Source organism: Helianthus annuus, chromosome 3 (assembly GCF_002127325.2).
Source record: "Helianthus annuus cultivar XRQ/B chromosome 3, HanXRQr2.0-SUNRISE, whole genome shotgun sequence".
NCBI classification, from domain to species: domain Eukaryota; kingdom Viridiplantae; phylum Streptophyta; class Magnoliopsida; order Asterales; family Asteraceae; genus Helianthus; species Helianthus annuus.
Window position 1 is genome coordinate 171551292 of NC_035435.2, and position 71346 is coordinate 171622637.

Consider the following 71346-nt stretch of genomic DNA (forward strand, 5'->3'; position numbering starts at 1 on the left):
ATATGTTAAACGCACCCAGTAGTAAAAGTAGAGAGATAACATGACAGATAGTGCATTCAGTATGTTAAACGCACCCAGTAGTAAAAGTAGAGAGATAACATGACAGATAGAACAACAATCACTACTAGAAAACTGGACATTTGCGACCGCTTTTACATCCGTTTTTTGTCAGTCGCAAATTCTGGTCGCAGTTGCTCAGTTTTCTAGTTATTAACGACACCAATTCTCAAATGGATGCTTAACGGCCGAACCAACAACGTTACTACTATTGTTCTTGTTCCCAAACGTAATATACGTCAGGCAATCTACTTTCAACCGGTATCGACGTGAAACAAATCCCTCTTTTAACCTCATTCGTCCTGTAACCATAACATTAATCAACACCACACCCGCGGTCACATCTTGGGCCAAAGACGATGCAAGATAGGGACTCAACGGAACTTCAGTTCCGTTGAGGTAAGGAGACCAAAGCGCGACATCTGATGAACCTAGGTACCTCGGTGGAAGCGCTATTGGTGGTGTGATCTGTTGCTTCTTGTAGGCGGTGTAAACGTCAATTTTGTCAAAGTGTATACCGTGATCACCCTGCTTGTTCTCGCAGGAGATGGTGATTTGGAGGGTGGAGGTGAGGGTGGCGGTGGTTGTGGAGACGTTGAAGGCGTAAAGTTTGACGTCGTGGATGATGAAACTAGGTGAGGTGGAGAGGCTGACATAAATGCCAAGGATTGTCAAGGCGAATACGTAGATTGGGGCGAGAATAAGACACAGCAACAGTTGCACATGATGAGCTAGGAAACAGTCTCAAATTGTTGGAGAGGGAGATGTTCAAAAATCATGCATGCATATATATTTTATTAATAATTATGGTGTGGATGCAATATATCTTTTGATTTAACTATCATTTATCGACAAATACATAAAATTGAAAACAACAGATACTTTCAGAATGATATTAACTAACTGTATATTAATTTGATATTAACTATGAATTAACAAATTGCATTCTGCATATTTTAACAACTGATTACATGATTGTATTTGTATTTCACTTCCAACCTTTTTTAGATGATGACAAACAAATTGATAAGGATGCTTGATCTTAAAAGTAAAAATCCCCTGCTGCTCTAAATTCACAGAAAGTGCATCATTTGATCCCTCTGATCTCTCAATTACTGAGCCGGATACCATCAAGTCAATTATCATCGAGCCTAAGATGCTGATGGGATAGCCGCCGCCCCGGCCTATGAACAGAAGAAGAAATAAAATCAATATAATTCGATAACCCAAAACCTTAGTTGTCACAGTAAAAACCTGGTCATGTGAGTTCAGCAATCAAGGTCTTTTCGGAACCAAATTGTTATTGGGAATTTGGGATAGGCATTTTAGCCTTGTTAATAACATTTGTAAACTTGTAAATACTTTTATTAACAAGAACATTAACATTACGATAACAATAACTCCGTACGTAATGACATTATGATCATATATGTTCACCTGTTACTGCTAGTAAATGATTCTCTAACAGCATACATGAATATAGCCATTTCTTTTCTTCAATTTTGTAAAACAATGATAAATATATAGGATAAAAATAAAATAAACGGACGAAACGTACGAATTGGGGGAAAAAGCAAAAAGTGGCGGTGGCAATCTGGTAATTATCAGCAACTTCAAAATTACTGGGGAAAAAGCAAAAAGTGGCGGCGACAATCTGGTAATTATCAGCAAAAATTACTCTAGTAGAGTAATTTTGAGCATTTGTAGAGTAATTTTTGGTAATGTAGGGTAATTATCAAATTACTCTGGTAGAGTAATTTTGACTTCTGTAGAGTAATTTTGGAAAATGTCATTTTTACGGGAACTTAACCCTAAATATATAATCCTACATGTGTGTTATCATTAGACAATACATATTCTATATAATGTTGTCCAAGTATAATATCTAATTATACTTATCAATCAAATTAAAAAGAGTTAATGCCAACTAATCAGTCTTAACTAAGCATGCCTTTGCAGAAACAACTTCCCACATTCTCATATTTACATGCAAAAAGTGCATACAACAAAGAATACAACTCCTTTGATGAACCAAAAAAAGGAACTCATTTTCTGGGTGAAAAATTAGAAACTGAACACTTCACAATTAATATGGAAAAATTTCCCAAAATTGCTTTTCATTGGGCCTGGGCCACACAGTCTTGTTGGACTGCTATACTTTTTTCAGCCCAATAGATCAAGGTACCAGTACCACACCTTTTGGCAAATGCTAACCGAGCTATGACCGCTAAAATAACTTGGGGTTATTTCTTGGAATATATGAGGTAGGGATCTTGAGCGATAGTTAACACATCGGGCCGGTCTTCCTGGTTATACGTTAAGCATCGCCGGATAAAGTCCTGCAAGGAAAAATAATATAATTAAAGAAAGTAGATATAAAAACGAGAAAAGGGAGAACATGGAATGAAGAACTTACCTTCGCTTCGTTTGACACTGAAGGTCTAGAAGGAAATTCAACTTTTCGGGCTTTGATTATGGTGTCTTCACGTAATATTCGTTCTTGTGTTTGATCATGCCCGAAAGGGCGTCTTCCAAAAAGCATTTGATACAATAGAATACCAGCTGACCATACGTCAACCTATTTCCGAAAGGAAAATAATCAAATAAACTGGATCACCCTAAATTCCGAAAGGCCGTTGTTACTACATTTCCCTTTTAAAGCGAGATATAAACCAGAGAAAAAAAACTAAAATGGATCATTCCTCAAAAAAACGAATTCAATTTGTTTGTTGGTAAATTAACTAGCCAGGAGAAAATAAAGTCGGATATATATCACTAACCTTTGATGAAATGAGAGGGATCTTACTTAGCTCAAAGCATTCTGGTGGGAGGTACCTGAGCATGTAAAAAAGGGTGATTACAAATGGAACTTAAAACTATTTCCTACGATGATTGGCGTGAACCTTATATTCATTTCATAGTAAATAAACAAAATCAGACTGTATAAACGAATAACAAAAACAATATTACTTTGAATCATCTCAGTGCATAACGTTCTCTTGGTTTATTCAATTTATTATTTACTATAAAATAGGTCGATGCGATATTCTTAGGGGCTGTTTGGCAACATCTGAATGGTTAAGTGCTGAACCAGTAAGAGGTCTGAACCATTAAGTGCTGAACCAGTAAGAGGTCTGAACCATTAAGAGCCTGTATAATGCTTAACCGTTTAGAGGCAAATGTCTGACCAATTCTGATTAGAGGTCTTAACCATTTAGAGTTTGTATAAATCTTAACCATTCAGAGGCAAATGTCTGAGCCATTCAGACATCTGCTCGTGAAACAAACAATCTGAACCATTAAGTGTTGAACCAGTAAGAGGTCTGAACCATTAAGAGCCTCATTAAGAGGCAAACAAACAGCCCCTTAGTGTTCTGAAAGATTGGATATGATATTATGAGATTTAGAAAGATATGCACGCATTAATTGACATTTTGAAAGATACATATGAAATTACGCTTTACTCCTCCATAATGATTATAATGATGATGAAGATAAGCATGATTTTATAGAAAAAGAGTTCATACTGACGTATTTCCGATTTCATTGCAAAAGGTAACTTTTAAATGGATAAAATTATGAACTCTCACCAATATGTTCCGGCTCCCTGAGATGTAAGTTCCATGCCTTGGGATCCAACGTCATCTTCCACAATCTTGCTAAGACCAAAATCAGTTACTTTTGCAACACCAAATTCATCAAAAAGAACATTCCCGGGCTTCAAATCATAATGAATGATCCTCTGGTTTCTTTTGTTTAAGTAAACAAGTCCTTGAAATATCTGAAAAATAATTATCCTAGCTTCTTTTTCTGGTAGTATGGGTGTTGCTTTAAGAACAGCATCAAGATCTTTACCTGTATTAAAATGAACAATGAAACAATAAAAATGAATAAACAGTTTTATGCTAGTAAATCATCTGGGTAAAAAAAAGGAAAAATTACAAGTTTTCTCCTTTATCTTTATACCACTTTTCAGGCGGTGTCCTTTTTAACGAATGTTGACAGGCGGTGTCCTTTACTAGGTATTTTGTTGCAAGTTTAGTCCTTTACACTCAACCCAGTTAAAAAACCCTGTTAATTGTTGGGTGTAAAGGACTAAATTTGCAACAAAATACCTAGGTAAAGGACTAAACTTGCAACAAAATACCTAGTAAAGGACACCGTCTGTCAACAATTAACATCGTTTTTTAACTGGGTTAGGTGTAAAGGACTAAACTTGCAACAAAATACCTAGTAAAGGACACCGCCTGTCAACATTCGTTAAAAAGGACACCGCCTGAAAAGTGGTATAAAGATAAAGGACAAACTTGTAATTTGTCCTAAAAAAATGTTAGAGACTATGTATATACCGCTGCAATACTCCAAAATTGTGGAAAAGGTATTTTGATCTATCTCAAAGATGTCCCATAGCCGAACAATGTTATGGTGTATTAAGGTTTTATGAATATTGTATTCCCGTATAGCATGACGTATGTAACTTTGCTTTTTATCTTCACTCCAGTTGGCGTTTAAACCATGAAGCTTGCATGCAACGTATCTATATTCCACCAAATCAAATGCCTGATAAAACAGATATTTATTCAAATCATTGCAGATAGATGTATTCACACGGTTGCATAATTATTTAAATAACCAAAACAATTTATTTTAAAAGGAGAGAGAACTGACCTTGTAAACCTCACTGAATCCTCCTTTTCCAAGAAGATTTAAGAGGGCATATCGATGATTTAGAATCTGATAATTATTGAAACGAGAACCGTCTTCATCCCTAATACGCTTCATTTCGCGTATAAGCCGTCCCTTCTCTAGTTCATAGCGTTCTCGTTCACGCACATAGGTTTCTTCTTCCTAAAATATACAAACTTAATTAATATTTCTAAAATATGAAATAATATTGCAAAGAGTAAACTGCCATTTTGGTCCCTGTGGTTTAGTCACTTTTGCCACTTTAGTCCAAAACTCAAACTTTTTGCATTTGGGTCCCTGTGGTTTCAATTTTATTGCCATTTTGGTCCAAAAATGAAAACATGTCATATTTGTCTTATAAAATCCTGCAATTTTGTCATTTTCCTCATGGGCAAATCAGGTCATATTTGTCTTATAAAATATAGTATTTATTTATAAAAAAATGATCATTTTGCACCTGCGGAAAATGACAAAATAACAGGATTTTATAAGACAAATATGACCTGATTTCATTTTTGGACCAAAATGACAATAAAACTGAAACCACAGGGACCCAGATGCAAAAAGTTTAAGTTTTGGACTAAAGTGGCAAAAGTGACCAAACCACAGGGACCAAAATGGCAGTTTACTCTATTGCAAATAAGGAAACTTACACGTTTAATGCTGGCTAGACGGGATTTGTAAATCTCATCCTGGATGATGACATCTTCTTCTGGACCCCCTGATTCTCCTTCACTTCCGTCGCTCTTATCTTCAAAGAAAAAAGGATTAATTTCATATATACCCTTACAAACTTGAAAATTTTCATATATACCCAACCAAAACTAAAAAATATCATATATGCCCTTACAAAATAGTTAAAATATCAAATATACCCATTTTATTAAAAACAATCTAATAAATAATCATATTACCATCATTCTTTTAATTTCTAAGTTTTCATATATGCTCATCTTTAAACTTCATATAACATATTTTAAGCTTAAATTTATTTTTACCTATTTTTATTTTTTCCCATAATCAATAGTATTCTCCATATATAATATTTAAGCTAAATAAATTAAGCTAGAAAAGAGTAAATATAATATTTGAAGTTGAAGGCCATATATGAGATTTCGAAGTTCTAGAAAAATAAGGGTATAATTGTCTTTTATTAAATTGTTTTTAATGAATTGGGTATATATGATATGTCAACTACTTTGTAAGGGTATATATGATAATTATAATTTTGCATGGGTATATATGATATTTTGCAAGTTTGTAGGGGTATATATAAAATTGCCCCAAGAAAAAAATAATGGAATTTAAAATTGATTGTAGCAGAAATATTTATTTCCCTACTTGATTTAAAACTAACTGAATCTAAAAGTAAGGAGTAAAATGCCATTTTTGTCCTTGAGGTTTGGCCAGTTTTGTGACTTTCGTCCAAAGGTTTGTTTTTCCGCATCTGGATCCAAAAGGTTTGAAATCTTGCCATTTTCATCCGGCTCCTTAACTCCATCTATTTTTTCTCCATTAATGCAGTGGTATTTTCGTTAACTTAAAGAGCAATTCGGTCTTTTTCACTTTATGTACAAGCATTTAGCATAATGTACAAGTATTCAAAAAGATGAAAATACCCTTAAATTAGCAAAAAAGATGAAAATACCCTTAAATTAGCAAAAAAGATGAAAATACCCAGGCGTTCACGGAGAAAATGGATGGCGTTAACAAGCCGGATGACAAATGGCAAGATTTCAAACCTTTTGGGTCCAGATTTGGAAGAACAAACCATTGGACGAAAGTCGCAAAACTGGCCAAACCTCATGGATGAAAACGGCATTTTACTCAAAAGTAAAGAATTGATAGACATTTACCAGGCTGCTTTTTCTTTAGTGACTTCCTCTGCCTCTCGATAACCTCCCTTAATTCTAATAAACGTCTCTACAAAGCAGAAAAGGGAATGTAAGTAATGTTCATGTTACAGTCCATTTAAACTGAACATCCAATAGAACACACCAGGTGAGCGTTAAGATCCTTAATTGCTTGCCCGTCTTCCCAGGTCTCAGATATGACTGTTCCAGCTCTGCAATTGACCGAAATGCAAAGAAGTCCAAATATCAGATGCATTATCATCTAAAAAGGTAAAACATGGAGCATATTTGGCTACTTTAAGTAAGCGATTACGTTTCTACTTCGCTATGCAGTTAATATCGGTTATCGGTCCCCATGTAAAATATCAGTGTCAAATATCGGCCAGAAAAACGGTACCGATATTATCAGCGATATTGACCGATAGTTGACCAATATAATTGATATATCACTGATTTTCCCAATATCAGTACCTATCTTCTTAGTTCTACCATTCGTCTTTCTTCTTTTGGCTGCCATTAGTGTTTTAAGTCTTAATTGTTAATTGTTCATGTTTTAAGTCTTAATCTGTTCATACTTGCTACAATTGTTAGTGTTAAATTGCTATATATATAAATTCTGCATGATATTAAAATTACCGATATCTCATTGAGATAACCTATATCTCAAATATCGGTCCTTGACCGATATCAGATATTTTACCGCATTAACTGCATAGCTACTTCGTATGTCGATCAACAAATAAGTCAACAGCTAATTGACTAAACTAAAATAATTTAACTGAATATTTTTTTACCTAATAACACCCACATTTCCAAGTCTCAAAGAATCGTGTCTAACTTTCATTCTTGCTTCTTGTCTCTCAGCTTTAGACACAGATATCAACAGATCAGATATGACTTTCATTCTCTGAAATACAGAAAAGGTACAATTAAGAATCTTCTAAGCAAAGTGAATAAGACCCTACTACTAAATTTGAATTTATCCATATGCTAATAACTCGAATCTTCAATACAACTGAGGCAAGAAACAATTTTTTTACAGTTCCTTTGTAGAAGTGCTAGTTGACAAAAGTGAAAATACAGCAGTACAAAAAAAAAACTCACTTTAGGTTTCACTTGTTGTTCATTATTTTTAAGTTCCTTAAGTTCCTGTACAAACCATAAAGCAAAGATAATTAAATATTGACTATAGATTGCAGCAAGTATAATACAGTTCTTGAAATATTAAATAAGAAGGTGACAGCAATTACACCTTTTCCAACTGTTGGGATAGATGTTGGTATTCTGAAGCCTCTTGGCGTGCTTTCCTTAAGTCCTCCTCTAGTGTTGTTATTTTGACACGCAAAGATGTGATTTCCTCCTTTAATAAAAGAAATCCTTAGGTAAGAACAAGAAAAATCAATGACAGTGAGATACAAACATGCTAAGATATATCGCATTAAAGTCGATATGTATAACTAGAGGCAGCAATCTTGGTTTAAAAAATCGTGCCTTAAGCGCGCTTAAGCGCAAAGCGCATCTAGGCGCAAACCCCATCGCCTTGTGTGACATAAGGCGCATGATGTACAAGAAGCGCAGCTGAGGCACGCTTTTTAGGGTGAAAATCGACCTAAGGCGCAGCTGAGGCGCACGCTTTTTGCACATGGGGTGTTTCTATGCTTCTGAGTGTTGTACAACAGGCTTTTTATGTTGTACATTTATGTTTTTTTCATTTTAAAACATATATAAAGCTTAATTATAGCTAAATCATAGGTATTCAATGCTAGACACTTATGGGATATATAAAATAAATTATATAATCACTTTGCGCTTTGCGTACAAAAAGCTCACCGCTTTTGCGCTTCGCTTTTTAAAAATCGGTTTTAGACCTCGTCGCTTTTGTGCACTTCCCGCTTTTTTAAACCAAGGCAGCAATTACTGTTCACTGACATCCTTAGATGTCTAACATATGGTTTATGTGTGGGTGTTCGTCGCTTGTTAGTCCTTCCAACATATTATACATCATCTGTCATATTTTCCCATTTAATAGCAGTCCCTTATGCAAATTTAGTTGTATTTAATTGTATTTATTGTGTTCTTCCTTCAGAAATACTATTAAGAAAACTGCATTTCGAATGTATAAGATAACATGCAAGCAATACATAGGCAGACAATACCTCTAATGAAGCAAGCTCATTTTGTCCGAATTGTTCGTTTGGCCTGCTACTCTCCTGAAATGTATTGAGAGAGGAGAAGTCATTGCACACAACTAAAATAACGGATCCAAATTCTCTAGTGCTAATAACTTTACTATATTTGTACATGTTGATCAGCTATACGTAATAAGTATGCATTTTCAGTAATATGTGCAGCATTCAAAGTCGAAGAGCCTAACTATTAAGCACCGCCCATCTAGCCATCTAGGAACCGAATTATGGCAACTCTTTCTGTTTTCTAATTATACTTGCTACATTTTCCATTTTGAGTGTCGCATTTCCATATTAGCATTTAGTTAGCAGCAATGTTTCCATTTAGGGGCATTCAATTTTTAAAGTTATGTTTCTCATCCAAAAATTGCAGCAATAGTTCTAACTTGTGTGACTTTGTCTACAATTTTTATAGACTGTCATTTGACGAGAATACTGGTCATCTAAAGACCAACCAAACGCTTATGTTATACTGTGAGCCCGGTCGCACATCGCAATATTTTATAGGATGGAAGGAGTACTTCCAACTAGCAGTAACTATAAAAGTACTGCACAAATCTAAAAACCAAGGATTTATTTTGTTGATTGTATTTTGAAATATGTATTAATTTAAAAGTTGTTTTTTGACTTGTTCTTCATTTTATTAATCTAAAAGGTCAAAGGCTTAAATGTGAGACAAAACTCTCCACCAATAACAAGTTAACATTAAAGCAAGCCACGAATTGTGAAGTTAGTTGGGGACTTGGGGTAGCTAGGCTAGCCGGCTAGGCCCATCATTAACTAACGATACGTTGAACCATCAATGCTTCAGGAACATGATAGGAAGGTTAAGACTTAAGTAATTTCCATGTTAACCACTAAAGCCTTATTGAAGCGAAATATGATTTGAAAGATTATAATCAAAGATAGACAGTCATCACTTGTAGTAGCATACTTCGGAATTGGTACTTCTAGTGTGACCCATCAACTTTCTACAAACTAGTTAAAACATACTGTATTCGTAATTTCGTATGATAATGTCCAGACAACGAATTTGCATATGAGTTGGGTGCATAGCGATGAACCCATCGCTCAAATTTCTAAAGTAGTTTTTTTATTACTTTTATGAGAAGAATTTCACTTGCTCGTTGAAAATTGCACATGTAACATACACAAAGCAACATGTACGAAAATCGCACTAAAATTTTCATTATTCACATCGAGTTACTTCGTCCATTGTTAATACGCTGAAGTTAGATGTCTATGAGTTGTGACACCGCATACATGCACAGCAAAATGGTAGTTACTTATGAACAAATATAGTAAAAAGTAAAAGGTATTATGTCCGGAACCACAGTTAAATTCTAATAACAGCACAAGAATGACAATCACTTGTTATATGGCCGAGTAATCATGATCACAGTTAAACTATAATAACAGCACAAGAGTGACAATCGCTCGTCAGATGGCAAAATTATAATCACAAAATACAGCAACAAAAACTAATAGATTACGAGGCCGAGTCTAAACTCAGTTTTCTTACAGGAACACTGATAAAGGTTGCACAGAAACGATACCTTCGGATTTGAGTTCTCAGGAAAACCATTTGAGGTAGAATTTTGTATTCTTGTCTGATTATTAACTAGGGGCCCACGTCCTCTGGCTGGAGTAGAATTACCCTTACCACGGGTTTGTCTTCTCCTGTTTACATCTGAACCACTCTTAACCTCCACAGGTTCCACAACATTTTGTCTCGCATCCGACATAACCTGGAGTATTTCAAAGAAGAATAGTTACAGAAAATACTTGCTAGAAAAGAATTTTGTATAGAAAGTTTGAAATATAATGAAAATAAACTAGCATTAATCTGTAATCCTGTATATGATATGGTCATAAAATTCAAGAAACAAATCAACCTCAACTTGGTTGGCTGCAGTTGAATCAGCATCATCCGCGAGTTTTCTACGCTTCTGAAAGTTAGGCTGTATGAGAAACTCTCTCCCATTCTGGATAAGAAATGAAAATTAAAGGTTAACTGAAAAGCATAAACTTTAAGGATGTCATTTGGCACAAAAAAACAGCAGTTCCTAACTCCCTAGGAGTTCGCCTCTTAAAGTTTGTTTTCATGTTTCCCATTTTGTGATTTCTTTTGGCACAAAAGATTTGACAATTAAACAACGCAAGTCAAGATCTCTTGCAATAAAAAATGAAACAAAAAACTATGTAACAGAAACATTTTTTTAACGGAAAGGTCAAGATATGCAAATTTCATTGCAAGCAGAAGTAATAAAAAATAGAATAAAGCATCTATCTTATAAAATCAAACTCTCCTAACGGCTTATTTAGTCCAAGTGCCCTCTCCTCGCCTGAAGTCTGAAGATGAGTCACCCCACATTCTTCACATGTCCTGACTTGTAATCTTACCCATCATGGTGCGGTCAGCCAGTCACACACACACCCCTCAACTTGTATACTTCATATACTCATAGTCCAGCCCATTGTATCTCTTTTCTGACTCAAATTCGAACTTTTTGGTCATAACATGCCTTTTCGTCACTCTATATAATTTTTAACACAACTGACACAAGACTGCACTCCTGCAGTTGAGATAGCCAACTAAAACATTTTGGAGTCACTGGTTGTACAACATCCGGCCTTCCTTCAGCAACCTTTCTACAAATATAGCTTTCCCAAACATGTATCAGCTCCTGGAGTCAGGTTCCTATTGGCTGACTTTTAACCATCTGTATAAGAAACTTATTATCTCTATAACAGTATAACTTCCATAATTTAGCTTTCACCGAAAGCATATAACATGCATTTGAGAAGTACAAAACACAACATTGTCAAGAACACTGCCTCTCTGCTCATTCTTAATGTGCCAAACACCCTTAAACTTTCGATAAATTTGCTATTCAGATTGTTGAACATATAAGTAACATTAACTAAGACGACCAAGAAACTAGAAGTGCTCGAACAAATATTTGAGCGACGATAACATAAACTAAACTAGGTTTTCTATAACTTTAGCATCCACAAACCCTATGATGTCCAAAACTCCATAACCTAAGGTTAAAACTTCTAAGTTCTAACTAATGAGATTAGCAATCCACATTATGCACAAATCACACTATAACTACAGAAAACATGAAGTTATGCAACAAATATTCTAACAAAAATTAAGAAAAAACTCATCTGAAAAGACTCACAATATCATCCTCTTCGGAATCGCTAGATTCTAACGATTCAGCACAAATTCCACCAGCAACGTTCGCTCCAAACTTTGAAGAAACATCAGCAGCAGAAATCTGAAGTGTAGTAGAGGTTTTACCTACCATTCGAGCTTCGAGTTTCGCGATTTTCGATGGCAGAGACTGATCAGACTGGTTAGAAGAGTTTGACGTGAAGTGCTGAAGAAAGTCTTCTGGCATCGTTGATTGATTGTGATTAATAAAAACCTAATTCAACCAACAGTTCCAAAAATCATAAGATGGACTCAGATTGAAGAATACAGATGGATGAAAATGGTGTTGTGGTGATATTGCATGTCGTAGTGGAGGCGATTTTGATAAGCTCAACGGTTACAGTGATCGATTAGGGTTTTTGAATAATAGATTCTTCGATTTGGGCGTTGATACAGGGTGGTGAGGTGGAGAAACAAGCGGAAATGAATTTCAACCCGCGATATGGCGGTCGGCAGTCGAGTGTATTGGTCAAATTAGGGAATAATCTTTTTATTTTTTTTTTTTGTAAAAATTTATAAAAAGAAAATAGTTTTTTTTTATAAAATATAGTTTTATCTATATCGAGTCGGGGGTCTCACTAGAAGTAGCATCTCTATTTCTACGGGGTAGAGGTAAGACTGTCTACATCTTACCCTCCTCAGATCATACTTTAGCTTTGCTATTGGTGAGATTTACTGATTATGATGATGATGAGTTTTATCTATATATGGTTTTTATGTATATATGTATATATAATTTACTATATATGTAAAATTTTATAAAAGATAGTTTTCTTTATAAAATATAATCTATATATGGTATATTTGTAGATATAATTTACTATATGTAATTTACCTGTAAATTTCTACGCGTGTTGCGGCGGCGTCGAAACGTGAATTAACACACATTTATACCTCCTAATGAAAATGTATCATGTTTGACTTGACTCATTTCCAAACAAAAGTTACATCAAAACGTAGACAAACTAAAAAGCGTACATAAAAATAAGCACGAAAATGTATTATATATTACCTGACTTGTTTGCGAAAGAAATTTACGTCAAACGTTACCCAACTTGAATTTATACCAACACATACATAAAATAAGTACTAAGAATATTCAGTTTTTAAAGTTAAAGAATGGTATGGTGTGTTGCGCCGACATCGAAACGTAAAATTACACAAATATATATCGTCTGATGAAAACATATTATATTTGACCTGACTCGTTTTATAACAAAATTTATGTCAAACCATAGACCAACTGAAAACGTATATAAATACAAACACCAAAAACATATTATATCTTAGCCTGCTCAGTTCTAAAAAAATCACGTTCAAATATAAATTAACTTGAATTTATACCGACATATACATAAAAATAAGCACGTAACAATTGATTAAAAAGTTTTTAGAAAGTTGAAGAGTTGTAAGTGATAATGTTAAATGTTGGAAGGTGAAGATACAAATATATATATATATATATATATATATATATATATAGAGAGAGAGAGAGAGAGGCCGGTTAACGTACAATACCTCTTATCCTACATTATGTACACGATGCCCTCAGCCATACGATCTTCAATCGATCAAACGCGAGCGAAACTAATTTAAAGGATTAAATTAATCATTTTAATATATCTAAATCATACCAGGAACGTTAAACGTCATTGCGAGGTCATAAATCTCTGTAATTGACCGATGATAGTTCAAAATTAAACCCTAAATCAAATTCAAAAACCTGAAAATCTTCTTCCCCAACCTCCCTTCGTTCCTTTTAGTGCGATATCGATAATAAGAACTACTAATTTGGGAGTTGTAAGGGTCAAACGGAAGAAGACTGACAATGATCGACCAACAATCGAATAAGATGAACAATAACACACACACAGATTTTTCACATGCGATATTCAATTTTCCACATGCGATTCTACACACCCCATTCCATTTTTCACATTACCCCATGCTAGCCATTTTTTTCACATGCGATATTCAATTTTTCATATGCGATTCTACACACCCCATGCCATTTTTCACATTACCCCATGCCATTTTTTCATATGCGATATTCAATTTTCCACATGCGATTCTACACACCCCATGCCATTTTCACATTACCCCATGCCATTTTTCACATGCGATATTCAATTTTCCACATGCGATTCTACACACCCCATGCCATTTTTCACATTACCCCATGCCATTTTTTCACATGCGATGTTCAAATCTTTCACATGCGATTTTGTCCATCTACACACCCCGTGCCATTTTTCACACTACCCCATGCTAACCATTTTTTCACATGCGATATGTATTGAATTCGCACCAGATCTGCACCTGATTGAATGGCTGAGATGATCGCGTACGTATCGTACGATAAGCGCATTTGTATTTTACTCTTTACCTATATATATATATATATATATATATATATATATATATAAACACACTCAGAAAAAAGGAAGAGGGCAATCACCTAATGGAACTGTAGGCGTAACTTACTAACTTGTTTGTACATGATCTCAACCCTATATGTATAACTAGTGATGGACGTGTTATATACATGTTAAATCATGTTAATAAACCTTCCAACTCCATGAACTATACAATGAACTTATATTTCTTGTACAAAATAATAAAAAAATGTATACAAGAATATAGTGAAAACTCCATTAAAAAATATCAAACAAAACAAGAGAATCTGACTTGCTTTGACTTAGACAGTTCAGTATACCTTGATATTTCTAAACATAATGATGCGACAACGCCAAAGTCTATTAATCTTAATAGGAATGAGCTCGGCACCGTACCAATACCGAAAATACCGATCCCGAGAATCGCCAAAATAGGTACCGGTACCGAAAGTGATTGATACGGTATTCGAAGGTAAAAAATGGGTAAAAATACCGTGCCAAACCTAATACGACCCCAAAAAACTTCAAAATGGGTATCGAATTAGTACCAAAATTCAATCGCTACGATACAGTTCCATATTAGTATTTTTCGGTTCGTATCAACTCCCCATCCCTTAATCTTAAGGGCCAATTGTGATTGTTTTGATTGTAAAAGGGTCAAAAGTGAGAAATGTTCAGTTCTTTCTGGATGCTTTGATTCAATTTGTACGCGAAGCCGGCCAATATCGCCGGAAGAAAAAGGGGTTTGTAGCAAATCGGAACGATGGGAGAAGCCAATACATTTTCAATCGATGACGATTTGCTTCTTAAAAGCTTCTACGCTGAAGTCAGCGAGGTTGAGCGCGATAATGAAGTCGTCAGGTAGGTGTTTTTGATCGATTATTTGATTATTACGTTAAGTTTATCGAATTCTGTACATTAGATTGTTTTTATAGGTTTATTGTGTAGGAATTTTCATGAATTTTTGTTTATATAGAGGAAGTAGTTGCTCTAGTGTGTTTGAGTCATTAGAAACCTCAATTAGAACCCTAGATTGAACAGTATTAGACCTTTTTTAATGTAGCTACAACCTGTTCACATCACATAGTTGCATTCGAGATTTAGCTATCACATGTTATTGTTAAAAGTAGAAAGCATGATTTAGGTATTTTGTTTAAATGAGACCTTATTTTGAGATTAGAATTATAACACTTATGGATTTATCATAGATTCGTAGGGAAAGGAAGAAAGCAAATAGATTATATTTTGAGCTAACTGCCATTTTCGTCCATGTGGTTTGTCCAATTATGTCAGTCCAGGCCAAATTTCAAATTTGTACCATTACTGTCCTTGACATTCCTGACACATGTCAGTTCCGTCCAAAAACTAACGTCTGTTATGCCAGTTTCGTCCCTGTGGTTTGTTCAATTATGCCAGCAGGTTTTAACAAACGTTAGTTTTTTTGACGGAACTGGCAGACTAGCATAACTAGACAAACCACAGGGATGAAAATGGCGGTTAACTCTTTTTTTTTTACTACAATAGTTACATAGCAGGTAGGTTTGTTTGTAGCAGATTGCTAAACCTTTGAGCTTCAGCAAGTCGGTTATTGTGTCGCGATCATGATTCTAATCTTGGTTTAAAAAAGCGGGAAGCGCACAAAAGCGATGAGGTCTAAAACCGATTTTTAAAAAGCGAAGCGGAAGCGCAAAAGCGGTGAGCTTTTCGTACGCAAAGCGCAAAGTGATTATATAATTTATTTTATATCTCCCATAAGTGTTTAGCATCCAATACCTATGATTTAGCTATAATTAAGCTTTATATATGTTTTAAAATGAAAAAAAAAACATAGATGTACAGCATAAAAAGCCTGTTGTACAACACTCAGAAGCATAGAAACACCCCATGTACAAAAAGCGTGTGCCTCAGCTGCGCCTTAGGTCGATTTTCACCCTAAAAAGCGCGCCTCAGCTGCGCTTCTTGTACATCGTGCGCCTTATGTCACACAAGGCGATGGGGTTTGCGCTTAAGCGCGCTTAAGGCGCGCTTTTTTAAACCAAGATTCTAATTTAATTGAACGTCGTCCCTGTTGCAAGTTTCATAGCTTTAAAAGCAAATTTCTTTTAAGGATATCTATTACAGTTAGTTTTGGTGGTCTTACATTTTTGTTTTTTATAACTTGTGGAGAGGAACTTGATGATGATCTTATGAATTAATAGTGACTAACCTACCTATAAGCTTTCATGATCTCTCTAACAAAGTCTTCTACGCTTGAATTTTTCAGTCAGAACCTTAAACCGAAATACTTCTAAAAATTGTAAGGTATTTAGAAGTGTTCTAAAAGCATTAAGCAATAAGCAGGGCTAGACATTATTGCCACCTGGTAGCACTTGATCCCATGATGATCATGGACACATGTAGTTAATTGTAAAGATAATTGTTTAAAATTTGGGTAAAATTAGAGTTAAAATTACGGCATAGTACTTTTCAGAGGCAGTTACTTTTCCAAATGGTTTTCGTTTAGATGAGCAGATAAGGGCATTGATTGAAAGTAACCTTCTTATTTTAGAATGGTCATATTTGGAAGCATTGAAGATAGTTTCAGCATTGTTTGCTCGACTAGGATCTTGGTTTTAAAAAGCGCGCCCTAGGCGCGCCTAGGCGCAACAAGGCGCAGGGCCTGGGGCTTTTTTGCTTCTCGCCTTGTGTAATTACAGGAAGCAACCAAAAGGCACATTTTTTGATGTTTTTTGTGGGCTTTTTGGCCTGAGGCGCGCGCCTCATGTAACTTAGGCGTTTTACTGCATAAAAATGTTGTACCTTGGGTTTTTTGACTTGTACATGTAATTAAAATGGTATAAAAGCCTTACTTATAGCTATATTTTGGTTAAAGGAAGCTAAAAACCTATGGGATATGTATGGGATATATAAAAAAAATTATATAAACATCTTGCGCCTCGGGTACGAAAAGCCCACCGCTTTTGCGCTTTGCGCCTCAATTTTAGACCTCGTCGCTTTTGTGCGCCTCTCGCTTTTAAAAACCAAGACTAGGATTATCTATCAGTTAATGTTATATTGTTATCTTTTAGAATGTCATGTAGTTTTCTCTTATTGTTTTCTAGTCGGACCAGGTTTTGAATTCTACAATGTTCTGTATAAATGAAATCCTCCATTATGATGATTATGATTCGGATGATGTTTTCATTCTCAAATTTACTGTGACATCCTATCCTACATCATGTATTTGACTTGCAAAGTCAATCGTGTCTCTTCACGCATTATGTATTTTCTATATAAATTGAGGTTTTATATCATTATCTAATACATGTGTTTGAAATAACAATTTCACAGGATTCTTTCATGCTTTAAGCTAAACGCATTCGAGTATCTTAATCTACCATTCGATTCGTCTCCAGAAGATGTGAAAAAGCAATATCGTAAGGTAATACCTTCGTTTTTACAGTGTACGTCAACTACTATTCTTATATTGGTGTTTGATATTTGATAATTAGGCCATGTATGAGTCGTATGACACCTCTAATATTTATAATGGTGATATACAGCTATCATTGTTGGTTCATCCTGACAAATGCAAGCATCCCCAAGCAAAGGAAGCATTTTCTGGTACGTACAATCACAGTGTATTTTTGACTTCCGAGTCCTACTAGTGTGAATACTCTTGTTTAGTTTTTAAATTAAATTTCACACTAAACAAAGAATTCGACTCTTTTTTATGCAGCCCTAGCAAAAGCTCAACAACTATTACTTGATCCACAAGAAAGAGAATATCTTGTAAACCAAATTAACGCAGCAAGAGGTTTGTACAAAAGCTACTTTCTGTTTCCACTGCAGTAGGTCATTTACCAAAACTTATTGTCTTCATGTTGCATCATATCTGCCTTTTCATGGCGTACCATAAAATAATGATTGTTCCATCATAATATCATATATTTGTATAGGTAGAGGATCCTGTACATTAATCCAGAAGTGTGAGAAGTGTATTATAACACTATATATAACACCATATAAACACCGTATAACAATATGTAACACCATATAACATCATATAACACTATGTAACACTATATAACAAATATAACACTATAGTTTGTCTGATAGCATGTCTATGATATATGTATAGTGTTATATATTGTTATATAGTGTCATATAGTGTTACATAGTATTATATGGTGTTACATGGTGTTACATAGTGTTATACGGTGTTTATATGGTGTTATATATACTTATATAGTGTTATAATACACTTCTCACACTTCTGAATTAATGTACACTATCCCTACCCTGTTTGTATATATGTGTGTATATGTATATACATATGTGTGTATAAGCGTGTGTGCGCAGGCATGTGTGTAGCAGTGGGCCAAATGTATGAGTGTGTGTTTCTATTTAACAAAGTCAAGCACCTATGCCTAATTGCTACAGTTGGGTGTCAGGATAACTGCAGTTTTGGGGTCAGGATTCATGGCTGTACATGGAAATGTTAGGATGCAATGATAACTTTCTGTGATATACTGAAATAGGGATATTTGTAGTTTTTTAATTCATGGTATGTATTCATTCGGTATGATAATAACAAATTCACTGGACTCATTTGCAGAAGAACTTCGAGCAAAGAGGAAAAAACAACTGAAGAAAGACACTGCATCTAAGCTAAAGTCACTAGTCGATGAGGTAATATAGCATAATTCATTTGCTCATATTATTAACATTAATTTCACTTTGAAAACGTAGCAGCATTTTGTCAATTAAATGTGTGAAGGCGTTTCTCATTCATATTAGGATCTCTACTTATTGATTTTTTTCGTCTGAAAACAGAACCAGCTTATTTCTAATTAAAGATAAATCTTTTTGCACAACTCAAATACAATCTCTGTAACATGGAGTCATGGACACACGGTTTGATTTGACAGCAAAACCAATTCGTTTTGGGCAAAAACATCTTTTGAGATTACTTAGATGGCAGCATTAGTTTCTGCTTGTATTTTGTCAACATTGAACACCATATTTCAATCTAGGGGTGAGCAAGTTTAGGTCCGGACCGAAAATAACCGAGAACCGAACCGAAAATATACCCAACCCGACCCGAACCCAAGTACCTAGGTATTTAGATCGGTTCCAATTTTTCATATAAAATCGGGTTGGGTCGGTTCTCGGTTCTTTTCATGGTGAAACCCGACTTGGACCTATGGACCGGAACCGACCCTATATTTAGGGTAGTGAATCGGTTCCATATTTTATGTTTGATCGGTTCTCGGGTCGGGTCAGGTTTTTCCTTTTGCTCACCCCTATTTCAATCACTATGAGGATTGTAATATTACTTTTGCTTTTTGATCTTTTCTTTTGCAGGGGAAATATGAGCAAGAATATGAAAAATCAGATGAATTTCAGGCTCAGCTAAAGTTGAAAGTTCGGGAAATACTAACCGACCAAGAATGGCGAAGGAGGAAAATGCAGATGAGGGTAGGCTTGAATAGAATCCACTTAGTTGTATTTTTTCGATTTACAATTTGTAAATTGCAAAAAAGGAAAACAGCATGGAATATTTTAATCAAACTCGAATTATAATTTTTTTTTTTAATTTTGTGTAGATTTCTGAGGAGGAAGGTAGATTGAAGAAAGATGAGGAAGAATCGAAAGAGATGTGGAAACGAAAGCGTGAACATGAGGAGCAGTGGGAAGGAACAAGGGAAAATAGGGTTTGTATCTTACTTTTCATTTTTGTACTTATTAAAATCATAGTTATTAAAGCGAGCGCCCAGGTGCAAATAAAGCCCCGGGCCCAAAAAATCGCCCTGAGTGCGCCTCGTGCCTTTAATAACTATGATTAAAATTTCAATTTACATGCGCATCTGTTAATTTCGAGGTCAGCTGATGCATAGCAAATAGAAACAAGCTGGTCATTTTTTCTCGGTTTTAGCAACCAACTTTAAGTTAGGCGCAAAAATAGAAAACGACTTAAAATATTACTGATTATAGCAATCAGTCTTATTTAACTGATTTTGCTTGAAAACTACGATGTTGAGGCTGGTCAATGCCATGTCAGATGTCACATATGCAAAAACTGCTTATGTTAAATATTAGAGTTAATTACTGTTTTCGTCCTTGAGGTTTGTCAAAAATCATTATTTCAGTCCATTAGTTTAAAAATTGCGATTTCAGTCCCTGTGGTTTCACTTTCGTAACCGTTTCAGTCCACCTCGTAACCATTTCAGTCCCTGTAATTATAGAATAAATGGATTGAAATGGTTACGAAAGTGAAATCACGGGACTGAAATGGTTACGAAAGTGAAACCACAGGGACTGAAATCGCAATTTTTAAACTAATGGACTGAAATAGTGATTTTTAACAAACCACAAGGACGAAAACAGTAATTAACTCTAAATATTATCTTCAAGTTTGAAAAAAATGTTCCCTTTTTCTTCAAATCTACGTTTCAGAATAAGCATTGAACATCATATCAGATGTCACTTGGTCGTAATAGAATGTAAGTTGGGTCGTATTTTACGCCCAGTATGAAGTTGGTTGCAAAAATCACGAAAATTTGCGACGTTCGTTTCTATTTTTGTGCAGTTTGGAAATTTTGATATGGTAATATTTAATGACAAGCCCGTTCCAAAGGTTTATCAATGAATCCGACATGGATGTTTTAGTGATTTGTTATTCGTTAATTTTATTGCACAACCCCCCAAATCACACATTTCAGCACATAACCTGTGAATGCTATCACAGTTACGTTTTGGTGTCATTTATTGCTAATCCCTCTATTATTTTTGTTTAATCAGGTTTCTAGCTGGCGGGACTTTATGAAAGGGGGAAAGAAGGTAAACTAACTTATTCTATTATAGATAAGAGTAGAGGTGCAACCCTAAACCGGGTTAGAAACCGAACCCGGCAACTCTATCCTACCCAAACCCGGTTTGAACCCGATCTATAGCCAACCCGGCTTGGACCCGTTTCAACATGTAAGGGTAGGACTCGGTTTGGGTATTTCATAATCAAACCGGTTTCAACCCGATAGATGACAACCCGATTGCTCAACCTGGTTTGAACCCGATATCAGGAACCCGTCCATATACATGGAACTAGCTATTACCCAATGGCTTTTTAACGGCTTTGTGGCCATTTTAACGGCTTTAATACATTTGTATTAAAGGTGTTGGTTAAATCAAAACACACAAAAAAATAAATAAATAAATAAACGCTCCCAAAGCGCTATGGAATCAAAAGGAGGGCATTCATCCGTCAATATGGGATTATTCCTTTATCGAACCTACCAAAGACGGCGAAAAATGTAAAAAAAAATTGTATTTCGTGTCGTAATGTTTTATTCATAATATTATATTTTAGTTTACTTATAAACAACAAATAAAGTATAAATTTTAAGTTATTTATCTATATTATTTGTTTTTGAGAATTTTATAGTAACAGGGCTGAACCACCCGGTTTGATATCCTAACCAGATCCTAACCCAACCCGAATCGGTTTCATAGGGTGCGGTTCTCCTGTCACCTAACCCGGTTAGAACCCAACCCGGTTTGAATATTTTGCATCCTAACCCAAACCTAGTTTGAAACTGGTTGGGGTTGAAACCCTAACTCGATTTGTGCACCTCTAGATAAGAGTACAATTTAGAGGTGGTGAGTTGGGTGGGTCGAGCGAGTTGGATACAAGTTATGTTGTTTCAATAATAATCTAATTTTGACTAAATCAGTCGCAAAAAAAAAAAAAAAAAAAAAAAAAAAAAAAATTGCTTTTTCAATTCAAGTGATTTACAAGGTTTTATGCATTAAAAGTGCACGTTGGGCAACTTTCGACCCATTTGACGGTTTAAAAAAACGAATCTTGGTTAGTTTTATCTATTTGACCCCTTAGCGATGTAACATATCCCGAACCAATTCATACACAAGTAAACGAGTAGAAATGGACATCTGTAATTACAAATGACTAACAGATGCTGATTGGGTTAATAACGGGGACATGTGTAGGTAAAGAAAGGTGAACTTCGACCGCCAAAACTGAAGACAGAAGACCCTAATAAGTCATATGTTCAAAGGCCAGTGAAGCGAGGTTAGGTGGCCCTACAATTGCCGAATTTTACTTGAATTGTGCAACTTCATAGTTGATTTAGTGGTTGAATACTGTAACTTTCTATTGTTATCTTTAGCGCAGTATAAAAGCATTGTATATTTGCATTTTACCTTTTTTGTAGTAAAAACTTTACACAGCTTAGATCTTTTTTACCTTACGAGTAACTTTCAACTCTACACACTTTTGAATATAAAGGGCCCACATCTTTCATTTTACAGCCAACATGATTGTGACGTAATCATTGTCGAAACCAGACTTTTATGACCAGTGTCGGAACCAGACTTCTATGACCAGCGGTCGTAGACTTTTAAGACGGACCAGTGTCGGAACCAGACTTCTATGACCAGCGGTTGTAGACTTTTAAGACCAGGGGCCGCAACGTAATTCTTATTTACACAAAAAACTATTTATTTATTTTTTTCTAGTGGATGTACTTCAGACATTATAACAATCAAATTAGTCAGAAGAGATTTTATACTTGGTATTTTTTTTGCCACAATTAAAAAAACAAAACAAATTTCAATCTATTCAATCCGCAAGCAAAATAAGACGCCAGATGAAAATTTCATAAAAAATAACTATTGGAAGTGTCGAGATAAACTTAAACAACAGCAAAATAATGTCACGAAAAAACACAAAACTCCAGTTTTCTTCTCAAAAACTTTTGCATAATGAAGCAAGAAGTTGAGCACTCTATATGCCTGTGAATGCTTTCTTTCCACCACTTGCGGACCCTGCTGGAATCACCTTCAAGACATTGAACCTCACTGTCTTCGACAACGGTCTAAAAAGACAAACATTAAAACAAATTTTTAATAAAAGGAAACATGACTTAGCATGTACAAAAGTACTGCAGAAATTATCTGATTGTATGCGTTTGTAAAGAGGTATAGTTCTATAATATATAGTATTAAACCTCTGATATTACGAGCTTAGACCTAAACTATTGCAATTATAAGTGGATACCAAGCCATCAAATTCTTTATCCAGCGTTATACAGTTTTACTTATAGTCTGTTAATATTTTGAGAATTTTTGGTCAATTATTCACCCATGTGAGCTGCAAACTTCCTCTTTGTGTAGCAGTATTTCCATACCTTAAAAAACCTTTATTTGATATAATACAATCGACTGTTTGTCGGAACATTTATAAAACAGACATAAAAAACAGTTGAACAAAGATGAACAAACCTGCATTGCCCAACAGTAACATGGTCGCCTTCTTTCACACGAAAGCATGGTGAGATGTGAGCAGGGATGTTTGAGTGCCTTTTTTCATACCTGTAAACAAAAAAGTAACATTCAACCAAATTTAGTAAAATGTGTAATTAAGGTTTGTTAAGGCTAAAATGTCATAAGTTTGAGTCTTACCGTTGGTACTTCTTCACATAATGAAGATAGTCCCTTCGTACGATAATAGTCCTCACCATCTTAGCACTGTGGCAAGTACCCGCCAAAATACGGCCTCTGATAGATACATCACCAGTGAAAGGGCATTTCTTGTCAATATATGTTCCTAAACAAAAAAAAAGAAATATACATAAAAATCAAAACATAAAATATCTTGAAGTCAAATATTATTGACATAAAAATGCACTATAAGAAACACAACGGGCTTCAATAAATTCAAGAGTAAATTACTTTTTGAGTCCATGTGTTTTAGTGTTTTTAACAAAATCAGAAAGTTTAACGCTTTTGAGTCCTTAACCGCTCATTTTATAACGTTTTGAGTCCAGTTTTTAACACTTGTACCTTTGATTTTGGACACAAGTGGTTAAAACCACTAAAATAAAGGGACTCAAACAGGGGCGGAGGTAGTGTATAAGCAGGGGTAGCCTGTGCTACCCCTCAACTCTGTCTTCTTTGTGTAAAAATATCCTTCAACTTCATCTAGTAGTCAAAAAAAAAAATTTTTGGTTTTATACAAATGATACCACTAACTTTTTGGGATACCCCTGAATTTTTGAGCTAGATCCGTCATTGGACTCAAAGCGTTAAACTTTTTTTATTTTGGACTCAAATGGTTAAAACCACTAAAACAAAGGGACTCAACAAGTAATTTACTCTAAATTAAAAAATATGTGAACAATGTAAAACTAAAAACTAGAAATCACAAACGACATTATTTTAGCGCTTTAAAACCTCAAAGTGACAGATGCATTTCCAATAGCAGCAAGAACTAACTCAATAACAAAAAATAACTCTAAATATATAGTCACTTAACCAGCAAATAAACAGCATATACAATATATGCTTTCTCCTCAGCCATTCTAGTTTTTACAAATAATCAGTCAACATTTCACAATAAAAATCCATTTGATTCAAATTCATCTACTTATGTTTCATATTCATCTAACACAAATTTTAAATTCATTCAAACAATTCACCTCAACAACATAACCAAAAATAAACTAAAAAAAACACACAATTGATATTATCAAAAGCAAAAAAACAACAACAATACCTTCAATAGCCTCTCTAGGAGTCTTAAATCCGAGACCAATATTCTTCCAAAACCTGTTTCCACCCTTTCCAGGCCTCTTTCCTTTCCCGCTCTTCTTCGAGCTGATAAAACATAACACAGATCCACAATTCACACAAAATTAAACACATTCAACCAACAATCAAACAAAATCTAGCAATATGACATAAACCTAAAGGTCTAGGGTTCGTAACTAACCATAGGAACACCTTCGGTTGCTTCAAAAACGCCTTCTCGGTCTGTGAATAGGTGCAGGAAGCAGATTAGAATACGAGAACTGATGATATTAAAGAATAAGATTGAATTTGTGTGAGAGCTTACTTGTTCTGCCATTGTTGATCTGAAATTAGAAGCTTTGCAGCGGCGGTTACAGTTACAGAGAAGATGAAGCAAAACCCTAGATGTTATGATTTTAGGTTCTTTATTTAAACGTGTGGTTAGTTAGTTGGTTCACTGGGCCATTCTTTTGGGCTGGGCCTAACACATGAGCATTTCTTTTGGGCTGGACTTAATACTTTGCCGAAATTTTGAGTAAATTGTCATTTTCGTTCCTGAGTTTTTTTTTTATAAATTGTCATTTTAGTCCAAATAGTTTTTTTCTTCTCTGTGTCCCTGACTTTTCCTTTTTCTTGTCATTTTGATCACATTGCCTAACTTAATTTAAAAACCAGGTTATAATCAGGGGTATTTTTGGCATTAAATTATTATGAGGTTTATAAATTATGTTGTAAACTATCCATGGTTATCACTACACAACAGTTATGTCAAAAATACCTCTGGTTATAACCAGATTTTTAGACTGAGTTAGGCAATGTAATCAAAATGGCAAGAAAATGGAAAAATCAGAGACCCAGAGGAGAAAAAAAAACTATTTGGACTAAAATGGCAATTTGAACCAAACCTCAGGGACTAAAATGGCAATTTACTCCCGAAAATATTTATAAGATATCTTGTTCTTTTAAATATCTTGAGTATAAAAATGAATGTGTTAATTTTAAATATAAAATTTCATGTTATTAATTGCTCCTAAATACTACATAACTAGTTGCACAACAATAAAAATATATAATGCGTCCTTGTACATATTAGTAAGCACGAGGTACAAACACAAAAATTGCCAAAGAGAGAGAGTGAGAGAGAGCTGGTTTTGTGTTCACTTAAGAAATGACGTACGTATTAAATTGTCACTATCATTATAATCTTTTATACTTTAGTCTTAGTTAAGTAGTTTGTCACGTACAACTAACAAGTCTTTTGTTGCCACCATTTTGCAAAATACAAGTATAAATAATTGTACTTTAGAAAAATAAGTGTTCATGCCTAATACAAGTATAAATAGGGTAAAGTTCTTGTACAAATAATCTTAACATACTAAACATACAAATTAAAGGAAAACTCAAAAAGACAAGGTGGCATTTTTGTAATTATCAATAACTATCAAAGTTACTCTACAAATATACCTAAAAAAACCTAACCACTCCCCCACCCCCAAAAAAAACCTAAACCCCCCACCCCCCCCCACCCCACCCCCCAAAAACCTAAAAAAACCTACCCCCCCCCCCCCCCACCCACACACACACCCCCCAAAAACCTAAAAAAAAAAACCTACCCCCCCACCCCCCACCCCCAAAAACCTAAAAAAAACCTAACCCCCCCCCCCACCCAAGCTAAAATGCTAAAAACTAAACCCCCCAAAAAACCTAAAAAAATCTAAAAAAAAAAAAAAAAACACACAAATTATTTTATTTTATTTTTTTAACATCTTTTATTAAAAAATTGCTACTTTTAGTAGCAGCCAAAAAAAAAATTTTTTTTTTTTTTTTTTTGCTAACGAAATGTAGCGATTTTTTAATAAAAAATGTTAAAAAAAAATTTGTGTTTTTTTAGGTATTTTTGGTTGTAACTTTGATAGTTGGTGGTAATTACAAAAATGCCACCTTGTCTTTTTGGGTTTTCCTTCAATTTGTATGTTTAGTATGTTAAGATTATTTGTATTTGATCTTTTGCCTAAATAAATATACTTCTAGAAAATAAGTGTTCATGCCTATTAGAAAGGGTTGTAGCCTAACGATAACCCTTGGTAAATAAGACCAACCAAAGGTTGTAGCCTAACGATACCATAGGTGTATGGACAGACGCCCCTCCCCCATAAGTTTAGGGTTCAAGTACAATAGTGCACAAAGATGTAGATCTAGGAGTAGGATTTAAAGGTGTGAGTCGTTAAAAAGGTAAATAAGAACATCCGCATCGTAAGGAAAGACGGGTGCCCCCTCTCACATTCTCGTCTGACCTTGCCTATGGAGACGATTTTTTCACTCCCTCTCCTTGCAACGTTTTCCGCATCCCTCTCTCTTACACATCAGTCTTAATGGACACCGAGTTGGAAATCGTCTATAAAAATACTAGGATGACATGTTACATTCTAGAATAAAAAATAATAAAGACACAAAACTACAAATGAAGTTCATCAACATACACCAAACAATCACTATAGTGTTCGATGTCCGCCTCGTCAGGTACCCACACAGATCTCCAGTAATAAAACATACACATTGGTAGTTACAATGACACGACACCCGACAATCACAGCATGCTAATCTTCTCGGCTTCTCTATTCCAACTTGATGCACAAAATAACTCATGTATATACAAGCATCTATCAGCAGCTGTTTGTATGATCTTGTTGACTTCAGTTTGACTTTGACTTGAAAATGATCTTAGTTGACCTTTGTCTGTTGGGAAACCTTGCTGTTTGAGCTCACAACACCTTTACCAGTCTCTTGCCTGTCCAGATAATGTTTACCAATTAGCATATGAACCAGTGAATTCAGAGCACGTTTATCTCTAACGGGTCAAATGAAAAATAGCTTAGAAGAAAACGTCAAAAGGGATAGTCGTTTCTTTCCCTGATCGCCCGAAGATGAGGACCTCTCTTTAGGATTGCTACGGGATCTTGACTGAACTGAATCCGTTAGCGGCTTTGACTTTGACTTGACTGACAATGATGCAGGGACTTCTTGGATCATGCTAGTGGATACGACAGGCGAAGAATCAAAGCCATCAGATTGAGATTGACCCACTTTCTCATTGTCCAAACGTGAAGGAAGATCTGAAGCAACGGTTTTCTTGCACACAGCTTTTAACTGATTATTGATGTCGTTTTCCTGTTCCTGTTTTGTAGAACCGTTTTCCTGAATGTTAACTTCATCTCTTGTATTGATGTCAAGAATACGGTTTTCCCATGGACGAACAGCCATCCATCGCTCCAGCTAGTTCCAACCCCAGTTACTTTTATCCAATTCAAATCCCGAAGTAGTTACCTGCTGTTTGGGTCCTGCTTGCCACTGCAGCAAAATACTGTTTATGACCATATTGTACTTACATAAAAAGAGAGTGAACGAGCTGCAAACGAACCAAATGTTCGGCGGGAAGGTCGTTTGTGTTCGTTCGTTTATTAAACAAACGAACTCGAACAAGAAATTTTGTTCGTTTAGTTAAATGGACGAACATGAACAGAGGCCGCGTTCGTTCATTTATGTTCGTGAACGTTCGGTAACGTGTCCATTTGTGTTCGATAGTTCATTAGTGTTTTTTCGTTTTTATATTTTATTTAAATACTTCAAAATTCCGACAAATAAAATATTTAATAAGTGTTAGTGTATTCTATATTCTGTTCATCGACACTTGTTTGTGTTCGTTTGTTTCCATTTGTGTTCATTAACATTAGTTTGTGCTCATTTGTGTTCATCAATGTTCGTTTCCGTTCATTGCCTAAAATTAACAAACGAACACGAACAAGTTCATTTCGTTAACAAATGATCACCAACATAAGATCTTGTTCGGTAAGTGTTCATGAACAGTTCGTGAACACATATATTTCTTAACAAATGAACACGAACATAAAATCTTGTTCGGTAAGTGTTAATGAACAATTCGTGAACACATATATTTCTTAACAAACGAACACGAACAAGGCCTTGTTCGTATTCGTTCGGTTCGTTTGCATCCCTACAGAATTATGGCAAGGAGCAATAGAGTAAAACTCAATATTTGGTGGTGTGCACATGTAAAAAGAGACATGAGATTATTCATATATATTCTAAATTTTTCACAAGGCAAATTGGAAATAAATAATCCCACCTAACTCAATTTGGCCGATAATAATCCTAAGTCAGTTATTGGCCTCCGAGCTGGTCAATTTTTTTTGTGTAAAATAGTCCGCCATTAAAATAGCTTGACGGAGTTAAGTTTTTTTCCGAATTACAAAACCGATGTTTTAGGGCTTTTGATCAGAACGAGGATACGAGTCGATTGATGTAAAACTTACCTCGAAATACTACCCCAACCCACGAAAGCGGTGCTTCAATTCGGGTGTTTAAACTTTCAATTAACAAAAATCAAGCCATTTCGAGGTAAATTTTACATCAATCGACTCGTATCCTCGTTCTGATCAAAAGCCCTAAAACATCAGTTTGTAATTCGGAAAAAAACTAAACTCCGTTAAGCTATTTTAACGGTGGACTATTTTACAAAAAAAATGACCAGTTCGGATTATTATCGGCCAATAATTGACTTGGTATTATTATCGGCCAAATTGAGTTAGGTGGGATTATTTATTTTCAATTCGCCTTTTCACAAAAACAAGATATTATAGTATTACCTGGTGAGCAAGAGCATACGCCATGGCTCTTTCACGTTTCGCAGCCGCTTCCTGTCTCTTTATCAACTTTGCTTGAATTTCTTCGACAGATCCAACACTATCGCACCATCCTTGCTGTCAAAAAAATTAACAATATTCACAAAGGGTGGACAATGTTTAGTAAACATTTGTATAGTAAATGTTTACAACGGGAACCTTTTACATATACATGTTAAGTGCTGACCTCTATTTCACGAACACGAGCCTCATGTTGAAGTTTTTGTTGTTCTGACTGACTTTCCAATGCGATCCGGACCCGCCCGGCTTGAACCCGTGCCTGTACCCTAACCAATGCTTACATACACCTAAGAGCTCGTAGAGCCCGCCTAGCCTGAACGTTATTATAATAAAAAGTAGTTCAAGGTCAAATATAGCATCATCAATTACTAAAATTTTGTTCAATAGCGTTGAGCATAAATTTAGATAAGTAAACATCTTTAAAAACGAATAGTTTTTTGCGACTTTAACAAGATTAACAGTTGAGGTAGCAAGGTATGTGGGTCAAGCAAGTAGAGTAACAAGTCAAAATGGGTACAGGTTCAAATGAGTGGTTTTTTAATTTTTATAACGGTTGAAACGATGACCTGCAAACACTTTCTTTGTCTCTGTTTATGTGTTAACTATGGTTTGCAAAAACGATATTATTATTATTATTATTATTATTATTATTATTATTATTATTATTATTATTATTATTATTATTATTATTTAAATTTATTATTATTATTATTATTATTACTACTACTACTAGCTTAGAACCCTGTGTTTTACACGGGTGTATAAATTTAATTTTATATAATAAGTAATATAGTTATATCTTTAAAATACCTTGTATATTGCACGAGTTAAATAAATATAATGTAAACGATTAAAACATACAGTCGTCAATATATGCATTTAAATGATAAAATCGATGTACTATTTACTTATTAAAATTTTAATTTGTTTTTTCATGTGCTACTAGGTTAGAAACATGTTACAAATTATATATTATTATTAATTCAAAGTTTGATAAAAAGTTATTATTCTTGTATAAATTATATTTAGTTAAATTATTGTTTAATAGGAAAAAGAAATTAAAAAATAAGACAAGGAGATTATTAATTCAAAGTTTGATAAAAAAATATTATCCTTATCTAAATTATATTTAGTTAAACTATTATTTACTAGTAAAAAGAAATTGAAAAATAAGATAAGGAGGCACCAGAGATTGACACGTGTCAAAAAAAGATTTTCATTTATTAGTATAGAAAGATATTATTATTATTATTATTATTATTATTATTATTATTATTATTATTTACTAAATAATGTCAATTTAAGAGATTCTATGCATAAGAAAATAATCTATAGCTATCTAATTATTTGACCTCTTTGAGATAAAGTACAACCTAAGTCGACCCATTCATAAGTTAATGGGTCAAAATTGCCACCTTATGCATTACAGTTTTAGCTTCAAACTAAGCATGTGTGTGCAATGAACAAAACCTAGAAAAATTGGCTTTTTCATAATAAGTTGCAGTGTTTACAATTTATAAAAAGAGTAAACTATCAAAATGGTCCCTAAGGTTTGCTCACTTTTGTCACTTTAGTCCAAAACTCAAACCTTTTGAATCTAGGTCCCTGTGGTTTCAATTTTGTTGTCATTTGGGCTACCTGGGAAGTATATAGAAATAATTAAGGATACATACGATAGAACGGAAACTAGTGTCCGCGCGCCTGTAGGGGATACAAACTTCTTTCCAATGGAGGTAGGACTCCACCAAGGGTCTGCGTTAAGTCCTTTTCTTTTTGCGGTGGTCTTGGATGAGTTGTCCAAGTTAATGCAGGAGACAGTTCCATGGTGTATGCTTTTTGCAGACGATATTGTGTTGATTGCAGAGACTAAACAGTGCCTGAACGCAAGGGTAGAGGAGTGGCGTGTAGCTCTAGAGGGCAAGGGCCTAAGGATTAGTGGATCTAAGACTGAGTATCTACATTGTGATTTCAGTGGTGTAGCCGATAACGACGACACACAGATCACCATTGAGGATCAATTGGTCCCGCAAGCAACTAGATTTAAGTATTTGGGGTCGTTTGTTCAAAGAGATGGTGACATAGATAGTGATGTAACCCATTGCATACAGGCTGGCTAGTGTAGATGGAAGGCAGCCAGTGGGGTATTGTGCGATAGGAGGTTCCCAACTAAACTAAAGGGGAAATTTTACAGGGTAGCAGTTAGGCCCGCTATGTTATATGGAACAGAATGTTGGGCTATCAAGAAGACACAAGCGCGCAAGATGGAGGTAGCAGAGATGAGGATGTTGAGGTGGATGTGTGGACATACGAGGTTAGATCGGATAAGAAATGAGGTTTTGAGGGAAAGATTAGGAGTGGCCAGTATATCGGATAAGATTAAGGATGGGAGATTGCGATGGTTTGGGCATGTGAAGCGGAGGCAAACGACGGCACTAGTTAGAGTAGTGGAAACTATTACTGTGGAGGGGAGGGGAGGAAGAGGCAGACCCAAACTGACATGGGATGAGCAGATTAGGCATGATTTACTAGAGTTGCATCTTTCTGAGGACATGGTCCAAGATAGGACTTCGTGGAGGCGTAGAATTAAGGTTAAGGACTTCTAAAGGATAGTGCAGTAAGGTCTTAGGTGTATATTAGGGACGTATGTTTTTCTTATTCTTTAAGTGACTTTTCCGGTGATTGCCTTCTTGTGTTTATGCCCAAATGATGTTGTATACTATTATACATGATTGACATTATATTGTGTCATTCTGATCACTTTCTTGGTATGTGAGACTGCTTGTTTCTATATTCTTTGACTTGGTGTGTTTGTATGATGTTCGTTTTGGAGCCGAGGGTCTCTCTGGAAGCAGTCTCTCTATCCCTAGGGATAGAGGCAAGGTCTGTCTACATCCCACCCTCCCCAAACCCTATAAGTAGCTTTGCTATTTGTGGGATTTTACTGGGTATGGTTGTTGTTGTGGTTGTTGTTGTTTCATTCAAAATCAACACCTGGTCAGATTTTCCAGTTAACATCCAGTTTTTTTCTCGTTTTCCTTCCTTTTAATGGCAGGCAAAAATAGTCTTTTAACGTTTTATTATAACAAATTAAAAAAAAATCTGACCATTTTACCCTTCATTACCAGTCATGTAGTTGTTAAATATGTTATAAAAGTTTTTGTTTTTGTTTTTATGTCTATAAGTAGTTTATAAACACGATTTACCTTTACCATTTTAAAAAAATTGTTGATTAGTTCTATTTAAATATAGTGGAAAACATGTAAATCACACCTGTTATAGCAGATGGTCGCGCAGCCATGAAGTTTGACATGATAGTTAGCTTGATCCGGTTCCCATTTTGTATGTATGTTCTTGATGGTAGTACCAAATTCTAGGGTTTTCGTGATTGTGGAGAGAGATAGAGGGGAGACAAATTGTGTATTGATGTTATGAGAGTCTAACCTTAATCTCTCTCTGGTAATTTTCTTATTAGCTAATAAGGGTAAGACAAAATTGCATAAAACAACCTTTATGTTTGCCTCAAACTGCACTTTATACCTTTCACTATGAAATTGGCAAAAACCAACCTTTATGTTCATGTTTTGCTACGAGTATAACCTTTAGCACTAACAACGTTTGTTTTCTTGGTTAACTGCCCTCACATGCAATGCATGTGAGGGTATTAATGTCATTTCAATTAATCTTTTAATATATATTAAACAAGCTACAAATCTTTAATCTTCCCAGCATAATACTTTCACTTCAGTCAACAATGAAGAAGACACCAATCTCTGCATCCAAATAATACATTCACTCTCTTCTTAAACCCTATAAGTCTTCCACAACCACCCATCTCCGTCACATCTTCGTCGCACCGGACTCACCACAACCACCATCACAAGAATTAACACAATCCATCATCACCCAGATCACCACCACCGACAATTGGACAGCAAACACCACTCTCAATATCTTCATAAATGTCAACTTCATAATTCACAACCTAAATCTCTAATACGTTAATAACTGAATACAATTAGGTTTAAAAAAAATAGAGCAAACAGATCTGATCAAATTAGGATACCAAACAATACTTGTGCGAAAAACAGAGGATACGAACTAATATCACCGGAATAATCAACAGTCGGAGTAAGACTCCGAAACTCCGGCGACGGAGTAAACTCACCAAAATCATCCAAACACGAATCTGATTCAGCCTCAACAAACAAAGCACCCTCACCATTACGATTAATCAGCGAGAGATCTGATAACCGAGTATCTCCTCAAATGATCTTTAAAACCTTAACACCAGCAGTGACGTCATCATCACCACCATAAAATACACTGTCCGTACAAACCTCCACAACTTCTCAACCAGTCCTCCTTTTTCGGCAGCCATAGCAGCGCCGTGAAACAAAATTTTCTGACGACGATCGTTGATTCAAGCCGATGGCGGAAGAGATATAATTAGAGAGAGACGATGTGCGTTGATTCAAGCTGATGGCGGAAAAGATCATTGATTTAAGCCGATCATTGATTCAAGTCGGTTGGATTCGATAGTGACGGTGGCTGAATTTGGTGGTGGTGGTGGTGGGGTTTGTTGAATATATATATATATATATATAGGGTGGGGTTCTAGAGTGAACACCATTGTATTTGTGAACTATGTGAACAAATCCTAGCCATTGATTTAGGAGATCTAGAGTTTTTTTATTAATGGTAAGATGGTAATTATATGTAGCATCTTTCCTTTAAAATAAATGGTAGGAGGGTATATTTGTTATTTGCAATCATCCATATTCTAAACCCACGAACTATAATATTTTCCTTTATTAAAAACAATTTTAATTCCCATATTACTCGCATATATCAGTCTCAAGGAGATAATTGTTACATTTTATAATATATCGATTCTCTCTAACTCTATCATTCACCCAGACGACGACAGATGTACACATGTGTACAGAATGTTGTGTAGAAGGCTATTAACTGAATTATTGACATTATTTATTGGGTTGTGTAATGCATAGATATACACATGTGTACAGAATGCTGTGAAAATGTGTACAGTGTGAAGTGCACAAGTGTACAAACCCGGTATATCATTGTACAAACCATTATACAATGGTGTACGGACTGGTTTACACAAGTGTACATACTGCAATACACATGAGTAATGTTTAGATTGTCCGGACATGTAACTTTATGGTTCATGTGTAGGCAATTGGTGTTCCAAACCGAATCTGGAATACTGCATTACACATAAGTAATGTTTAGACCGTTGTATAGAATGGTTTACATTATGGACTATTTGATTCGTTGTTATTTGAGGCATCCATAGATGTATGTGAATTTGAACTATACTACTTTCCAAGGAAAAAGAAAGAAGTAAGCTATGAGATCTGGTTGAGGAACGATGATCTGCGATCCGGGGAAGAAAAAATTGTTAGTTGTATGGATTCAGACTAGAATCCATGAAAAAAAAATATCTATTTGATTTGGCCATAAACTTGCGTGGATATGAGGTATAAGTCAATCAAGAAAAAAAAACACAAAGAATGAAGAAGAAGCTGCTTGTGTGACCTGGAAACAGGTGAATAAAATAAAATCTCGACTTAAAGTTGTTTAGCATCAATTGTGATTAGGATATTGTTATAATTTAAAAGATATTTTGAAATCACAAGATTATAGGTTGGTGTAACTGATGTGGATTACTATAAATAATGAATTAGTACTAATTAAAATGCATAATTACGATCTTATCCTTTTCAAATAAAAAGTAGATTAATGGTTAAGATTAGTTCACACAGTTCGCAAACAAAGATGTTGTTCACTCATGATCCTTATCATATATATATATATATATATATATATATATATATATATTAGTCTTTTAAAATCTGATTTTATTATTTGTTTAAATATATTAAATAAAAGTCTCATGAAAGACTATAATACCCTCACATGCAAAATATGTAAGGTAACTTAACTGAGTTTTTGGATGTGGTTAGTACTAAAGGTTATAAAGTGTCATAAAACATGAACATAAAGGTTGATTTTCGCCGATTTCATAGTGAAAGATATGAAGTGCAGTTTAGGTATAAGTGTATAACATAAAGGTTGATTTCTACAATTTAGTCTAAGGGTAATATGGTCCATCAATAATTACTAACTAATCATATTATATGTATAATATATTTTGATTTATATTATATAAATGATTATAATGGCTACATTATAAAATATAACATATAATAAATATATTTAATTTTACAAATATAGTTTCTTAAAAAGTTACATGTGTTTTTGTACACTACAAAAAGAAAACAAAAGGCTAAAAATGGGGTCATGCATTTTAAAGTGAGTTTGTCATGAAAAAGAAGGTGGGTATATGAAATTCATTCTAGCATCCATGGTTGATGAAACAATGGTTAACCGGACAGGATTAACACACTGGTCTCGTCAAGAAGGGTTAATCCCTTTCTCTCGAGGATCGCTGGCTAAGTCGTCCACTGGTTGATCTCCTGCACAAGGAAACAAACCGTGACTCGTAACAAGGAGGATGGGGTGGGGGGTACTCCTTGTTACCACTCTTCGGCGTGAGAATCAGTAGTCTGCTTGGGAAGCAAAGTATGATAGTAGTAGTGAGAGAGTTGTGAAGAGATACCTCAGACCTGGTTTAGGGTTGGTATTTATAGCCGAGGAGTGAAGGAGGAGGTGGATGGATAGACTGACGACATGCTGCACCTTTGCAGGTGTGCCAGGCATGTCGGCTATGGAGGTGAAGCCACGTCAGTCTGTCGCTTACGTAGACCTGACAGGCGGCTGCCATTGGTGCTACTTGCTCTGTGGTGTCAGTCCCACTTGCTGAGTGCACAGGATGCGGTGCGGGCCGCATCGCTGTTTGCGGTAACTGTAGATGTTCCCGCGTCTCACTCTTTGATCAAGAAATACGCGAGATGCAGTGCCAAGCCGCATCGTCGTCTGTGGTGACTGTTGCTGTTATCCAGCTCCCTTGTATTGATAGAAGTGTTCACTGGATGCGGTGCTAGGCCGCATCGCTGTGAATACTTCCGTTTTCATACACCAGATGCGGTGCCATGCCGCATCACTATACCGTTCTCATATTCCAGGTAAGTCCTCCTCCATCATAGGGCATATTGGATTCAACCACTGTGTTTGCGCGTTCCCGCACGGACACAGGTAGGTTGTTAGCTAGTGGGGGTTTTGATAAGGGTAATGGTCACTCGCGGTCGTGCTAACGCGAGATCTGGGACCATACCCCTTCAAGTCCCCCCAGTCTAGTGTTGCTGCCATATGCAAGTTGCATGTGGGAGGAGTACTGGACTATGGTGTCTAGAAGGTAGTTTGGAGTCTGGAGAAGATTCTAGGCCATGTAGATGGTCTTTGCTCTTCGTAAATCAAGCTGGAGATCTGGAAGAGTCATGTGACACCTCTTCCGTACCGGTGAAAAAGTTTCGCCTGATGCGAAATTCTCAGCCTCGGGTTTTGATATGGTAGCATAGGCTACCTGCTTCTGAGCTCATCAGGGTTGGGTGCCACCTGTTGGTGTGTCGAACCAACCTATGAGATCTTGCTGGGGGTGTCCACAAACTTCGAACCAACCTCTGAGATGGTGGTTGAAGATGTGCACAAACTTCGAACCAACCTTTGAGGTGGTGAATTAAGAAGAGAGTGGTATTCAGTAGTAATTGGACATGTGATCATGATCCCTTTTGTGGGGTTTTCATGTTCTTCTAATTAGCTCTCAAGTAACCGCACGTCCTTTGCGGTTACCTCGTTGCTTGGCATTGTTGGCCACGTTTGGCTAAACAATGTTGGATACTTGCGTCATTGTTGGCCGTGTTTGGTCGAATAATTTGAATCTGGATAATGGTCAAATAAACATGGTCATAGGCTGCGGCCGAAGCGATTGCTGTTAAGGCCGTGGAGGCAGAGGCCCGGTTGGCAAAGGCGCTTGAAGAGGCCAAAGAGGCGGGGGCCCGTGCTGCAAAGGCTCTTGAAGAGGCCAAGGAGAGGGAGGGTCGCGTTTCTAAGGCTCTTGAAGGAGCGAATGCTGATCGCACCCGTTTGAATCAGATTGTTGGGAGCCTTCAGGTATGAGTTGCCTTTTCAGTTGAACTTTCCTTTTACTTTCTGAGTATGTTTAGTGATTTGTACATACTGTGTTTCTTGCTTTCGAAAGGCTGAGGTGCAGACACGCGAGGCCCAGCTTGCGGAGATTACTACCCGCGTGACTGTAGCTGAAAAACGGGCTAACGAGGCTGTCGAGGCTAGAGATGGGCTTACTTCTTCGTTTAACCAGCTTGAGGCCGACCGTGAGTGGATGCGGTGTCACGGTATTGCACATGTAAGTATCTGGTGCCTTTGTATTTATTTGGGTTAGCACGTGATAATCTTATTGCTTTTTTGTTGCAGATTGTTAAAGCTATCCTGAATGCGCCTGAGACTGCAACTGGTATAGACTTGATTAAGCAGCGTGCCCGGGATGCTGGTTTTAAAGCTGGTTATAACCGCTGCATCGGCCATATAAACATCTTGTCTAAAGGCGGCTACACGAATGAACGATCCGGGTTTTGTGATGTGGACACCGAAGCGCTTCTCGAGGCGGCTTGTTCATCGTTTTATGACATGTCTATCTCTGCTGTTGAGAAGCTTGATGAATGCTTAGAGGTGGCAGACTATGTAGACCACTTGCGGATGTTATATGCTGATGCGGAAGAGTTGGAAGAGGAAAATACTGCTGGTGACGGCCAAGATAGCGCGGGTACCAGTGGTACAAAATAGGACTAGGTTGGCCTGCGTGCCCCTTTTTGTTTTCCTCTTTGTACATGTTAGAACTTCATGTAAATCCGTTGTGCACCACGTGGGTGCATGAATTTTTTGAATATAAAGTTTAACTGTTCTTGCTCAAGCTGTACAAGTGTTTTTAGTTCTTGAATGTTTGAACGTGTGTATGCAGAACTCTACCCGTTGTGAACGGGGTTGAGTATACTTTATACCTTTGTCGTATGAGTATTAGTCAATTCCATCGTTTGCCCTGTTAGGGTTTAGGAATTGTGTAAGTTTTGTAAAAACCCGTGTGTGTATCCGGCCGGATAGACACTTAATGTTTTGCCTTTGCTGGCCTATTACAATATTTGTGTGTGGTTAGCACTTTGTGTGGTATCACGAATGAAGATTTTGCCAATCTGTTTTTTGCGGATACCGCAAAGTGGAACACGCATTTGTAATAGTAGTAACAAACAATATTGCATTAAATCGCTCGTTTATTTATTTGTAAATGGCCTGCGGCCCGATAGGTTACATGGAAATGTAAAGAACATGGCTTACATGTAGCAGCGTCGAAGCTGTTGTGCATTCCATGTGCGTGCGATAGTTCGCCTTCTAACGTTTGTAGTTTATACGCGCCTTTGCCCAAGACCTCTTTGATCAGGTAGGGTCCTCCCACTTGAGGGCAAGTTTTCCTGGGCGCTCAGCGTTAGATGCTTCGTTATCGCGAAGGACGTAGTCTCCCGGGTTAAATGTACAAACCCGCACGCATGAATTGTAGTATTTTTCAAGCTTGGTTTTGTACCTGGCCTCGTTGATGGCAGCGTTTTCGCGCCTTTCTTCTAGGAGGTCCAAGTCAAGTCTGCGTGCTTCATTGTTGGCTATTTTGTTGATAGCCAACATTCGAGGTGAAGGAAGACCTACTTCCGCGGGGATTACCGCTTCTGAGCCATAGACCAGGCTGAAGGGTGTCTCCCCGTTGCTCGTTTTTGGGTTTGTTTGGTGAGCCCATAAGATACTTGGGAGTTCATCGACCCAGCCACGCCTGGCTGTTCCCAACCTTGCTTTGATGCCTTCAACTAGACTTTTATTGATACTCTCAACTTGGCCATTCCCTTGCGGGTGTGCCACGGAGGAGAATATGTGTTCAGTATGTAGTTCTTCTAGCCATTTTTGAAATTCGTCAGCAGCAAAGTTGGTGTCGTTATCGGTAACAATGCACATTGGTAGACCGAAACGGCAGATGATGTGTTCCCAAATGAATTTCCTCGTTATCATAGCAGTGGTTGAGGCGAGTGGTTTTGCCTCTACCCATTTTGTGAAGTAATCGACAGCTACTATGATAAATTTGACCGCACCTGGTGCGTCTGGGAAAGGTCCGACCACGTCAATTGCCCATTTCTGAAAGGGCCATGCGGTGGTGACCGGAATCAAGTTGTTCTTGGGGCGCAAGGTCTTGGGGGCATGTCGCTGACAATTAATACACTTGCGCAATTCTTTGACGGCATCCAGGTGCATGCCGGGCCAGTAATACCCAGCATTCATGATTTTAGCCACTACCATGCGTGGCCCTGCGTGTATGCCACACATTCCCTCGTGTATCTCTCTGATGAGGTATGTGGCATCTTGGGGGTCGACGCAGCGTAGGAGTGGGCCCATGTATGATTTACGGTATAGGATACCGTCTCCCATTTGATAATGGCACGCTTTGTATTGCAACTTACGTGCCTCTGACTTGCTTTCGGGAGTCATACCTGATTGCAAGTATGCAATGATTGGTGTAATCCAGGATGTTGTACCATACTGGATGACATTGACTTGGCGCAGGGGTGCCGATGGATTCTGCAGAATTTCAATGCGTATCTCCTTTGCCAAGTGCTGGAAGCTGGTGGACGCGAGTTTTGACAGTGCATCCGCGGATTTGTTTTCACTTCTGTTGATATGAAGGATTTTGAAGGAAGTGAATTTTGATTTTAGTTGCAAGACTTGCTCGAGGTAGAGGATCATGATATCCCCTTTTGCGGTATAGTCACCGTGCACCTGCCCTGCAACTAACAAGGAGTCGACATGTGCTTCCAGGTGTTGTACGCCGAGCTTGACTGCTAGACGTAGCCCTGCTAATAGAGCCTCATATTCTGCCTCGTTATTTGTGCTTTTGAAATCAAGGCGGATTGCATAGGTAAGCTCTTGGCCATCGGGGCTGACGAGTCGCAGACCTGCGCCCGCACCTTCTTCGTTGGACGCACCATCGGTAAAAAGTGTCCATATTTCTGAAGAAGGTGGTGGTGGTGCAGGGTTTTGTTCTTCCTCGCATTCTTGGATGCGATTTGGCGGTACCTCGGCAACGAAATCTGCCAAGACCTGGCCCTTGATTGCGGGGCGCGGCTTGTAGTTTAGCGTGAGTGCGCCCAGTTCGATTGCCCATTTTGCTAACCTCCCAGAGATGTCAGGTTTGGATAGGATCGGGTCGATCCTGTAGTTGGTTAACACCGTGATGACGTGATTTGCGAAGTAGCGTCGCAACCGTCTTGATGCGTGTACTAGTGCTAGTACCAACTTTTCCATTATTGAATATCTTGTTTCTGGGTCGTTGAGCATCTTGCTGATGTAGTAGATGGATGTTTGAACTCCCTCCCGCTCCACTATTAGTACCGCACCCACCGCATTGTCTGCGGCGGATAGGTATAATATAAGTGGTTCGCCTTTGCGTGGTGCGGTTAGAGTTGGGAGTTGTATCAAACACTTTTTCATTTCCCGGAAAGCATTTTCAGCCTCTGCGGTCCATTGGAATTGTTCTTTCTTTAGACAGTGCCGTAGGGTCTTGATGAAAGGATAAGACTTAGCTGCATGGTTGGCTAAGAATCTGTTTAGTGCGGCTAGCCTTCCGGTTAGTCGTTGCATCTCTTTCATTGTTGAAGGCGATGGCATGTGCTCGATCACCTGAACTTTTTCCGGGTTTACCTTGAATCCATCTTTGGTTACGATGAATCCAAGGAATTTGCCTTCTTCCATTCCAAACGAGCATTTCCCTGGATTGAGCTTCATATTGACGCTTCGCAGAGTTTGGAATGTTCTTTCGATATCAGTGAGCATGGTATCCTCTTCCATGCTCATGACGACTAGGTCGTCCATGTAGATTTCGACACTTTTGCTGATTTGCCCGCGGAAAGTGTCGTTCATAAGTTTTTGATAGGTTGCGCCCGCGTTGCGCAATCCAAACGGCATTTTTGTATAGCAGTAATTTCCGGTAGGGGTGCGGAATGCCGTTTTGTCTTCATCCTCGATTGCCATCTGTACCTGGTGGTAGTCTTTGTAACAATCGAGGAAGCACTTCCATCGAAATGGTGTGAGGTTATCGACCTTTTCGTCGATTTCCGGAAGTGCGTAACAATCCTTGGGACAGGCTTTGTTGAGGTCTTTATAATCGACGCACATGCGCCAGCCCCCGGATGGTTTTTCTACCATGACTGGGTTGGACAACCAAGTCTGGTACTTGACTTCCTGCAAGATGCCTGCGGAGAGCAGTTCTTCGACCTGCTCATGCATCGCCTGGTTTTTTGCGGATCCAAGGTGGCGTTGGCCTTGGATCACCGGTTTGATACCTGGCAAGGTATTCAAAAAATGTTCTTGATCGAACTGGTTGAAGCAGTGCTCATATATGATATCAGAAGTACTGCCCGGGTCGATGAACAACCGCTCGGTGCAGTAATGAGCTCGTTGGTTGTTGGGGGCCGGCCTTGCTATCTTAGTCGGACGCAGTTCGTCCGACGTCATAACTTCTCGGCGTGCATAGATTAACGCGACACCTATTTCGGTTGGGAAACCGATTGCAGAATGGGGTACGGACGTAAAGATGTTGAAGTCACCTTGGGATTCTCTCCCAAGGAGCACGTCATATTTGGAAGTATGAGGTAAAACCATGAAGTTTACCTCTTCTGTTCGTGTGTGCCTTCCGCTGGTGAGGCGCACAGGAAAAGTAATTTGGTCGAGGGGAAAGACAGTTTCCCCTGCGAACCCGGCCAACGGGTAATCTACTGCTTGCAACCGATTTTTGTCTTCTTGATCGAACTGGTTGAAGCACTGCTCATATATGATATCAGAAGTACTGCCCGGGTCGATGAACAACCGCTCGGTGCAGTAATGAGCTAGTTGGCCTGTAATAACGACGGCGCGCCTGTCGCGCGGACCGCCTCGGACTTTCGGAAAAACGACTTGCTCGTCTTTCCAGTCATTGTCTGGTCTTCTCGCCGCCTTGCGCGGCCTTCCTTTGCCTCCGTTGATCATATGGGTTGAGGCCACATGCATGGTCCTCTTCCCTGAGGAGGTGCCCTCGCCATGGGAGGTGATGCGTTTGGTGGCTTTCTGCCCACCAGGCAACAGGTGTTGCAGCTTCCCCTCCTTTTTCTCCGATTTCTATGTTTTGCATCTCCAACTGATCCGTAACGCATCCCGATGCATCGTTTTTCGACCCAGTGACCCGTAAAGCTCCCGAAAAGCTCCTTAAACTTCGTTAAACCTGCATACACACAAGTCTAATTAAAAGTAGGCTATTCAAGATTAAAACTCATATAAAAACATAAAGTTACGCAATAACGAACACCGGTTTTCAACCACGTATCAGATGGGAATAAGTCTGATTGTGAGAACGAAAGACCTCCTGACCTTGGTTAAGTTGGACAAACTCTTCCATCTTTCTGATGGTCCGAAGGTGTCCCTCAAATACGTGGGTGGTTTGTATATGTTGTTGATCTTTGAGAATTCGGAATAAATGATTAATTTCAAAGATTTTAATCCTTGTGCCAAAGACTGGTTTACGTGGATTGAAACCTGGAAGGGACAATCTCTCCCGTTTGAACGTGTTGCTTGGCCTAAGATTATGAGTGTTCCTCTACACTTGATAAGTAATGAAATCTTTGACTCGGTGGGAAGATTGTTCGGCAAGGTGGTTCATGCCTCTTCGGTTTTCGAGGATGTTAGTGATCTAACTTATGATCTAGTTGGCGTTCTTGTTGGTGATAGGGATAGGATAAACCAATCGGTTACGTTAAAGTGGAACGACAGAAGATTTAAAATTTGGGCCTCAGAGGAATTGGGGGATTGGATTCCAGATAGCATTATCGATGACGGTACTTGGGAAGAAAGGTCTGAGGAGGAGTCCGTAGCAGTAGTGGAGGCTGTTAGAGTTGTTATGGAGACACCGACGGTTTCTAGGAGTACACCGGAAGTCTCGTCCAGAACAAAGGAAGGCCAAAAGGGTGGTAGTCAGGCAGTTTTCCTCGATACTGGGTTTGTGGAAGCTGAAAGGGTGGTGTCAGTTCATGATCATGACATGGGGGGGGGGGTTGGCGGGACCGGTGCGGTGCAGTTCCCTAACATGGCGGAGTTTATTCCCGAGGTGTTGGAAGAAGGTGAAATTCCCGAGGTAGTTATTGGCGGTAAAATCGACTTATCGGATAAAGACTATGGGCCTAGCAAACCTTTTAGGGTCCAGAGGAAGCCCGGAAAAAATAAGGCCCCAAAAAATAATCTTTTTGTAAGTAACTTGGGCAGCCTAGTTCAAAAAAGAGGAGAAGGGGCGATGTTCTGCTGGGTCACGTTATCCCGGAGGCCTATAGCGGTACGACTGGAGAGAATGGGTTTCCAATTGACCTTAACGTGAGGGCACGTGAAGAGGATTCCTGCCAACAGGGGGATAACAATCATAGGAAGAAGGCGGTGTTATGGACGCCGACACGAGCACTGAACCGGAGATACGGAAGAAGTCTTTCTCTAATGAGAAGGAGGTATGCAAAGAAGATGAGAAAACAATTGAATTAGGGGCTGAATTGGGTGTGGATCTGAGTGATTACAGGGAATTGGTTGAGGAGATGATTAGGAATGAAGGCGTTCAATCAGGTAGGGGTTTTCCATGATTTCCATTTAATGTTGGTGGGGATTGATGTAGCGGGAGATCGTTCGCGGGCTCGTTGTGGTGTCATGCTGGTGTATTTGGTAGCAGGTTTTTCGTAGTCCTTCTCTTTCGGTAGAGGGGTTAGTGTATGGTTTTTTGGGGTAGTGAGGTCTCTAGGTTTTTCTTGCTGTTTTTGTTGTTCCATTCTTTATTCTCTTGTTTGGGGTGTTTGGTGTAGTTTCCCTTGGTCCTGTTGTAGTCTGGAGTGGTGCAGTCCTATGCTTTTTTTTTTTGTCAGGCTGGCCGGTTTCTTAATGAAGTTTATCTTAAAAAAAAAACATAATGTATACCGTAAAACGTCTAAACACGTTTATTCATAAATGTCCATTCCGGTTAATCAAAGTGGAGTGGCTTAATTAAGGTAAACATTAACCTCAATGATATAGGAAATAAAGACGCTCCACAATAAATTTCAAATGATGTTGATACATGTATTATTATAGCTAGGAGACATGTATAAATAATGATACATGACATCTATAAGACATCCAATAAAACGTAATTTTATTAAAACACATAATTTTATGAAAAGACGTACATTTTAATGAAGCCTTTGGCTCTTTGCAACTCTTGTGAGTGATTTAAGTTTTTTTTTTTTTAAGAAATTTAACAAAAAAGAAATTATTTAACAAACAGAAATTATATTATATTGCCCCACTTGCGGTGTGCACATATAATGTATATATGTGTGGACGCTCGAGAGTAAAAGTGAAATGGTACTAACTTTAACGTTATTTTACTAATTTCGTGAAAATAACGTTAAAAAACGGCGGATGGTTAATCATGCATCATGTGGTGACGTTGATAGCTGAAAGACACGGGGTTATATGCACCAATCAGTCTATGTCCCGATTGTTTGAATGTTATGTGTCTTATGTCCAAGGCTTGATACAAAACTACAATCGAGCCGGGGGTCTCACTGGAAGCAGTCTCTCTATTCCTACGAGGTAGAGGTAAGACTGTCTACATCTACCTTCCTCAGACCTTATATTAGCTTTGCTATTGGTGGCATTTAATGAGTATGATGATGATGATTATCTATCCTAATTTAGAGGTAGGGGAGAGTTCATTTGAGAAAAAATTTTAATTGAAAGCAAAAAGAACAAAGGGTAATTTTGTAAAACATTAAATAGTTTTCACTTATCTCATTTATTATTATTTTTTATTAATTAATTAGTCATAAAGACTATTATCCTCCACACTAACTTTTTTAGCCTACACACATCAAAAGTTATCTTACTTATTTCGAAATTCATCCTACACATTGAAATTTATTCTACACAACTCGTAATTTATCCGACACAACTCGCAATTTATCCTACACTTTAAATTATTTTATTTTATTTTTTTGAAAAAAAATTATATTTTGAAGATAAGTTATAAATTAATGTAGTTAGCTATTAAAGAAGAACATTACAAATTAATGACCTATGTAGATTTACAATTATACCCGTATAGTAACATTACATACTTATATTAAATCAAGTAGAACAAAGCATTCTTATTGGTTGAAAATTCTTTTTTTTTATAAAAAATTTCTTCTCATTTAAACTCTCCACTTTAGAGGTATCAATAAAAACTAGAGTTAATTGCCAAAATCGTCCCTGAGGTTTGGGCACGTTTGCCATTTTTGTCCAAAATGTCAATTTTGTACCAAATTGCCCCCAACGTTTGTAACTTTTTGTCATTTTCATCCAAACCACTAACTTAGTTTATTTTTTCTGTTAAGTTGAGGATATTTGAATGAAACTGACAAATATAAAACCACAGGGACGATTTTGGCAATTTACTCAAACCCTTTTTAATTTCTTTTATTTAAATATTTTTGTTACATATATAATAAAAAAGAATATACATGGAGTTTTTAGAAAACAAAATTAATAGTTTTGTCACATATTTTTTTAAAATTTTCATCTAAATCATTAACTCAGTTTATTTTTTCTGTTAAGGTGAAGGATGTTTTAAATTTTATAAATTAAGACAGAAATTAATTTACAGCTTCTTCATATAAATCAGTTTTATAAAGAGAAAATGTCATTGGTGTGCAACACATAACAATCGATTACAACTTTTAGTATTTATCAGTTGTAGAGATAGAAAAAATTGTAAAACGTTACATATTTTTTAAATGTGTTGAGCACCTAGGAAATATGCTGGTAGAAATAAAATATTTATTTAATTAAGAATATGAGGGTAACTAACTAATACTTATTCGGAGTGGCTTGAGTGAAGAAACTTTTGGTTCATAGCATTATAATTACAATTTGGTGGGTAATTTTAAGGTTTGGTAACAATACGTTGTTTGATTGAGGGGGGGGGGGCGAATTTAAAAGAGTAGAAGATGAATTACAAACTTGGTACATATGATAAAAAAATTTTATTTGACATTTTTCAATAAGTTCACCATCATTTTAGTTTTATAAAATTTAAAGGTTTAAGTAGATTTTATTTTTATAAAACTGATCTATATAAAAATTATAAATTAATTTCCGTCTTAGTTTATAAACATCCTTTGCCTTAATAGAAAAATTAACTTAATTAGTGGTTGGATGAAAATTTATAAAAATTATGTGACAAAACTATTATTTTGTTTATATAAAAATTGCATGTATATTCTTTTTTATTATATATGTAACGAAATTAGTTAAATAAAAGAAATTTAAAAGAGTTTGAGTAAATTGCCAAAATCGTCCCTGTGGTTTTATATTTGCCAGTTTCATCCAAATATACTCAACTTAACAGAAATAATAAAGAGTTAATTGCCAAAATCATTCCTGAGGTTTGGGCAGGTTTGCCATTTTCATCTAAAATGACACTTTTGTACCAAATTGCCCCCAACGTTTGTAACTTTTTGTCATTTTCATCCAAACCACTAACTAAGTTTATTTTTTCTGTTAAATTGAGTATATTTGGATGAAACTGGCAAATATAAAACACAAGGACGATTTTGGCAATTTACTCAAACTCTTTTAAATTTCTTTTATTTAATTAATTTCGTTACATATATAATAAAAAAGAATATACATGCAATTTTTATATAAACAAAATAATAGTTTTGTCACATAATTTTTATAAATTTTCATCCAACCACTAATTAAGTTAATTTTTCTATTAAGACAAAGGATGTTTATAAACTAAGACAGAAATTAATTTCTAATTTTTATATAGATCAGTTTTATAAAAATAAAATCTACTTAAACCTTTAAATTTTATAAAACTAAAATGCTGGTGACCTTATTGAAAAATGTCAAATAAAAAAATTGAGTTAATTGCCAAAATCGTCCCTGAGGTTTGGGCACGTTTGCCATTTTTGTCCAAAATGACACTTTTGTACCAAATTGCCCCCAACGTTTGTAACTTTTTGCCATTTTCATCCAAACCACTAACTTAGTTTATTTTTTCTGTTAAGTTGAGGATATTTGGATGAAACTGACAAATATAAAACCACTGGGACGATTTTGGCAATTTACTCAAACCCTTTTTAATTTCTTTTATTTAATTATTTTTGTTACATATGTAATAAAAAAGAATATACATGGAGTTTTTAGAAAACAAAATTAATAATTTTGTCACATATTTTTTAAAAAATTTTCATCTAAATCATTAACTCAGTTTATTTTTCTGTTAAGGTAAAGGATGTTTTAAATTTTATAAATTAAGATAGAAATTAATTTACAGCTTCTTTATATAAATCAGTTTTATAAAGAGAAAATGTCATTGGTGTGCAACACATAACAATCGATTACAACTTTTATTATTTATTAGTTGTAGAGATAGAAAAAATTGTAAGACGTTACATATTTTTTAAATGTGTTGAGCACCTAGGAAATATGTTGGTAGAAATAAAATATTTATTTAATTAAGAATATGAGGGTAACTAACTAATACTTATTCGGAGTGGCTTGAGTGAAGAAACTTTTGGTTCATAGCATTATAATTACAATTTGGTGGGTAATTTTAAGGTTTGGTAACAATACGTTGTTTTATTGAGGGGGGGGGGGAATTTAAAAGAGTAGAAGATGAATTACAAACTTGGTACATGTGATAAAATTTTTTTATTTAACATTTTTCAATAAGGTCACCAACATTTTAGTTTTATAAAATTTAAAGGTTTAAGTAGATTTTATTTTTATAAAACTGATCTATATAAAAATTAGAAATTAATTTCTGTCTTAGTTTATAAACATCCTTTGCCTTAATAGAAAAATTAACTTAATTAGTGGTTGGATGAAAATTTATAAAAATTATGTGACAAAACTATTATTTTGTTTATATAAAAATTGCATGTATATTCTTTTTTATTATATATGTAACGAAATTAATTAAATAAAAGAAATTTAAAAGAGTTTGAGTAAATTGCCAAAATCGTCCCTGTGGTTTTATATTTGCCAGTTTCATCCAAATATACTCAACTTAATAGAAAAAATAAACTTAGTTAGTGGTTTGGATGAAAATGATAAAAAGTTACAAACGTTGGGGGCAATTTGGTACAAAAGTGTCATTTTAGATGAAAATGGCAAAGCTGCCCAAACCTCAGGAATGATTTTGGCAATTAACTCTAAAAACTATTATTATTATTTCTCAAAATATTTAAATCTATTCAAAACATTACATGAATCACGAGATACATATCATGAATCATGAGATACATATAAAAATCTAAAATGGTACACGATTACATTAAATATAACATCTTTTAAGGTGATAGCTAGATCAAGTTAGAAACTCGTATTACTCGAGTTTGGTGAAAAAATTAAGGAATATTGGATTTAAATAATTCCAACTATTCGTCGTTGGTCGCCAACAGTCTCAACTTTAAAAGTAACCATTGGCAGTCTCAACTATTGACATATTGGTCACCAATGGACCCTGACTAACATAACCCTAACGAAGTTAGTCTTTGGTTGCCGGAAAAGCGTTTTTGGCCAGAAAAATGTTTCTAAAGGTCCGATCTAAGGTTACAAAGTGGTTTGGCACGAAAATGTTGAGTTTTCCGGCCAAAAAGTTGAGTTTGCCGACAAAAAAAAGTTTTCCGGCGAAAAAATGAGTTTTCCGGCGACTTCAATAATTTGGGCTTTTACTAGAAAAAGGTTCCTAAAGGTCCGTAATAAGGTTACAAAGAGGTTTGGGACGAAAATGTTGAGTTTTCTGGCAAAAATGAGTTTTCTGGCCAAAACCGTTTTTCCGGCGACCGGAGGCTAACGACGTTAGGGTTCTGTTAGTCAGGGTCCATTGATGGCCAATATGTTAATAGTTGGGACTGCCAATGGTTATTTTTGAAGTTGGGACTGTTGGCAGCTAACGACGAATAATTGGAATTATTAAAATTTAAAATCCAATATTCCAAAAATTAAATAGTTAACAACAGAGACTTATAAATTATAAAACGATATTTAAAATATAAAATATAAAATAATATATATATATATTTACAAAAGTAAGAGATAGAACACTAAAATGTAAAATAAGATAAACAAAAAAAGAATCTTGAGTTCACATGATTATAACTTTTTGAACGATTAACAAAAGCCCGATCATTCGAATAAAATAAACCAATGAAATAAAAGTCATACACGCCTACAAATACACGCTCGTGAGCCCGTCCGTCACTATTCTAAATGAAACCTACTACCGAAAGGCCCACCCCCGTTAAAAAAACATGTTTCTTTAACAGCAAGAAACAACGTGCCAACCACCATGACACCGGGCGCTGTGGCCAAGGTCGACTACTCGGCCGCCGCCAGCCCCTTGGCTCTCCCAGATGCGCGGAAACCCAACCTCCACCCGCCCGAATACACAACAGTGGAGTTCGTCGCCACACGTATTCGCACTTCACCTGGATGCCGCAGAAAATAACGAGAAGAGTGGGAGTCAAACCTGTGTCACAAGAACACCAATTTTTTCCCCAACCACTCCACTGCTACCGAAAAAAAAAAAAAAAAAAAAGAACGTGTTTGATAGCCAAAAAGAGGAGGGGCTCCAATGCAAATAAATTGGATGTTTTGGGGATTTGAAATGGATTCCAAACTTTTGGCTCCGCTGAAAGCCGCTCTTTGAGCCGTTACTCTGTTTCACGCTTCTATCTCCGCCATACCTTATCATCGTCCACAGCGGCAGCAGCTTCATCATTGTTTCTTGGTATGATTCACCCAACTTCATTACTCTCATTTTCCCAATTTTTATCGACAAATTGCATATGGGTATCTTAGATTTTCGTAGTTTTTGAACGTAGCTTGCTATTTACCGGCCAGATCCGATTTAAATCACACCCAGTTATTTCTTTTGCTAAAATTGTAGATGGGTATGTGAATTGTGAAGTTCTTGTTGTATACTTTGTTTTTTTAGGGTATAGTTGTGCATTGTACATATTTGCAATCTTGGAGATAAAAATGGTAAATAAACAAACAAACAAACAAACATACCTAGTAAAGTTCCACTCGTAGAGGTCACCGGAGATAGAGAGGCTGCTGCTCCTGATGAGACCCCGGGCTCAAAACCCCCTATTTGGAGTATAAAAAACAAGTAACATAAAGGTGGTGTTTGGGATTCCTTCTCAAAAACAACTTATTAACTTATATGGGACTAAAAGGACTTTTGAGGAGGAGAAGGAGATCCAAACATTATGCAGAAGTCAGGAGAAGGATAAAAGCTTAGCCAAACACTATGGAAATAAGTCCTTTTTCAAGCTTTTTTTGTCTTCAAGAAGGAGAAAAGGAGAAGTCACAATTTGTGACTTATTGATTGTGAAAAGTCCTTCTGAGAAGGAGAAGGAGAAAAGCTAGGCCAAACACCCCCAAAGTGAGTATTAGTAGGAATGGGGACAAGAAAGAGTAGGGCATATAAGATTCATAAATCACCCTATGGTTAACTTCTAGTAACACGGCTTAGGGGCTGTTTGTTTACCTCTTAATGAGGCTCTTAATGGTTCAGACCTCTTACTGGTTCAACACTTAATGGTTCAGTCTGTTTGTTTCCTGAGCAGATGTCTGAATGGTTCAGACATTTGCCTCTGAATGGTTAAGCATTATATAAAGTCTGAATGGTTAAGATCTCTAATCTGAATTGGTCAGACATTTGCCTTTGAACGGTTAAGCATTATCCAGGCTCTTAATGGTTCAGACCTCTTACTGGTTCAACACTTAATGGTTCAGACCTCTTACTGGTTTAGCACTTAACCATTCAGATGTTGCCAAACAACCCCTTAGTAGCATTATATCTATATTATTTTTGAAGAATCTTGTGTCAAACAATGTTGAAGTTTAAGGTAAACCCTCATTTGGAAGGAGTTTGATGGTAGTGTGATGCCGGTTTTGTAAGTGAAAGTGAGTTTAACGTTAAAGAAAGTAGGAAATACTTTGAACGAGTTTTAGTTGTGGAAAGAGTTAATCGGTGACAACTGTGGAAACATCATTACCTATGACTCTATGAGTGTATATTGCCATAGCCCATATGACTAATATCACTTGTGATTATTATAACCAGATTACATAAACTGTGTAACTCGCGTTTGGATTACGTGGTTACGATCTCTTGTTGCCTTTTATATCTGATTGATGACTTTTATAGGATATAGATCTTTCATTATCAATGTTTCCGCACACAAATTATTCGCTTATACAATGCAGCGTCACCTGTGTTGACTGTTGCGTTAGTTTTTTATGTTGCTTATTTCATTCTTTCTATGTTCTGTCTTCCTTTGTTTATTTTCTCCATTTTTGGTTAGTTATGAATTAATGTACAAAATGTAATCATTTTCATTACCATTCGAGATTATCGTTTTTTATGATGTCTGGTATTGATTAAGTGGCAAACTAGTGGTTAGTCAGTTACTTGAGATGTAATAAGTATCATTAGGGATTACATTTTTATCAATATTGGTAGGGCCTATATCTCAAGTCAGTCGACACGTATTTTATATAAACAAATGCGTACTTAAAAGGACATGAAAGTATGAACCAATAAAAACATACGTAAATTATGCCCTAAAGTTTCGAAGACATGCATGACATCCTTTCATGCACTTTTATATACTACCAATTCCTTTATTAAAATTTCAACATTATATATAAAACATTAATGGGTCACGTGTAAGACTTTAACAAAATTCCCAGTCTTTTTTTTTTTTTTTCAAATATAGATAAAGAAGAGGAATTTGCTGTTTGTTCTACTCCAGTTTTGTGTATGTTCTGAATTCTTTTAGAAACAAGACTTGTTCACATTTCTGTGTGCCACCTTTTGCATACGTGTGGCTGGGCAGCTGACTGTTGTCAGTGCCACTTGCTGGTTTGGACACTTAAGTCAAAGTGTCAGCTCCACTTGCTGCCGACGATAGGATGCGGTGCTGGGCCGCATCGCTACGTGCGGCAACCGCGGTTGTCCGCATCCCTTGTCGTGACGAAAACAGCCGTTTTCATACACAAGGTAAGTCTTCTCATCACTAGACCGATTGGACTAGTCAACTGCGTTCGTGCGTGCCCGCACGGACGCATATAAGTTCTTGTTGATGGGAAGACTTACCTTGTGTACATTGTCTGCTTATTTACAAGTGATATGTTTTTAGTCTTGTTTTAAATGCGGTCCCTCTTGTTATCTAATTCGGAATTACTATAATATATTCCACACTTGAGGATCAGCGTTACGCAGTTATAAATAGAGTTAAATTAGGATGTCCCTTCCACTAAATGCATTAAAATTAACCCTAGACATTTACCAAAAATGTTTTGTTTTGTCTGCTAGTGCTAATTTAGTGTAACATTGTTGAAGTATTAATTTCTTTACTTTAGAGTTAATTACTGTTTTCGTCCCTGTTGTTTGTCAAAAATTACTGTTTCAGTCCATTAGTTTAAAAATTACGATTTCAGTCCCTGTAGTTTCACTTTCGTAACCATTTCAGTCCCTGTGGTTTCACTTTCGTAACCATTTCAATCCATTTATTCTGTAAGTACAGGGACTGAAATAGTTACGAAAGTGAAACCACAGGGACTGAAATCGTAATTTTTAAACTAAAGGGCTGAAATAGTGATTTTTGACAAACCACAGGGACAAAAACAGTAATTAACTCATTTCTTTAAGTTTACAGCAGGATCATCAATCATGATAACCATAACTTATGCATACGAGTTGTAACACTGCATAAAATGTTCAAAATTACAGACAGTGGCACTACTAATTCGATGTGTATTGGTTCAGGAATCTTCTAGAACATCAACCAACTTATGGATAATGATCGCTTGAAAGTTATGGAAAAGGAAGGAGTTGAGGTATCGTCTCTTTCATTGCTCACAGTTTTTTTATCGTTACGACGGCTGTTACACCTAGTGTTACTTCAAGCAGGATTTGAAAGATTATCTCTATAAATAGCAAGCCAAATACATTAATAGACATAATGGGTAAATTAAAAAAAAATTAAAAAGGTACTAGGTTAAATGGGTCGAGTGGGTCAAAAGTAGGGGTGCAAACGAGCCGAGCCCGAGCTCGGCCAGGCTCGAGCTCGAGCTCGATTAACTTATGAGAGCTCGGGCTCGAGCTCGGCTCGATTCGAGCTTTGTTTTCAAAGCTCGAGCTCGGCTCGTTTGTATTTTATCAAGCTCGAGCTTGCCTCGGGCTCGGCTCGTTTATTATCTATTAATTAGTATATTAAATAAAAATAATATAAATAATAGACTTTTTAGGCTTGCGAGCTCGATAAGTAAAGCTCGGGCTCGGGCTCGTTTACTAAATAAGCTTATTTTTAGGTTCGAGGTCGGCTTGTAAACAAGTTTAAATAAGCTCGGCTCGACTCGGCTCGTTACACTAAGGCTCGATAAGGCTCGACGAGCCTAACGAGCTTCACATGTGAGGCTCGAACACGGGCTCGATAAACAAACGAGCTTTGTTTTGAGGCTCAAGCTCGGCTCCGGCTCGATAAGGCTCAGCTCGTTTCGAGATTTTTTTGGAGCCGATCTCGAGTAGCTCGCGAGCCGCTCGGCTCGTTTGCACCCCTAGTCAAAAGTCGCTTAAAGGGTACCTATGATACATAAAACCTCCTAAATAATCTTATTAGAAAATTATTGTATCATTGAAACTGTACAATCTTAATTAGCGTATTCGACATATTTATTATACATAAAAAATTAAGACGGTGTTTTTACTAACTCCAGTAATGTAATGCAGGATCCAGGTGCTGGAGCATCTAATTCTTCTATCCGAAAGTCATCGCGTTTGCAAAGCAATAAAAATTTATCATCAGGCTCAAAATACGTATTCAAATCTTACCGCAATAATTCCAAAAATACAAAGAACTCTTCAAAACCAAGCCTATGTAACGAAAATTTGGTTCCCGAAGGCAAGATACAGGAAGAAAAGAAGCATCAATTCTCACAAAGAGATGAAAATAACGGTGCATTTTCAGCAAATACCGTATCCATGAAATCTTCTGCAGCAGTTCCATCTTTCCAATATCACGTTGCATCAAAAAATGGGATCGATCTTGTCGTTGATTTAAATATGAAGCGATCCGATTGGCTGAAAAGTATGCAAAAAAAAGTTAGTGTATCCCAAGATCTTTCTAAGCCTGTGTTTGGAAGCTTCCGGAAAGAGGTCGAGTGTTTGAGCGATAGGAATAAGTTGAGTGACGTTAAAGTTAGTTCACCTGACAAAAATTCTGCTTCGGATGCCAGCATAAGTTCTTGTGTAGAAAATAAAATTTCGGCTGGATCAACGAGTAGAGAAATCGAGAAAACGCTTCCTTCGGTTGTAGAAACGGAAGTGGTTACTGTAAGTGGTTCTAAACGGTGTTGGTCAAAGGTTGACCAGAAGTCAGAAGTTTTAGTTGGAAGTTCTGACAATTCTGAGGAAGTCCAGTTGTCGGATTTTTCAAGTCCGCAAAAAGGCTCGTTATGTTCGAGAACTGGAAAAATATGTTCTGAAAATTTGTTAAATAGCACTATCGAGGTTAATCAAGAAGCTGGTGGTATACACGAACAGTCAACCGCTAAAGATGAGGTATGTTGACTTTCATAAAACTAACTGTACTTGCCTTGTGTTTTAGGAATTCTTGTTAGGAATGTTTTTTCTGGAGTTAATTACGTTTTTTGTCCCTGTGGTTTGTTGAAAATAACCATTATAGTCCATTAGATTAAAAATTGCGAAAACAGTACCAGTACTTTCAACTTTGTAACAATTACAGTCTACCTCACTTAATACCACGTTAGTCATACCACGTTTGGCTCACAACTAGGGGTGTAAACGAGCCTAGCTGAGCCTGACTAGGCTTGAGCTCGTTTCACCTGCGAGAACTCAAGCTCAGCTCGTGAGTAGTTTTTCAAGCTCGAGCTCGAAAAGTGAAGCTCGGGCCCGGGCTCGTTTGCTAAACAAACCTATTTTTAGGCTCAGCTCGTTTCGAGCTAATTTCGAGTAGCTTGACTCGTTTACACCCATACACACAACCAAACACCTCTTTTAACATTACCACTGTTACATGTGCAGGAAAGAATCAAGTCTGCAGAAGGAATGGAAGTGTCAGGGTAATATTCTTATCAGAATAATCTTTGTTATATATATATATATATATAACATAGGGGTGGGCAATGTTGTAGAAGGCGCTAGGCACTAGTCGGGCGGTGAGGTACCGCCTAGGGATTAATCGGGATTAATCGGATTGGAAATTTTAAGTATAATTTTACAAATTTTTATATATATATAGATAACTTTATACTTTTTATTAATAAATTTACAAGTTTAGGAGATAACTTTATACTTTTTATTAATAAATTTAAAAGTTTAGGAACCATATGTAAACTAATGAAAGATAGAAGGGGTTAAATGTTAAAATACCTAAACTTAAATGTTAAAATAGGTTTATAACTAAAATTTGGGCTTTAAACCATGGGCTAGGTTTCAAAAATTGGGTTTTTTGGGTCAAAAAACATGGGCCCGATTAGTCCGATTTTTACCGATTTTGACCGATTTTGTCCGACTTTTACCGACTTTGACCGATTTTGACCATAACCAATTTTTTTGACCGCCTAGCTTAAATTTAGGCAGTAACCCACCGACTAGCGCCTAGGCGCCGATTAATCGGCCGCCTAGGCCGATTTCTGCAACATTGGGGGTGGGTTATCGTAGTGCAACGGTACGCAAGTAAATTACGCATGTTCATTTTTAAATTGCGCACATTACAAAATTCAAATCCGTAATTACGCATGAAAATGAAATTACGCATGAGTTAACTCAAATAACGCATAGGTTGGTTTAACCCTAATTACACACGTTATATACATAATTGCGCACGTTATTTTGTGGTCGCGTACCGTTGCACGTTAAGAGCCTTTTGTATTTTAAACTTTCACTATATATATGTCTGTGTGTGTGTGTGGATTTGTAATATGTTTTATATGTAAACCACAGAAGAGAAGAGAATGCATTTGCTACACCCGCATCTGATGACGGGCCTAAGAGAAAGAAACGTAACTACAAAAGTGATGACATTCATGGTCAATCTCATGAAAGAATTTTAAGAAGCACACCGGTTTTTGGTGGGAAAATTCAAGAGCGTGATGGAGTTAGCGTTTGGCGTTCCTCACGTTTGCACCCTAAGGTTCTCTCTAGTTTCTTGATATCACTGGCTTCTTCATCATGTTTGTAGCTAATATTTTTTTATTTATTTTTTTTTTATTTATTTTTTTTTTCAGTAAAGAAGCAGTACTACAGGATACATTTACAATGGTTTTTACAGATATAGACTTATGCTCCGGAACTAGGCTTGCATATTACTGCAGGTATAAACAATGATTTTTCATCCAATGTGCTGAATGAAATATTTAATTATTTATATTAGATGATCGAACTTATTTTCTACGAATGCTCTGCCTAGCAATATATACCTTCCTCAAATGTGTTTCGGCATTTTATGTTTAGTATATATAAATCGTAGATGGTAACGACTAAAAATCAACTTTAGGTTGTCTAATTTCAGTTTAAATGATTCTTGTTCTGCAGTCATATCTTTTTAAATCTCATAACTATTACATTCGCTATGTGTGTGCTATATTAAGATTTAAACATGGGTGGAGCCAAGGTTTAAAAGAACGGAAACGAGTTTTGAGGCCTTTTCCCTTCGCCTCAGGAGGCGTAAGCCCTGAGGCGAAACGAGGCGTAAGGCCGAGGCAGTATTAATAAATAAATATAAAAATTATATATATTATAAAAATAATAATACTAACTAATGTCATCATCAGATTCATCAAAATCATAAAAAACACATGAAATGCTTGAAATTGACACAAAAAATCAAAAACAGCTATCAAAATCCCTGAGGCGCAGCTTTCTTAGCGCCTTAGCCCCTCTGAGGCGCATATACATTAAAAACACCATGAGGCGCGCCTCAGACTCGTTTTTTGGCCGTTTCGCCTCGAGGCCGCGCCTTGAGGCGCACGCCTCAAACGTTTTTTAAAACCATGGGTGAGCTAGAGGGGGTCTGTTGGGCCAAATATTCTATTTATAGAGGTATCTATATTGTTGTCTCGCTTTCTTGTAGATTGACCCCTAGGTAGTCACAATCGCAAGGTACAAAGGGCCCACGTTTCGCCTAGATGCAAAACAAAGCTCACAGTCAAGACAAAAGAACGTAATAATAGTTAAATAAACTATATACTTGATCGACAAAATTTAAAATAGTACCATTCCGAAACGAATATACAAAACCTAATAGAATTAACAATTAGAATCGTCAAATTACTACCAAAAGTTGAAAACTAATAAAAATTCACAAAATGTAAGCAAGATTATTTGTTCATCATCAACCAAAATGGTTTAAAACCTAATATTTGTTTCAGGATATATATGAATTCATATTTTTTTTTTTGGGAAATTGGCCTGTAATAATCTTACCTAGACCTTATTGGCAATTAATAATCCCACCTCAGAATATTCCCCCCATCAGTCCCACCTTTCATCTATTTTTCCTACAATGGTCCCCGGTTAAAAAAACTTAACGGAGTTAAGTTTTTTTCCAAATTACAAACAGATTTTTAGGGCTTTTGATCAGAACGACGATACGAGTCCATTGATGTAAAACAGATTTAAAACCTAATTTTGTACTTAAAAAAAAGTTGTACTTGAATTTCAGAGCTGCCAAGAACTTTTTGTCAGCTTTTTAAATCTTGATATTTTGTTTACTTTTTATTTTTTTGTTTATGTGCAGGCTGTTGGATTACTGGAGTGAATTATTCAATACAAGCTGCTTAACTTTTTTGATTATTTTCTTTTTAACAGCCATAATTACATTTTTCAACACTTTTTCTTGTAATCTGTTTTGATGTACTATTGGTACCTTTTCAACATTAATGTTTGGTTGGTTGGTAGGACTAGGAGGATAAACTGAACACATATGATCACTATGAGAATTACATACACTCGTATCCGGATGTGATTCGGATATAGATATTATTCGACATTGATTCAAATTCCTTGAACTTTATATTTTGGAAAGTAATCATACATGTTTTATGTTATGTAATTATAGAAACAACTATTGTTGGTTAAATGCACCATTAAACTTGTACTATGATTGTCATATGGTAATGTGACATGATCGCGAGTTATGTTTTAGGGTGAATTGTATGAAAATACAACGCATTTAACACAGCTGTCGGTCGTTATATTTAATAAATTTTCATGCTTGCATCATTTAATGTCTAAAAACAAAAAAAAAAATGTTGATTTAGTTATGATTTGCCACACTCGACTAGATTGACGATTAATTTGTAAAATTAAATAGAACCAAATACGGTTTTTAGGTAAATATAGTACTCAACACAAGGACATATAGCTAGATCTTCATGGATAGCCTCCTTGTATCGGTGGAGGGTTCAAATCTTGTAAAATACAGGTATATTTGTTAGTCAGACTCATAGGTTTGGTTTGGCTACATAAAGTTCTGCACGACCTTAATTTGCCGAATATAGATCATACCCCACCAAACTAAGGGGTTGTTTCAGATCTCTTACTGGTTCAACACTTAATGGTTCAGGTTGTATGTTTCGCGAGCAGATGTTTGAATAGTTTAGACAATTGCCTTTGAATGGTTAACCATTATATTAAGTCTGAATGGTTAAGACCTCTAATCTGAATTGGTTAGAACTTTGCATCTTAACGGTTAAGCATTATAGTGGCTCTCAATGGTTCAGACATCTCACTGGTTCAACACTTAATCATTCAGAAGTTGTCAAACAACCCCTAAGCAAAACCAAACCAAATCAAACGAAATGTAGGGGTTCAACTCATAGGTTTTTTAAGACAGTTTTCCACAAGTTAATAGCCAAAATCTTTTACTAAGACTTGCAAAATAATCATATAAGATAATTGACAGTTTCACCTATATAAATTGATAGTTTTACCTATATCCCAGAAGAGTAATATTAAGTCAATAAAAATGCATTATAAGCAAGGAAAGACCTATACAGTTTTAGTCCCAGTTTTAATTTCCATTAATACCCATGTGACATAATTAATGACAAAAAGTAGCACTTAACACCATTGAAGTCAATTAATTTCAGCTGGGCCCTGGTAAAACATTAGGGTATAGTTAGTGGTTACGGTGAGAGGGGCACCTTTCTTACGCACACCTAATTAGGTTATGTCACGTCAATTCCCCTCTTAAACTCTTCTCACACCCTAATTTGATGGCGGAACTCCCTTCTTAGGGGACTTGGTTTTTTTTTTTTTTTTATTTGTTGTAATTATGCATGTTTATAAAAAAATATTAATAACAATTAAATAAAATTTAACAAAAGACATTTCAAAGTAGAAAATAAAAATAAAAATTAAATTCAAACTAGAAAATTAAAATTACATTCAAACTAGAAAATAAAAATTACATTCAAACTAGAAAATAAAAATTACATTAAAACTAGAAAATAAAAATTTGATAGATTTTTAGAGTATTTGAGAATGAGTGTGGTAAAAAATTAGATTGAAGTTGGTTATTTATATTGGTTAAAATTGAATTTTTTTTAATTATTACCGTTTGCCAACGTTTAAAAAATTGACCGTTCCTCAATCTTTGTGCCATTTCAAGCGGTGTCTCCTCCCCGATTTGGGTCCCTGCGGTGATGGCGGCGGTGTTCCCGATCGGGGAATGGGGTCACCGATCCCCCTCCCCGCTAGTGCCCCGTACACCCTTAGACACTTGAAAGTGGTAAACTTCAAAATCAACCAATGAGAGTGTGCCATGTCATTCAATGAAAAGTGTTTAAACCTATACTCAAAAGTGTTGACAATGGTTAGACACTTCATGAATTGGTAAACTATTAAAAAAAGGAAAAATGTGTGATTGGTTAAAGACGGCATGGACCCCACCCCACACACCCCCTCTCTCTCCTACCCTCCCTCTCCCCGATCGGTAACAGGTTGCCGCACCTCCACCTTCACCGCGCGGCAAACATGGTTAGCGGCGGTGTTCCCGCCCGACAAACTGCCTTTGCCGAACCAGTTTGCCGCCCACTCCATATCCCCTTATAAGCATAAAACAAGTTCAAAATCCAGTCATATAAATTTGAAATAAATTTATATGAAAAAACATGTCCGCCAAACCATTTTAATTAAATCAACGAAGTAACGGTTTGATGAAACAATGGTTAACCGGGCAGGGTTAACTCACTGGTCTCGTCAAGAAGGGTTAATCCCTTCCTCTCGAGGATCGCTGGCTGGATCACCGGTGGGTTGATCTCCTGCACAAGGAAACAAACCGTGACTCGTAACAAGGAGGATGGGGTGGGGGGTGCTCCTTGTTACCACTCTCCGGCGTGAGAATCAGTAATTTGCTTGGGAAGCAAAGTAAGATAGTAGTAGTAGTGAGAGAGTTGTGAAGAGATACCTCAAACCTGGTTTGGGGTTGGTATTTATAGCCGAGGAGTGAAGGAGGAGGTGGAAGGATAGACTGACGACATGCTGCACCTTTGCAGGTATGTCAGACATGTCGGCCGGGGAGACGACGCCACGTCAGTCTGTCGCTTACGTAGACCTGACAAGTGACTGCCATTGGTTCCACTTGCACTGTGGTGTCAGTCCCACTTGTTGAGCGTATAGGATGCGGTGCTAGCCGCATCGCTGCCTGCGGTAACACCTGATGTTATCGCGTCTCTTGCTTGTGATCAAGAAATACGCGAGATGCGGTGCTGGCCGCATCGTCGCCTGTGGTGACTGTTGCTGTTATCCAGCTTCCTTGTATTGATAGAAGTGTTCACTGGACGCGGTGCGAGGCCGCAGCGCTGTGAATACTTCCGTTTTCATACATCAGATGTGATGCTATGTCGCATCACTCTACCGTTCTCATGTTCCATGTAAGTCCTCCATCACTAGATAGATTGGATTCAACCCTTGTGTCGACGCGTTCTCGCATGGGCACAAGTAGGTTGTTAGCTGGTGGGGGTTTTGATAAGGGTAATGGTCACTCGCGGTCGATGCTGACGCGAGATCTGGGACCATACCCCTTCAAGTCCCCCCAGTCTAGTGTTGCTGCCACATGCAAGTTGTATGTGGGAGGAGTACTGGACTATGGTGTTTAGAAGGTAGTTTGGAGTCTGGAGAAGATCCTAGACCATGTGGATGGTCTTCTCTGTTTGTAAATCAAGCTGGAGGTCTGGAAGGGTCATTTGACGCCTCTTCCGTACCGGTGAAAATGTTTCGTCTGATGCGAAATTCTCAGCCTTTGGCTGGTTGCCACCTGTTGGTGTGCCGAACCAACTGTGGGAATTAGTTAGAGGAAGTGTACAAACTTCGAACCAATCTCTGTGATGGTGGTTGAAGGTGTGCACAAACTTCGAACCAACCTTTGAAGTGGTGAATGAAGAAGAGAGCATGTTGTTCCCATGATTGGATATCTAATGATGATTCCTTTCGTGGGGTGTTCATGTTCTTCCCATTAGCTCTCAAGTAACCGCACGTCCTTTGCGGTTACCTCGTTGCTTGACATTGTTGGCCACGTTTGTGGGAACAACGTTGGGTACTTGCGTCATGGTTGGCCATGTTTGGTCGAACAATGTGATTCTGGATAACGGTCAAATAAACATGATCATAGGCATGGTAATGCCTACCATTGTTTATTCTATCCAACTTACAAGTAGGGTAACAAGGTCATAAGCAGACTTGTTACCGCTTGTTCGATCGCTTGTTGTTCGACAAGGGCTCGTACAAGCATTGGGGATCTCATCCGCATCTCTTCTTTAGGCACCTTCCTTCATGCTCCAATACCGAGGAGTTTTCCTTGAAGTAGTTTCGTTCCTCGAGGTGGAGTTAGTTGTGGCTCTACCGTAGCAACCATTTGCGGAAGCTATGGTTATGTCCGCAGTGACTCATGAGTGTCTGCGGTTTTGCATTCCCATATTTGCTCGAAACGGGTGTGTTGCTCGGATGTGGCTCTTGAAGGTTCAGGAGTCAGGGTTGCTGATGTGCGCGCGCGTACATTCCCTTCCTTCTTCTTGTTAAAGAAAATGTTCATGCACCCTCTGTGGTTGTGAACCGGACAGGAGGGATTTGAAGCTTGAAGAGAATGAAGGCAATGCGGTTTACCTGTTTCTGAGATGGTTCAGTCCAAAGAACAACGCTGGTTCTGAGTATCTGACACACCTGAACGGGCTCGTGTGTGTCATTTCCGCATATTCCACGTGTGCTCGTGGGTAGTGCGGACAGGTATTATACCCCCTTATAGTGTGGAGATATATATTTTTGTCTATTTTTAGGGGTATGTAAAAAAAACGACATGCGGTATGGGTTATGGTGCGGTACCAGAGAAACCGCATGCCGCTTGTAATTGGATAAGGTAGTCGCTTTTTGTTGCAGACATGGCTGATCTCACGTGTGAGTTGGTGGAAGTTGGTGAGATCTTTCTGGCATGTGCTGAAATGAAAGGACGTTTGCACTGCCCGAGGCATTAAATGCACTGTAGCAAGGAGTGTAAACGTCTCTTATGTCAGGCGCGTGGGCGGCCACGCGCGCGTGATATCCGTCAGCGAAAACGGCGCTTGACACGTGGTGTCGCGCAATTCGTTCTTTTTGAACGTGATGATTCGTTTTCTCCCTCCGCATTAATTGCGATGGGTATATAAGGGGAAACCGTTCGTGGTTTCCCCCTCACTTGTTCGAAATTTCAAAAATTTGCCGGTGAGAGAACATTTCTTTGTCTTCTCCGACGATACTTCTTGAACTTCCGGTGAGGTTGAGTTTAGTTTTTCCACTCACTTTCTTTCGTTTCTTCGACATTTCTGATGGCTGAACCATCAAATCCACACAATGTGGAGGGTGAAAACCCTGAACAACCGGTAGTGGATATTGATGAAGATGACGAGGACGACGTGGATGTTGCCGGTGGTGGCTTACCGGTGTTGAAGTGGTCGAAGGGTGGTTTCAAAACCCTGATGACCACCATTCAGATGGCCGAGGAGTGGGATGCTACTTACCCACAAGAGGGGGATACCGGTGCCAATGCTCCGGCCGGTTATATTACTTTGTGGGCTGATTTTTTCAACGACGGCAACCTTAGGTTGCCGGTGACGGTGTTCGTTGCGGAGGTGTTGGAGTACTATAATCTCCGTATCTCCCAACTTAGTCCCTTTGGAATGTTCCGAATCAGGAACTTTGAATATACTTTCCGTGCCCATGGCTTGCCCATTACTGTTGAAAATTTCTGGCGATTCTACCAGTTGACGGTGAACACTGGTTTTTTCTCTTTTAATCAACGGCATGGGAGCTTGAAGTTGATGACGCCTCCTAAGGGTGTGACAGGCTGGAAGAAGAAATTCTTCTATGTTAAAGCCTGTGCGGTCTATGCCAGAATGTCTTTCAGGAATGTCAACGTTTGAGTTTCTGATGAAGATATTCCTGTTGCCACCGCACAGACTGTGGATTGGTTCTCTAGGCTGCGGCCTATTGAACTCAAGAAGTTGGATAACAATCAGCTGTGGGTGTTGCGGATGATGCTCACTAGGCCGGATAGGAAGGCAAGGCCCGTTTTGCGGGAAAAGAGTGGTGGTAAGTTTGTTACTCTGTGTTGTTTTCCTTACTTCCTAGTCCTTGTAGTAACATGCATGCATGTGTTGTATTAGTGGATGCGGTTGGCTTGTGGAGAATGTTCGAGCCCGATTTCGAGGGCCGGGTTGAGCTTATTTCGGTTGAGTTGAAGAAAGGCTTCAACCTAGAAATTCTTAGCAACTTCCGCGTACCGACGCGCGCAATGCTGGATGCCCCTGCCCCGAGAGACGCAAAAGGTATTTCGTAAGTTGCATCTGTTTTTCCAGTTTACCTTTTTAACTTGTTTTTTTTTTTTTTTTGACTGTTTCAATGCAGCAATCCTTGCGGATTTGGGGAAGTTTGAGAAGCGCATCCCCAAAAAGCATGCGGAGAAGAAAACGGTGAAGAAAGCCGCGCGGGGTCGTGGCAAGGGGAGGGTTGAAGGCTCAGTTGCCCCTTCTTCAGTGTCTGAAGCCGCAGGTACCTATCGATCTTGTTATCACGGATATACCGATTACGTGGTAGTATCTGACACCCTTGAGGGTTTGGGTGTTATAGGTAGTGGTGCGGCTGCGGGTGGAACTGCTGCGGGTCCCCCCGTTGTTGGTGAGAAAAGAGGACCAGAGCAGAAGGCTGCTGGTGGTGGTGAACCAAAGCGTCGGAGACTGCAGTCCAAAAGGGCTGCTCCGGCGCAAAAGAAACCTGCGGTTGCTGCTGGTAAGTATATCTTTTTTCATTGTTTTGTATGTACAATGTGTTGGATTAACAATTGTTGCTCTCTGTGTTGCAGAATCCCAAGATGCAGGGTTTTCTTTTTTTGACTTCCCTTCGTCTCCCTTGCATACCGCTGCTGCGGGTGCGGGGGTGCCGAAGGAGCCTGTTGTGCCTAAGGAGCCTGCGGCTCCTTTTGTTGGGCCGGTTCGCGATCCCACCGTGGAGAAGACGGTGGAAAAGACTGCTGCCCAGATTTTCGATACTGTAGATTCCTCTGACAATCTGATCTCTCCTAATGAGGGTGAATGATTGGACTTGAGGTTTTCAGATGCTGGTAGGCAGAAGTCTGATGCTGAGGTGCGGCAGCATGATGCTGAGCCACCTAAATCTTCTGCTGATGAGAAGGCTGCTGGTTCTACTTCTGGTGGTGCGGGTTCCGATGAGTCTCCCATTCAGCCTGGGGAGTCTGAATTGGAGTACTATTACCGCACCTACACGCAGGATCGCGGTACCGCGTATCATCGACCCCCCTGGACTGTTATGCAGGGGGATGATGTTTCTAACGATCCTTCCGCGTGTAGGGAGATTCTGGGTGGTTTGGGTACCCCCTTTGAAGTCGAACGGGCCCGTGCCGCGTCTCGTGAGCTGCGCATCAACCAGCTCTCTACTATGTTAGTAGGAACTTCCATTGTGGCGAATGCCATTTTGGAAGACTACAAGGTGGTGGGTCGCCGCGAGGAAGGAGCTGCTCGCTTGCGGGCGGAAGCAGAGGAGTTGGTCAAGGCTGCTCGTGCGGGTGCGGAGCAGCTTGAGAAGGATAGAGCTGCTTTTGAGAAGCAGAAACAGACCTCGGAGTGGGCTGCCACTGCTCAGCTGAAACAGGTTCGTACTCTTGCCAAACTTTTGTCTGATGAACGCAAGAATTGGAATGAGAAGTTTTCCAATGAGCGCAAGAAGTGGAATGAGTCCTGGGCTAAGCATAATGATAATCTGTTTCGTGCTCGTCAGGAGTTGACGAATGCCAAGGCAGCGAACACTGCTTTGGTCAAAGAAAAGGCTGCAGCTGAGGTGATTGCGGTTAAAGCGCAGCAGGCGGAGGCCGAGGCCATAAAGGCGCTTGCAGAGGCCAAGGAAGCGGGGGCGCGTGCTGCGAAGGCCCTTGAAGAGGCCAGAGAGAGGGAGAGCCGCTCTTCTAAGGCTCTTGAAGAGGCGAATGCTGAGCGCACCCGTTTGGATAAAGTTGTTGCCAGCCTTCAGGTATGATTCATTACCTCTGTTGTATATTTCTCTGCCTTTTTAGAATGTTTACTGATGTTTGAGTAAACTGTTTTTTGCTCTTTGAAAGGCTGAGGTTCAGACCCGGGAGGTCGCGGTCACTGACCTCACTGCCCGCGTATCGGTTGCGGAAGAGCGGGCTAATGCTGCTGTTGAGGCCAAGGACGCCTTGACATCTTATTTTAACCAGCTTGAGGCTGACCGCGAGTGGATGCGGAGTCACGGTATCGCGCGTGTAAGTATCCCTTGCCTTTATATTTGCTTGGATTAGTAACCGAGTCTTATCATCCTTTCATTGCAGATTGTTCAGGCTATCATGGATGCACCTGAGACCGCTACTGGTTTGGACTTGGTCAAGGAACGTGCCCGTGATGCCGGCTTTAAAGCTGGTTATAACCGCTGCATTGCTCATATGAACATGATGTCCGTAGGCGGTGTTATCGAAGAGCGATCCGGGTTTCGTGACGTAGACACCGAAGGTCGCCTGAACGCGGCTGTAGCCTCTTTTTATGATACGTCACTCGCTTGTGTGGAGGAGTTGGACGGTTGTTTAGAGGCTGCGGATTACGTTGACCGGCTGCGGATGCTGTATGCTGATGCAGAAGAGGAAGATCCCGCTGGTGGTGCTAGAGATGGTGCGGGAACCAGCGGTACAAAATAGGGTTTAGGTTGGCTAGTGTGCCCCCTTTTTGCTTTCCTCTTGTATATGATAGGAACTTTATGTAAATCCATTAAGCACCGTGTAGGTGTTTGAATTTTTTGAATATAAAGTTTTTTGTTCAATTTGGACAAGTGTTTTTAATTCTTGCATGTTTGAACGTATGTATGCGGATCTCTACCCATTGTGAAGGGGGTCGAGTGTACTCCATACTGTTGCGGTATGAGTATGCGTCAATTCCATTGTTTGCCTTTTTGGGCTCAGGAATTGTGTAAGCTTTGTAAAGACTTGTATATCCAAAACTCTACCCATTTATGAATGGGGTCAAGTATACTACATACCTTTGTCGTATGAGTATGCGTCAATTCAATTGTTTGCCTTTTTGGGCTCAGGAATTGTGTTAGGTTAACAAAAACTTGTCTATCCGGCCGGATAAACACTTAAGTCTTTTTGCCTTTTGCTGGCCTATTACAATATTTGTGTGTGGTTACCACTTCGTGTGGGTATCGCGAATGAAGATTTTGCCAATCTATTTTTGGGATACCGCAAAGTGGAACACGCATTTGTAATAGTAGTAACAAACAATAATGTATAAAATTGCTTATTTATTTATTTGCCAATGGCCTGCGGCCCGATAGGTTATACAGAAAATGTAAGAACATGGCTTATATATAACAGCGTCGAAGCTGTTGCGCATTCCATGTTCGTGTGATAGGTTCGCCTTCTAACGTTTGTAATTTGTATGCGCCTTTCCCTAAGACCTCTTTGATGAGGTAGGGTCCTTCCCACTTGGGGGCAAGTTTGCCTGGGCGCTCAGCATTAGATGCTTCATTCTCGCGTAGGACGTAGTCTCCTGTATTGAAAGTACAAACGCGGACGCGCGTGTTGTAGTACTTTTCAAGTTTGGATTTATATTTGGCCTCGTTGATGGCAGCGTTTTCGCGCCTTTCTTCCAAGAGGTCCAAATCGATCCTGCGTTCTGTGATGTTGTCTAGTTTTTCAATAGCCAACATTCTAGGAGAGAGGAGACCTACTTCCGCGGGGATCACCGCTTCTGAACCGTAGACTAGGCTGAAGGGTGTTTCCCCATTGCTTGTTTTTGGGCTTGTACGGTGAGCCCATAAGATACTTGGGAGTTCGTCGACCCAGCCACGCCTGGCTGTTCCCAACCTTGCCTTGATGCCTTCGACTAGACTTTTATTGATACTCTCGACTTGGCCATTCCCTTGCGGGTGTGCCACTGATGAGAATATGTGCTCAATATGTAGTTCTTCTAGCCATTTTTGGAATTCGTCGGCAGCGAAGTTGGTGCCGTTATCGGTGACAATGCACATTGGTAAACCGAAACGGCAGATGATGTGTTCCCAGATGAATTTTCTTGTTATCATAGCAGTGGTTGAGGCGAGCAGTTTTGCTTCTACCCATTTTGTGAAGTAATCAACCGCTACTATGATAAATTTGACCGCACCCGGAGCGTCAGGGAAAGGTCCCACAACGTCGATTGCCCATTTCTGAAAGGGCCATGCGGTTGTGACGGGGACTAAGTTGTTCTTTGGTCGCAAAGTTTTTGGAGCATGACGTTGACAGTCGATGCATTTGCGCAACTCTTTGACGGCGTCCAGATGCATGCCGGGCCAGTAATACCCGGCATGCGTGGTCCAGCGTGTATGCCACATATGCCCTCGTGTATCTCTCGGATGAGTTATGTGGCATCCTGGGGGTTGATGCATCGTAGGAGTGGCCCTAGGTATGATTTTCGGTATAAGATACTGTCTCCCATTTGATAGTGGCACGCTTTGTGTTGTAACTTACGTGCCTCTGATTTGCTTTCGGGAGTCACACCTGATTGCAGATATGCGATAATAGGTGTCATCCATGATGTTGTACCGTATTGAATGACGTTGACTTGGCGCAGGGGTACCGAAGGATTTTGCAGAATTTCGATGCGTATCTCCTTTGCCAAGTGCTGGAAGCTGGTGGATGCGAGTTTTGATAGTGCATCCGCGGACTTGTTTTCACTTCGATTAATATGTCGGATATTGAACGAAGCGAATTTGGATGTTAGTTGCAGGGCTTGCTCGAGGTAGAGGATCATGATGTCCCCTTTTGCGGCATAGTCGCCGCGTATTTGTCCTGCAACCAACAAAGAGTCGACGTGTGCTTCCAGGTGTTGCACGCCGAGTTTGACTGCTAAACGTAGTCCCGCTAACAGGGCCTCATATTCTGCCTCGTTGTTTGTGCTTTTGAAATCGAGGCGGATTGCATATGTAAGCTCTTGACCGTCAGGGCTGACGAGTCGCAGACCTGCGCCCGCACCTTCCTCGTTGGAGGCACCATCGGTAAATAGTGCCCATGTTTCTGAGGAAGATGGCGTTGGTACCCTTTGTAGCAATCGAGGAAACACTTCCATCTGAATGGTGCGAGATTATCGACTTTTTCGTCGATTTCTGGAAGCGCGTAACAATCCTTGGGGCATGCTTTGTTAAGGTCTTTGTAATCGACGCACATGCGCCAGCCCCCGGACGGTTTTTCTACCATGACTGGGTTGGATAACCAAGTCTGGTACTTAACTTCCCGCAGAATGCCTGCGGAGAGCAGTTCTTCGACCTGCTCTTGCATCGCCTGGTTTTTAGCGGATCCAAGGTGGCGTTGGCCTTGGATCACCGGCTTGATACCTGGTAAGGTATTCAAGTGATGTTGCGCAATATCACGCGGGACCCCCGTCATGTCTGCGGGTGTCCATGCGAAAATGTCTTGGTTCCCGAAGAGAAGCTGCTTCAGGTGCGCTTTTGTGGTCGGGGACAAGGCGTGACCCAATGTAACCTTTTGTTCTGGGTATCTTGCGTTGAGAACCCATTTCTCTGGTTGGTTGTTGGGGGTGGGCCTTGCGACCTTGGTCGGACGTAACTCGTCCGACATCACGACGTCCCTGCGGGCATAGATTATCGCGACCCCTGATTCGGTTGGGAAACCGACCGCAGAGTGGGGGACGGATGTAATTATATTGAAATCTCCTTGGGATTCTCTCCCAAGGAGTACGTCATATCTGGAGGTGTGAGGTAAAACCATGAAGTTCACCTCTTCTGTTCTTGTGTGCCTTCCACTGGTAAGGCGCACAGGAAAAGTGATATGGCCCAGGGGAAAGACAGTTTCCCCTGCGAACCCGGCCAATGGGTAATCTACTGCTTGCAACCGATCTTTGTCCTCCTGGTCGAACTGGTTGAAGCATTGTTCGTAGATTATATCAGAAGTACTGCCCGGGTCGATAAATAGACGCTCGGTGCAGTAATGTGCCAGTTGGCCTGAAATAACGACGGCGCGCCTATCGCGCGGTCCGCCTCGGACTTTTGGAAAGACGACTTGCTCGTCTTTCCAGTCATTGTCCGGCCTTCTCGCCGCTTTGCACAGCCTACCTTTGCCTCCGTTGATCATGTGAGTGGAAGCCACATACATGGTTCTCTTTCCGGAGGAGGTACCTTCGCCATGAGGGGTGATACGCTTGGTGGGTTTTTGCCCACCTGGCAAAAGGTGTTGCTGTTTCCCCTCTTTTAAGGCCCGCTCAATCTCCAGCCGGAGACTGATGCAGTTGTTGGTGGTGTGGTCCGAGTCCTTGTGATACTTACAGTAGAGTGTGAGGTCCTGATTTTTCTTGGACTTCATTGGTTGGGCCGGTCGCAAGAATTGCGGGTCCGCAAGAAGGACCTCGCTTGGCGACATGGTGATCTCGGTCCAGTTGCGGTCCCGAGAATCTTTCTTAGGTGCCCGGTTGTCTCGTTGAGGACTGCGTTTCCTCGGGTCAAACGGGTTGGTCCGCGGGACATACGGTCTGGAAATATCGCTATTCCCTACGTCCCGGTTGCGTTTATTGTTACGCTTGGACCCTTGGTTGGAAGTTTCGGCTTGGTGCTCCGCCTTTGCCATATGCGGTTCGAGGGACCGCTGTGTCTGGGCATATGTCTTGACTGCGGCCATGACATCTTCCCATTTTTTAGGCAAGCCTTCTTTGCCGGAGATGGTCATAACCATCTGCTTATCTTTCACGGCCTTGATGAAATGGTTCCGTGCCATTTGATCTGCCACGTCGCCTATTTCTAGGCACTCTTTATTGTATCGGACAACGAATGCTTTTAGGGATTCGTTGTCTATGCGCCAGATATTCATGACGTCCAACGAGTCACGCGCGTGACGTCGCTGCTGGCTGAAATGAGCGAGGAACTTTGCATGAAAGTCCTCGAATGAGGTCAGTGATCCCACTGGCAAAGAATAGAACCAAGCCCTGGCCAGACCCGTAAGGGTCTGGGGG

General features: G+C 38.3%; 5 protein-coding genes and 1 pseudogene across 6 annotated transcripts; 2 read left to right on the forward strand and 4 right to left on the reverse strand.

Moving 5' to 3' along the window:
• Positions 1–210: 210 nt before the first annotated feature.
• On the reverse strand, positions 211–1544 carry LOC110932611 (NDR1/HIN1-like protein 1). Its single transcript, XM_022175936.1, has 2 exons — positions 1495–1544; positions 211–706 (listed from the first exon to the last, which is right to left on the reverse strand). The coding sequence occupies exons 1-2, from the start codon at positions 1542–1544 to the stop codon at positions 211–213; spliced, it is 546 nt and encodes a 181-aa protein (XP_022031628.1).
• Positions 1545–1988: 444 nt separating this feature from the next.
• LOC110930842 (serine/threonine-protein kinase TOUSLED) lies at positions 1989–12443 on the reverse strand. The gene is made up of 16 exons (XM_022174221.2): positions 11971–12443; positions 10678–10767; positions 10339–10530; positions 8753–8806; positions 7849–7956; positions 7701–7745; positions 7391–7503; positions 6742–6808; positions 6600–6666; positions 5397–5494; positions 4726–4905; positions 4407–4617; positions 3648–3912; positions 2838–2892; positions 2474–2635; positions 1989–2396 (listed from the first exon to the last, which is right to left on the reverse strand). The coding sequence occupies exons 1-16, from the start codon at positions 12190–12192 to the stop codon at positions 2301–2303; spliced, it is 2025 nt and encodes a 674-aa protein (XP_022029913.1). The 5' UTR covers positions 12193–12443; the 3' UTR covers positions 1989–2300.
• A 2594-nt stretch (positions 12444–15037) lies between these two features.
• On the forward strand, positions 15038–22654 carry LOC110930843 (J domain-containing protein spf31). Its single transcript, XM_022174222.2, has 9 exons — positions 15038–15262; positions 17732–17822; positions 17944–18004; positions 18120–18197; positions 18999–19072; positions 19748–19861; positions 19990–20097; positions 21185–21223; positions 22388–22654. The coding sequence occupies exons 1-9, from the start codon at positions 15165–15167 to the stop codon at positions 22472–22474; spliced, it is 750 nt and encodes a 249-aa protein (XP_022029914.1). The 5' UTR covers positions 15038–15164; the 3' UTR covers positions 22475–22654.
• A 340-nt stretch (positions 22655–22994) lies between these two features.
• Positions 22995–25410, reverse strand: LOC110930844 (40S ribosomal protein S11-2). The gene is made up of 6 exons (XM_022174224.2): positions 25293–25410; positions 25170–25210; positions 24954–25054; positions 23861–24005; positions 23681–23770; positions 22995–23274 (listed from the first exon to the last, which is right to left on the reverse strand). The coding sequence occupies exons 1-6, from the start codon at positions 25302–25304 to the stop codon at positions 23184–23186; spliced, it is 480 nt and encodes a 159-aa protein (XP_022029916.1). The 5' UTR covers positions 25305–25410; the 3' UTR covers positions 22995–23183.
• A 1972-nt stretch (positions 25411–27382) lies between these two features.
• Positions 27383–30567, reverse strand: LOC110932612 (annotated as a pseudogene).
• A 19816-nt stretch (positions 30568–50383) lies between these two features.
• LOC110930845 lies at positions 50384–58879 on the forward strand. 2 transcript variants are annotated; one of them, XM_022174226.2, is made up of 7 exons: positions 50384–50548; positions 53600–53670; positions 54563–55393; positions 55877–55914; positions 56801–56987; positions 57082–57168; positions 58593–58879. In XM_022174226.2, exons 2-6 carry the CDS (start codon positions 53626–53628, stop codon positions 57082–57084), a joined length of 1104 nt encoding a protein of 367 aa, XP_022029918.1. In that variant the 5' UTR covers positions 50384–50548; positions 53600–53625; the 3' UTR covers positions 57085–57168; positions 58593–58879. The 2 variants fall into 2 exon arrangements, with proteins under 2 accessions (XP_022029918.1, XP_022029917.1); XM_022174225.2 differs by having other exon boundaries at positions 50386–50548; positions 56798–56987.
• The last annotated feature ends 12467 nt before the right edge of the window (positions 58880–71346 follow it).

Bases quoted from the DNA above. Each gene is read 5' to 3' on its own strand.
- LOC110932611 (XM_022175936.1), bottom strand. From the start codon at position 1,544: ATGGCTATATTCATGTATGCTGTTAGAGAATCATTTACTAGCAGTAAC. The intron at 707-1,494 runs GTGAACATATAT...CATTTATGTCAG, and splicing joins TCATTTACTAGCAGTAACAG to CCTCTCCACCTCACCTAGTT.
- LOC110930842 (XM_022174221.2), bottom strand. From the start codon at position 12,192: ATGCCAGAAGACTTTCTTCAGCACTTCACGTCAAACTCTTCTAACCAG. The intron at 7,504-7,700 runs GTGAGTTTTTTT...TCTGTATTTCAG, and splicing joins AACAACAAGTGAAACCTAAA to AGAATGAAAGTCATATCTGA. The intron at 4,618-4,725 runs GTCAGTTCTCTC...CTGTTTTATCAG, and splicing joins GATTCAGTGAGGTTTACAAG to GCATTTGATTTGGTGGAATA.
- LOC110930843 (XM_022174222.2), top strand. From the start codon at position 15,165: ATGGGAGAAGCCAATACATTTTCAATCGATGACGATTTGCTTCTTAAA. The intron at 19,073-19,747 runs GTAATATAGCAT...TTTCTTTTGCAG, and splicing joins TAAAGTCACTAGTCGATGAG to GGGAAATATGAGCAAGAATA. The intron at 20,098-21,184 runs GTTTGTATCTTA...TTGTTTAATCAG, and splicing joins AAGGAACAAGGGAAAATAGG to GTTTCTAGCTGGCGGGACTT.
- LOC110930844 (XM_022174224.2), bottom strand. The intron at 25,055-25,169 runs GTTAGTTACGAA...ATGTTTTATCAG, and splicing joins CAACCGAAGGTGTTCCTATG to CTCGAAGAAGAGCGGGAAAG. The intron at 23,275-23,680 runs GTTTGTTCATCT...TTGTCTTTTTAG, and splicing joins GTTACTGTTGGGCAATGCAG to ACCGTTGTCGAAGACAGTGA.
- LOC110930845 (XM_022174225.2), top strand. From the start codon at position 53,626: ATGGATAATGATCGCTTGAAAGTTATGGAAAAGGAAGGAGTTGAG. The intron at 53,671-54,562 runs GTATCGTCTCTT...AATGTAATGCAG, and splicing joins TGGAAAAGGAAGGAGTTGAG to GATCCAGGTGCTGGAGCATC. The intron at 55,394-55,876 runs GTATGTTGACTT...TTACATGTGCAG, and splicing joins AGTCAACCGCTAAAGATGAG to GAAAGAATCAAGTCTGCAGA.